The following is a 60948-nucleotide window of genomic DNA, read 5'->3' as shown; positions in this document are numbered from 1 at the left end:
ACTGGCACTGCTACAGAAGCTTCCCTTGGTGCTCTTAAACATGTAAACAAATGATGGCAAAAGTTAATGTGCTGAATATTGGTGATGGTTAAACACTACAGGTGGGGGTTGTCATCGGTGGTGCTTTCCAAGAATGGTTATGGTTATGGTTATGGTTTCATTTATTTTGAGCATGCATAACAAGGTTGCAGTGAAATGTAGTAAACCGTTTACACAAGTCAACATATCCATCATGTACATCATAGCAGTGGTGTGCAGTCACGGCCAGCAAACCTCTGCTGGCATTCGCCACTTCCAGAAGCACTGACCTACATTTACAACTTCAATTCTAATATTGGTTCAATTCAATTATACTGGGCCAAAACGGTGGCCTGGTGGCTAGCATGTTGGCTGCCATCTTCGACACAATCCAAAAACATCACTTTTACCTGTCCACACACAAGCACTAAATGTGCAAGTTAGACAATGACATCATCTGTCAAGATTATTTGATGTATTGCAAGGGTCTCTGTCATCAAAGGCAGAACTGATTGCTCAGACTGCTCATTTCTTGTGGCGTCAGCACTGGTATCTGGGCTGAAAGACCAACAATTGTGGGAAAGACAAGAATGATGACATTAATCTGAAATGAACTCCCAGCGAAAGATCCAAAGCATCACATGAAGATGTCATCGACTGATTAATATGACTTCAGCCAAATAAGATGTCAGAGCCTTTTCATCCGTAATAAAGCTGATCTGCTGCACAAAAATATTGAGCAATAGTCAAGGGTTAATAGGAAGCAGTTCATTCATTCATTCATTTTCTACCGCTTATCCTCACGAGGGTCGCAGGGATGCTGGAGCCTATCCCAGCTGTTTGGGTGAGAGCCCAGAGAGTCACCAGCCAATCACAGGGCACATATAGACAACAATTTGGAGTCGCCAGTTAACCTAGCATGTTTTTTTTTTAATGTGGGTGGAAACCGCAGTACCCGGAGAAAACCCACACATGCACAGGGAGAACATGCAAACTCCACACAGAGATGGCCGAGGGTGGAATTGAACCCTGGTCTCCTAACTGTGAGGTCTGCGCGCTAACCACTTGACTGCCGTGCCGCCAACAGGAAGCAGCGTTACTAGAAATCTTTGTCTCTATACATATAACATTTATACATCACATATTACTATACACAGTTTGACATGTCCAAAAAGGAGTAGGAAGAAACTAATTATTAATTTTCTCATCAATTTCTAATACATTTATTTGTGCACTTCCTGTATTCAACATGTACCGTTCACCAATACTGACATAAAAACAAAACTGAACTAACAAAAGAAAATGATAAGGTATAACAGTGGTGTAAGTTAGATAGCAGTGACTGGTTAGCGCGACTTGGGTTCGATTCCCATCTGTGTGGAGTTTGCATGTTCTCCCCGTGCATGCATGGGTTTTCTCCGGGTACTCCGGTTTTTTCCCACATTCCAAAAACATGGTTGAATGGTTGTTTGTCTATATTTGCCCTGTGATTGGCTGGCCACCAGTCCTGGGTGTACCCCGCCTCTCACCTGAAGACAGCTGGGATAGGCTCCAGCATGCCTGCGACCCTTGTGAGGATAAGCAGTATAAAAATGGATGGATGGATGAATAAGGTATAACATAATAAAGGCTTGTAATGTATTGATAAATTACGTAACGGTCATAAAAAAATAAATATATAATAATTAGTGCTGAAACTCACAGACAGAAATATCATTCCTTGTTGATTGAGTACAGACAATGTAATACCTCTTGACAACATTATATTTTTACTTTATTATGTAATACCTTTACTGTTTTCTTGTTAACTTATATTTTTAGAATGTGCTACAGGCAATAAAAAACCAGCAAATGGCCCCCGGGCTGCACTTTGGACACATCTGGTATACTCCGTCTTTTGTCCAAAAGCAGCTATGATAGGCTGTAGCTCATGCAGGAGCCATGGGGGGAAAAAAGAAAAACACAAAAATATCCATAATTTCATAAACAGATGAAGATGATGTCATCCCAGTTTGGATTGAACTGAAAGTTAATTTTATGACTAAAATGTAAATATAGCTGCTTGCATAAAGCCGATGTGAGAAACGCTCTCCAGGAAAAACTTGCCAAAGTATAATGAGCAATGAGAAGGAGTCTATTGAACTAATCCCTCTGCAACGTGATGAGTCACTTTGTCTCGGAGGATATCCTCAACACTGGATGGTGCATGCTCCCTAATGCATGCCAGTGATCATGAGCACTTTATCATTTCACTTTCATAGGCTGAAATATTTAACAAGAGTTACTCAGTATGTCAGATTTTGTTTTTGAAGGCAAATTGCATAAAAGAGATGACAGCTGTCGTTTTTAAGTGTTATGGCAATGCTGGATGAAAACCTATGCGGTCATGTATTTATGAAATGATGGCGATCATCAGTTTGTCTGGAAACCCTCTGTGAACAGAATGAACCATCACAATCATGATCGCTGTAATGCCGAGAGGTAAAAGCACATTGAAAGCTGGGAATAAACTTGTCAAGAGCTGAGGGCTGATTGCTGCTAGACAGTTTTAAAGTTTCATCTCACCAAGCTTGGAATCATTTCATGTTTCCCCTTGCATTGTGGCATTTATTTGCTCAGAGCTAGCAAACACTTCAAGCACATCATTTCAGGGGAAAAAATGGAAGCCTGTGTGTGTATGTACATTTAATCTAAATTGGGAATCTGGCTAACAAGGAGTCTTGTAAACAACATAAATGCATTGTGAAGAGATTTATGGTGTAAAATAATATAACAATGACAATATAACACTGCGTGCAATAAACCTTTATAAGTACCATTTTCAATTTCAAGAGAATATGAACAAAATACACCCTCAGCTACGTATCTCTGTGTGGAGTGGAGGTTGCATATTCTCCCCGTGCATGCGTGGATTTTCTCCGGGTACTCCGGTTTCCTCCCACATTCCAAAAACATGCTAGGTTAATTGGCGACTCCAAATTGTCCATAGGTATGAATGTGAGTGTGAATGGTTGTTTGTCTATATGTGCCCTGTGATTGGCTGGCCACCAGTCCAGGGTGTACCCCACCAGCTGCCCGAAGACAGCTGGGATAGGCTCCAGCATACCCCCTCGACCCCAGTGAGGATAAGCGATAGAAAATGAATGAATGAATGAACAAAATAATACGACTTATAGAAACATTTAGGAAAAAAAGTGTGAACACAACTGCTCAGGAAAACAAGTTTTATGGATTATCAAATATTCATGTGTGCACAAAGTGCTGTCCAGGTTGGATGGCCTGCAGGGCAGCTCCTGCCAGTGTTTCTTCATCATGGTCTGACTTTGCAGACTCTAAGAAGATAAGAGCCAGCATGCTGGCGTGGAGGGAGCCAATACGCAACAGGGTTCCTCGGAAGCACCACAGGAATGCATTATCATGTGTCAGACACCGTAGCTTTACACTGGTCTAAATGGATTAGCGCTAGCAATCTTGTGGCAATGCTCCATATTGGATTTCTGCTTCTGCTTCCTCTCTCAGTCCAGAAATATGCATGTTAGGTGAACCAGAGACTTTAAATTGTCCATAGATGTGAATGTGAACACTGTATACACTCCTGATCAAAGCTGTCTTCAGGCGAGAGGCGGGGTACACCCTGGACTGGTGGCCAGCCAATCACAGGGCACATATAGACAAACAACCATTCACACTCACATTCATACCTATGGACAATTTGGAGTCGCCAATTAACCTAGCATGTTTTTGGAATGTGGGAGGAAACTGGAGTACCCAGAGAAAACCCATGCATGCACGAGGAGAACATGCAAACTCCACACTTGCCAGAGCGAAGAATCAAACCCGGGTATCTGTATATGACTTGGTTGAAGGGAGGACAGCCCATTTCTGTGGCTGTCTTCTCCTCCAATTTCACATCTACAGACTTGTCACACATTCATTCGTTCCAGCTGCAATAATTCTCCCCTTCTCTCCAGGGATGGTCCGAAAACCAGTCAGTAGCTGGTGTGACTACAATTTCCTCAAATATCGTATATGGCGTGACATGAAGTGTGAGTAGGCCGGTCATGTAAGAACAAGAACTTGGGATGTTTGAACAGATTGTTGCAACATGGGGCCATGCAGTATCATGCACAAGCTTCAGGATCTTGGTGCACCTTCATCCATAACATATGCCTGCCCATACCATAATGGGCCACTTCATCTGCAACAAATGTGAGCTTTATTGGTGGCATTTTTAGCATGCCTGGACTATATGTACATACGTTTATATGCACTGTATATGCAATATTTGAGGCACATGGCGGTCAGACCAGATGCTTATTGGTTTTCGGACCCTTCCTCTCTCCAAAACGGCAGATTTTGGAGTGGCCTTTTATTGTAGCCAATCCAAAGCAATATTGCACAATACTTATATTATGCCACACCTGTAATGTGGATGAATTATGAATTCAGTGGACTGCATGGTGGCCTCGCGGTTAAAATGTTGAAGATCAGGAGAAGAAGTCGGAAGATTGTGAAGATCTGGGTTGGAATCTCCGTCTGTGTGCCATTTGCGTGTTCTCCTTTCTCCGGGTACTCCGGTTTCCTCCCACATTCCAAAAACATGCTAGGTTAATTGGCGACTCCAAATTGTCCATAGGTATGAATGTGAGTGTGAATGGTTGTTTGTCTATATGTGCCCTGTGATTGGCTGGCGATCAGTCCAGGTTTGACCCCGCCTCTCTCTCCAAGTCAGCTGGGATAGGCTCTCTCATGAGATAATAGATAGGTGGGTAAGCTCAGCTTCTTCCTATGCCTTTTCGGACATGTTGAATGATGTTACTGTAAACTATAAACTGCATGTTCAAAATTAAGGAAACTATTATCATTACACATGACTCTATTATCAACAATTCATGTGGATTCATTCTGTGTATTTTATGTAAATAAAATGCACAAATAAATATTGAATGAACAAACAGATAATTTCCCCCCAGGGGTTAAAATTGTGTGTGAAATGTCTAATAATGTCTTTAAGATTTAAACACATTCCTTTTTATTTACACATTTATCACAAGTTAAAATAGCTGAAAGTGTAAATTTTAATTGTATTTCCCCTTTAACCAATAATGTGCCTCCAAGGGCTCCAAAAGCTCTTGGAGGAGAGAAAGAGAGAGCGAGAGATTTTGTACTTTGCATTCTCTTTCTCACTTTTACCGAGCACCTCCTCCGAAACTCCACCCCACGGCGTCAGGGCTTGATCTATAGTGGAGGAAGAAGAGATAAACTTGACAAAGTGGCATCTGTCACCAAATGGGATTTCTGGAGGGGACAGGAGCGGACTAGCGGAGGCGCATTTGGAAGACGAAGAAAGACGAAGGAGGCGCGCTGCTCGTAACTGGGAGAACTTGCTCTTTCACACCCGGTCTTTTTTTTTGCTGTGGATTACAAAAGTGTACACTGAAAGTGGACCAAGAACCGCCTTTATTCATCACACTTGACGGATTGTGTCAGAACAATGAACGCGTCACAGCCAGATCGCAGGAAAACCATGCGTGACTTGGCTGTGGAGATTGGCATCCGAGTTCTGCTCTTTGGAGTTTTTGCGTAAGTCATTAAAAAATTAACATTTTGGACGTTTTTCTTTCTTTATTGGCATGATGATGACAATTGATTTAAATAATGTATCATCACACTTTACGTGACGTTTTATAGAATCACATTTGTTGTATTGATAAGATTTGGCCACAGGAGGGCGCGCTCGGTCATTTCAGGACTATGGAAAGGATTCAAGGGAATCCAGCATGCAAACAGGTTGCAAAAAAATCTGATAATCATTCATTCATTCTTTTTCTATACCACTTGTCCTCAATAGCATCAAGGTTGAGTTAGAGCCTATGTTCGAGCTGAACTGAAAATATATATTTATTTATCTGTACTGTAAAGACTGAACCTGAAACTGAAACCAGCAAAATGCAACAAAATGGAGAGCAGTGAAGCATACAAGCGTATTCAAAAGTCCAATTGAGTACAACAAATTCATACATGTTGGCAGGTAATATCGAAAACCCTGCCTGCCTCTCACACTGCACTCGTCCGACAGTTCGCCTGCCCCACTATTTGAATTGCATGGAGTTAACTTAACATGCATATTTTGAGGGCGTGGGAGGAAGCTGGAGAAAAGCCATGCACACACAGGAAGAACATGCAAACTCCACACAGAGATGCTCCAACTGATATTTGAACCCTTCATCTCCTGACAGTGATGCCGATATGCAGCTTTTTACATAATATGAATATAATTGAATCCTTTTTGTACCAAAGTCAATAATACTATTATATAAACTAGAAAGAGCAGGCAGAGCTTAGTAGTTTTTGAGAATGCTGACCCTCAGGCAAGCTGAATTATTAACTCAATGACCTGGAGGTAGGAGGCTGGTTTGCATTATGACCATGTTGTTTATTGATTTTCTTCTTGAATGAAGAGCAAGCCTTCAGAGCATGTTAGCTGAGTCACCTCCTGCCCTGTCTCATAAAACGTCCCATGTCTGCTCCTTTGATTTTGAGTTTGCATTGCCTAAATAGCTTGTGTATATTATCATTAAAACACATCCTTGGGCTAGGTGATGCTTCTTTCTCCGCAAAGGATGCTATAGCGAAGGAGAGCCTCATGTAGTGCACTCTCAGGATCTGAGTAATGGGACGTCAAAGCGGATTCATTCTGCTATTACACTCAAGAGCTGCGATTGGCCCTTTTACATGTGCATACTGCATGATTCACATTGTGTATTATGGCTCGAAGCCATATGAAAACAGCAATATTATTATCGTCATCATCATCATCATCAAGAGCAGACACCTGAACGCTGCCTCAAGGGTGCAGATACGAAGTACTTGATGAAGTACTGTAATGAATTGAGTTTTGCTCCCCGTTTTCTTTTCTCAGCTCAGTGCCAGGAAAAAATATTTAAAGAAGTCCTGCGAGGTATCTTTATCCTCTGTGTGAACAGCAGTGAATGCTGTTGACAACTTGTATTCATTTCATTAGAAAATAGAAAGTCTGCATTTCCTTTGGGAACATTGCACCCAGTACGGATTTTGTGCAATGGGAGTCGACATTTGGCTATGGCGGTCTGTGGAGAACTTTGTGCCACGTCTGTGCCAAGAAGTGTTGGAGCAAACACTGGTGGGACATCGACATGAGCCGTTTCACGGACTCATTTTCAGGTGACAAGAATAACATTTGCCTTTGATGACGTATGAATGGGACTTCACTGTTCAGACTGCAGTAGCTTGGATACATCCATCCAACCAATTTCAATACCGTTTACCCTCACAAGGGCCGCGGGGGTATGCTGGAGCCTATCCCTACTGACATCAGAGCACATATAGACACACAACCATTCACACTCCCATTCATACTTATGGACAATTTGGAGTTGCCATGTTTTTGAAGAGGCTGCACGGCGGCGGGTGAGTGGTTAGCACGCAGTCCTGACAGCTAGGAGACCCGAGTTCAATGCGTGGGTTTTCCCCGGGTACTCCGGTTTCCTCCTACATTCCGAAAACATGCTAGGTTAATTGGCGACTCCAAATTGTCCATAGGTATGAATGTGAGTGTGAATGGTTGTTTGTCTATATGTGCCCTGTGATTGGCTGGCCACCAGTCCAGGGTGTACCCCACCTCTCACCCGAAGACAGCTGGGATAGGCTCCAGCACCCTCGCAACACTAGGGAGGATAAGCGGTAGAAAATGAATGAATGAATGTTTGTGGAGTGTGGGAGGAAATCGGAGTACCTGGTGAATATACTATATGTAATAGCAACTGAGCATCCTCACCCCCGTGGCATTTGCGGACATGTCAACATCATCTGCTGCTGCTCAGTGAGAACATAAAATGCGCAACAACAAGTGCTTTCACTTTTAAGTCCCTAAATACCAGAAATCCCACCCAACAAAGCAAGAAAAGAGATTCGTCACTATTTCTTTTGGCGAACATATGTCATCAAGGAGGTTTGGAATGTTGCCAGATATACTGACAAAATTGTCAAGTTGGCAACACTGGTTCACAGTTCACACTGGTATGAAAAATCAGATACAGGTCACATATGAGCAAAGAAATGGGAATTGGCCTGCAGTGTGAACATAGCCTCAGACTTTTGCATTATGTTCATATAAACTGACCAGTCACATTAGGTACAAGTGCACATGAATGACGGCACAAAAGCAATGGCTTCCGTAACAGATACCACAGGAATATTTCAGTTTTGAATAGAATAGAATGAACACGGTGAGCACATGAACACCGACGACCGACACCAGCTAGGAAAAAACTACTGATGGAGGTGCAGCTGAACCTTCGTGCCAACAATCAATGTTTACTGAGACATTTGGTCAGTAAATATAAACAAAACAGCACAAATGGTGCACACTCTCAGTGTCGATCGCTATACTCAGTCGTCTGAATGCCTTATATTTGCATTTAAGTTCAGTAACCATTTTTAATTTAAATACATATAATATACTCAAACATGCAGCAGCAGCGTCCTTCTCTGGCACATAGAAACACACACACACACGAACAAAGCTTTTCCCACTTTTCTGACCTATAAATGTCGTTAGAATGTTGTATTCTTGTGTTAAACAATGCCAAAGTTTCAGATAATGAGGTTTGCACATTTGGAATTGAGCCCTGAAAGAAGTTTGGGATGGCTCAAAATGCTCAGTTTTAAAAGGCGTGGTAAAACTGCCTCTTTGTGATGTCACAGATGGACTTCCTTATATGGGTATGTCTGTAAGCACTGCCCCAGGCTCTGCTACTCTGTTTACTTGCTAGTAAAGCCACATTTGTGTACAATTCCTAACGATGCCTCCATCAGGCACACGTGGTTGGAGTTCTAAAAAAAAGCCGTGAAATTCGAACCACTAAGTGACAAGAGACGACTATATTAGCAGTGGGAGCTGCGGTCATTATGTTATCTGGCTTTTCCCAGCAAGTCCGAGAGCAGCCTTTTCATGTTCTTGTTGATTTATAGTAAACGATGGCTAAGTGGGGTCAGTTTTTTTTTCTGAAACTGCAGCTGAAACACACTTTCTGCTTTAGTTTGTTGTTGTTTTATCTCAGACAGCGTTTCACTCAGTTTCTTGTCCATTAATAATTTAATTTAATTCAATTTAATGTGCTTCATAGAATCAATGCTCTTCAGTGGTGCTGTGTAATCATCTGTTGGGTCTTTCTATGTACATGCATGTTCCAACTCCAGACCATAGACATGCAGATTTATTAATTGGTTGCTCTTGCTGTGCTGCTCAATATTAGTGTGATGAAAACAGTAATTATCCTCCGTTACATATGCATGTTTTTATAACTGTGCAGCAGGACACTTTTCCATGTTCCCCTGAACAGTCCACCGAGGTTGTAATTGTTAGACATGTACAGTAAACAAGATCATTCCTGCAATTATCTATTGTTATTACACGCTGAATCTACCATTAAATCAAAATTTGCCCATAAATGCTTGATTTGTCACCTACAAGGTCATTTACTGCTTTCAACCCTGGAGGATTCAAGAGCATTTGCACCCTGAGAGCAATTATTATCACACATTAGTCACATTCAGGTTTTGTCAGAAAGAATTTTCCATGAGGGGAATATTACATTTGGTTTGCTTTTACTTCCTCTTGGCCTCAGGTGGTGCACGGACCATAGTGACAGGCGCTTTTGTGTGATGCTTAGTTGACCCTGTATTATCGAGCTGCTAATGCAGTGCAGTCATCACAGCTTGCTGAGCACCCGAGCAGTCAAACATCTCATTAGAGTACTGTAAAACATAAAAGACCTCCATCTAAAGTGAACTCAATCAAGATCTAAAAATAGAGAACCTTTCCAAATATCTGATATTTGAAAGTTGAAAGTTGGAATTGCATTCTTTTGTCAATCCACAAACACAAGCTGTGTTTTAGTTTCTGTTTATCACCCCTTCAGTTCATGATTGATCATGCAATGAAAGAACGCGCAGTTGCAGATGCGTTATCTAAATATATATGAACACTTTGAGAGCAGAGAGAAAACAGAATAAAGGAGATGAAATGGAAAATGTGGTCAAGATTGATTTCAGATTTTTGAAGATTAAAATCCGAGGATTGACAGCAACAAGTAAAGAAAGCACCAAACTCTTCAGAGAGTTTATACTGTATCAGTGCAATCTAAAAGATACTTCATAAAGCGATAATTGTCTGAAGGGCTGACTTTTGAGGGCCGATAGTCTCATTTAAATAGAAGATCTCTCTTTTTGCCAAGGCTAATACTGGGCTAAAAGTATCCAAGCCTTTTAAGGAGGTTAGGACTGCATACATTTTTTATATTACAGTATTGGTGCTTGAGAGTGACAAAGCAAAATGTTGACACGCAAACAGTGAGCACCAAGAGACTATCTCTTTGTGTGGCTTCATTTATTCTGCTACTTTCAGGAATACACAGACTTCTCAGAGGAGAAATTGTATTGTATTTTCCTTACACTGCCTCTGTAATTATTTTAGAGCTGCTTTTCTGACAGCCGGCATCTGAGACCCTAAATTGCAGGTCATCCACTCTGGAGCTCGTATTAGTTTACAAGGGATTTAAATGCTGCACACATTAATTTACAAGAGAACACAATCTCTGCAAGGATGTGACCCGCTGCTGGGTTCACATATTGATCTTGGTATGAAACACCTACTGTAAGTTGGCTTAATGATGACGTAATGTGGTTCTAAATGTAGTTAGAATGTTGTATTCTCGTGTTTAACGATGCCAAAGTTTCAGATAATGAGGTTTGCCTATTTGGAAGTAAGCACTGGGATGGCTCAAAACGCTCAGTTTTAAAAAGCGTCGTAAAACTGACCCTTTGTGATGTCATAGACGACCAGACTTCCTTATATGGGTGTGTCTGTAAGCAGATAAGTGCTCTGCCTTGCCCTGAGCTCCGCAACTTTGTTTACTTGCTAGCAAAGCCACATTTGTTTACAATTCCCAACGACAGACAAGTGGTTGGAATTCCTGATTCCCTACCAGCAAAAGAAGTTGATTTTAATCTGTCAACAGTATTTCACATTAGACTGTTCCATGAACATGGGCCAGTATGCAGCTGGACTAGCCGAATCCTTTTCCAACGTTACTTGGTTGTGTGGACTGAGCAAGTCGTAAGTAGCAATTTATCAGTGTCCTAACTGTTTATTTTGTCTAAGTCATGGATCCAACATATATGGCTGTATGTTCAAAGCAAACATTGCCGTTTATTATCAGGCAGGCCGTGGATGAAATACATTACAACACAACGTTTTCGCGGGAAGCACAGAATCCAAAGAAATGCATCTGAATAGGTGCAGATTCTGAAAGAACTACAAAGCTTTGTGTGCTGGTTATTGTGTGTAGCTGCTCTATAAGAGTCCACAACTCCAACAAAGGGCATAAAAAATGAGCATAATAGGTCCCCTTTAACAGGAAATCACAAAACTTCATCCTTGAAATATGCGACTCATACAGTGGTTTGTACAGATATATAAATACTACAGCTTTTCAATAGCATTTCATGTGTGTGTGTGTTTGTGTGTGAAAAATGTCCCTGGGGGGGCTTGGCAGAAAATAAATGAGAATCACTAGCCCAAGAAAGTCAGACAGGCACACTAAGGAAGCAGCATGAAGAAGATTATGAGTTAAATTTTATTCACACACATCAATTTCATAATTGAATATCTTCTGCTTTGTATTGCATTTAAATGATATGTTATGAAGAATGAAAAACATTGCCATCTGTTACGCCCCCCCTCCCCCCAGCCCTTAATGCAGTGTCTTCATGTACAAAGCAATGTAAACGTGAAAGTACAGATGGATTAAAGGATGAATAGTTATGTATCAGGATCAGCATGTGTGTAAAGAGAAGTAATGGAGTTGAAAAATTGGATTGGATTGTTTTCGTTTTGCGGCGGGACCGAGGGAATAGCGGAAAGCAGCTGATGCTAAGACAAGGATTTTCTGACAGCCTGTCACCACGCTCAGCTGATTTGACATTTCACTGTCGCCATTGTGATGAAATCATCCGATCAGCTTGTTATGTTTTGCTGTCTCTGCTGTCATCAGTCCAACCTTTTGTCTTCTCTGCAGGTATCATATCCAGTCATCACTTTATGATTAAAATAATGAAGAAAAATATTGTGTATAAAACTAACAGGCTCAGGAAATTATAGTAATATCCACGCCATAATCCACATTCTTCAAAACATACATACCCACTCTGAGAGTCTCAATCAAAGCAGAGCATTATTATCCTTGTCAAGGCACATTTTTGGTAAAAGGCCTTATATTGGATCTCATTATATTTTATGGGTGACAGGAACTATAATATAATAATGTCTCTTACGTGAATATTCAATAAATATCTTTCATATTTTATAGAGCTCTCCCTGCTGTTCTCATTGTAAATTATTCATTCACCATCTTTATGAGAGGCATTCCATTAACGATCAAATCGTTTATACCCTGACACTAAGTTCTGTGTTCTACAAATGGCCTCATTCTATGAGTCGACACTTACAGCTAAATCATATGGAAGAAATTTGCAGGCATGATAATCTGTCAAATTGCCTTAAACATTCTGCAAACTTGTGATAAGTATGGATAACTTCATGATGAATAAATTATAAGAAATTATGAAGAAGTGTGTCACCATGTGGGCGTTACCCCCTCGTGACTGCTCTTTTAGTTTCCTTCTATGTCTCTGTTTCTGTGTCCATGCCCTTATTTTGGAACTACTTCCTTTGTTGTTCCCTTCTGTTTTCTCAATCCGTAATAATTTCACGCACCTGCCCCTAATTTCCTACTCCCTATTTAGTTCAGGTGTGTGCTCTTTCCTTTGTCGCTTCATTGTCAGTTGTTTGTCTTGTTTGGTCAGTTGCCGTCTTAAAAGATACATTTTTATCTGCATTTTGGTCCTGTTCTCTGCATCCTGGGGACTCAACGCATCCACGACTTACCCGCACGTGACAAAATGCTTTATTTTATATCATATACAGTAGATCCCCAATATTTGCAGGGCCTGTGCCACAAACAGATGGCGAAAAAATTCGAGTAATTGAGACGGTATAAAGTATAAAGTTGACTACAAGCAGGGCTCTACATTAAAAACCAAAATGACTTGCCCATAGGGAATCCTTAAGGTGAGAACTACTTGCCCGAACTTGCCCCATGTAAAATGAAAAGACTGCCATAATGATATCATGTAATTTTTTGTGGCATCACATGAGAATCTCAAATAAATAAAATAATAAAATAAATAATACTGTAGCGTTGCGTGTGTGTTGTATTCCGGGCTGTAGTTTCATGCATGGACGCTGGGGGGCAGTCATGTTCAGCTCGCGGTCTTGGAGCGGGCGTTTTGGGACCAAAGAAGAGGAACGAGAGGGAAAAAAGGAGAAGTTCGGTTGCCGTGCGCCCAGCTAGTTAGTTAAGTCTGCAACGGGCCAGTAAGTTGTTTTTCATGCTGCCTTGCAAATAAAAACCATGCAACGATAGAGGTTCATCACTTTTTGCTGTTTCCTTCAGAATTAGACGATGTTGGCAGCGACGCCATGATGGATGTTTTCGTAGTCAAACGATCGCTGATTGGTTGATCGCGAACAACGGGTGTGGGTAAAACGCGGACTGTGGATTACGGACCGCGGTCTAAATAAACGATTCTGATTGGTCCATTGCAAGGATTGCTTTGCAAATTACCACCGGTATTACGCAGTCCGTGTTTTACCAACACCCAACAAGAACCGCTTTAAAAAAAACTCTTGGCAGTATGGCATGCCGAAGTGCACTTGCCCGACGGGAATATCACTGATTAGATTTACTTGCCCGAATTTTGTTTTAACTTGCCCCGGGCCATCGGTACATCGTTATTGTCGAGCCCTGTACAAGGGTTGTAAACACGTTCTATGCTGTAACTACAAAAATATTTGATTTCTAAAGATTTCTATATCATGGATTTCTATATTATGGAAATTCACTTATCACGGCCAGGTCTGGAACCAAATAACCTCGATAAACGAGGGATTAATAATAATAATTTTCTTTTCCTTCAATCACTTTGGGCTTTTCCTTTCAGGGGTCATCACAGCAAATCAATCTCCTCCATCCAACCCTGTCTTCTGCATCTGTCTCTCTCACACCAACTACCCACATGTCCTCCTTCATCCATAAACCTCCTCTTTGGTCTTCCTCTACGCCTCCTACCTGGCAGCATCCTTCTACCAATATATTCACTATCTCTCCTCTGGACATGTCCGAACCATCTCAGTCTGACCTCTCTGACTTTATCTCCAAGGCCTCTAACATGTAATGTCCCTCTGATGTACTCGTTCCTGATCCTATCCACCCTGGTCACTCCCAATTAATAACAATAACAATAAGAATGGAGTAGATTTGCCCTGCGATTGGCTGTCAACCAGTCTGGGTATAACCAGTCTGCGCTAGGCGACAGCATAGCCCTGTGACCCTTGCGAGGACAAGCATCATAGAAAAGGGATGGATGGATTAGACTTAATATAGTGCTGTTCAAGGTACCCAAAGTGCTTCACTGTGAAGTGATCTGATTATTCATTCACTCCTCAGTCACACTCCTGGGGTAGGCTGACCATGGCTGACAATTTGCGCCTGCGGCCTCTCCGACCACCGACAAACATTCACATTCATACACCAGCGTGGGCAGCACTGGAGGCAAGGGGGGGTGAAGTGTCACAATAAGAGTCACTGGGTGGAGAGAGCGAGGATGAAACCACCAACCTTCTGGCTCTACCTCCTGAGCCACTGCCACCATTACTGTAATGCAAGCAAACAATGTGTTAACAAGCCTTTGGAATTGTGTTGCAGCGATCGCTGATCACAGCTGCTCAAGATTTTTTTCTTTTGAGAAGACCTATCCCTTCAGGTTAATAATCAATATCTTGACCATATTAGAGCAACACCTTTTTTTCCATGTTTCCATGATATTGAGTGAATGGAAGACTCTTGCCTTTGTGTTGCCTTGGGTACACCAAGGTGACTATATTGATTATACCTGATCAGTGATGCGGTTATTTTTGACACTTTAATTTCACATAGGACCATAACGTAGCTTTTGGCCCTATTTGAGTGTGTGTAAAATGCATATGGCTCGCTTTTTAGAATGAATGAATGAATGAATCACACTTCTTATTGAGCAATGCCATTGGACTGTATGTGAAAACACTAAACAAACCAGAAACACAGATGCAGGCAGACATCTTGTCTTTGGTTGCCCCGCTGTACCTCTTGCTCTCTTCTTTGTCACACAGAGTAGAACATTATCAAGGAAACATTATCAAGATCTTGCAGGTGACATTTCCTGTCAGGGCATAAGTCATGCTTATGTCAAAACCAGAAACAGCATTCTTATTCTCCCCTTCTCCTTTGCCCTTTCTCTCTGTTTTATTAGATTCCTGTTCTTATCTGTACAAATTGAGATGTGGGGTTGGTGAAAGAGGCTCACTCCAATTGCATTGTCTCCTGTCTCCCACCCACCTCCCTCTATATATAGAACAAGGAAGTCCATCTGTCTACACCTGAACCACCATGTACGTCCATTCAGTTTGCAAAGCACACAGGGGATTTCTATTTTGCATTTTTGCTGACCGCTGCACATGTTTCTAAATGTTATTTACTTGTTCAAAATAACTGTACCTTCATTTTTAACGGTTTGGTTATTTTTCTGATTAATGCAATACTAATAGAAAAAGCTACAGTGCTACCAAAAATAATTCCACATGGATTATGCAGGTATTGTGGGTATTGCACAGTAAAATACATGCAAAACAATACTATTTTATACTAACATATACTGTAAACTGCCAGGCATGCTGGGAAGTATCAAAATTTCATTTAAAAATGTCAGTCATATACTGTAAAATCCGACGCCGCTACTTTTTTTTCTCATGCTTTGAACCTTTGTGCTTCAGGCACACACACATTCATCATGGATAACACAAAAAATGCACAATAAAAATACTAATAAAATAATAATCAATTTTATTTTCATTACATTTACATTTTAGCAATATCAAAGTAAAAAGGGCTACTTGTGGCTTATTGGCGGGTGTGGGGGGGCTCAATTGTCCAGGAATTAAGGTGTATACAAAATGTTATCTTGCAAGTTGGTACGCCTGTTAGATGCACTGTGGAACGTTTGTACTATTAAAAGCACAATTTACACACTGATAGTTAAGCCCGGCAAAGATCAGCGGCACAGTGTGTTCTATAGTGGGTAGAACAGATGGTCACACAAGAAGAGGCATCAGCGGTTACACAACACAAAGAATGCACATTGTTAGGCGCCAGTGTTTGGACCCCAAAGAATAGACAACAACAAATATGTAGAACATTTTTTCATAACAAAAGGCACACTCAAAAGGAGTCAGAAAAATAAAGTACTACAAAGAAACAGGGCCAAGCCACACAGTAAAAAGTATCCCTAAGATGCTGTAGACGCTAAGCAGGGGAAGCACAACACAAGGAAAAGCCTAACAGGAAGCATGTGTAATCGGCAGCATGGGAGTGTCCAAGCAGGGCCTGTTTACAATTGCTCCCAGGTGTGCACAGGTGGCTCCGCCCCAGCAGGAGCAGCAGTGCACTGCAACAAGAAGCAGACAGGCTCCATCAGGACATTATTATTATTATTATTATGGATCATTTATTCATTCATTCATTCATTCATTTCCTACCGCTTATCCTCACGAGGGTCGCGGGTATGCTGGAGCCTATCCCAGCTGTCTTCAGGCGAGAGGCAAACCGGAGAAAACCCATGCACACATACTGGGAGAACATGCAAACTTCACACAGAGATGCCCGAGCGGGGAATCAAACCTGGGTCTCCACGCTGCATACGAACCACTCAACTACCATGTAGCCCATAAGCTAGTAATCTTACTTAACTAAAAAGAATAAAGCAAACATTTTCAAAATAGTCATAAGTCAAACTAGTACCATTGAGAATCGCAAAAAACAAGCTACATTGAATGCATCAGTGAAAATGAGTCATGCCAACAAACACCAAGAATGGAAGTACAATTTGGTCATCCATTCGTTTTTTTTACCGCTTGTTCTCATTAGCCTATCCCAGCTGTCTTCGGGCGAGAGGCGGGGTAGTCCTGGACTGGTGGCCAGCCAATCACAGGGCACATATAGACAAACAACCATTCACACTCACATTCATACCTATGGACAATTTGGAGTCGCCAATTAACCTAGCATGTTTTTGGAATGTGGGAGGAAACCGGAGTACCCGGAGAAAACCCACGCATGCACGGGGAGAACTTGCAAACTCCACACAGAGATGGCCGAGGGTGGAATTGAATTCCGGTCTCCTAGCTGTGTGGCCTGCACTCCACCGTGCGGCTATTAGGGATGATTTATGGCTACATGTGAAAATAACATTCTAGACATTTGCATGTACAGGAATGTAGCTTTAAAAGGTAAAAGGTCGGTGACATGTTTGCAAATATGTTGTACGTTTTTTTTAATTGAAGTAAAAAAAAAAGTGACTTTTACAGTACCCGGCGGGCGCCATGATGGTCTAAACGCCTTAGAAAAGTGGCGTTTCCCAAGCGATGACGGCAAAGCTCTCATTTTAAGCAGAGTAAACAAAGATGAGAGAATGGATGAAACAGAAGATGTTTACATTGGTTGTAGCAAAGATTTGAGCCATGCGTCAATAGTTTTCCAGGAGGAAGAAACATCTGTAGATGAAGTAGAGACCTGGTAGAACAAATAATAATAAAGTCGTATTTATTCGAAGCACTGATAATGAAACTAGGATGTCTGATGCGGCGGCGTCTGAAGATTAAAGACATGGAGATGAAGATTGGCCAGCTTCAAACACAGAATGGTAAGTATAAATTACCTTGCATTTGCTCATCCTTCAATTATTGTTTTAAGTCGGCTTCTTAAAGGGGGCCTATTATACTCATTTCTGGCCCTTTGTATTGAGTTATGGACTCCTACACACGATAACCGGCACACACAGCTCTCTAGATCTTCCAGATTCTGCACCTCTTTCTGCATTGTTTGCGTGGACTATCTGCTTCTGTTTAATTTACTCCACCCCCGGCCCTTCTCTTGGTACACCCTGCCCCCCACCGTCAACACAGCGCTGTGAAAGCATGTTTTATAACAAGTATAATACTTCTAATTTTCATTAGAAACATGTTTATGCAATTAAGACAAGACCTAATCTGTTTTGTGGCAACATTGATGTCCTTCTCCTTTTTTCCTGTGTAGCATAAAATCAGGAATAGCATCCTGGCATCCTAAATGTATTTATAAATTAGTTTATACCGTACTTTCAAACCAAATGCATCTTGTAAAGGTGTTCCTTCATAGCAGTCTTCAGGAAAAGGAATGGGAGGTGGTGCTGGTCTGTACTGGATATGTTCATAGTAGTCTTAAACCCTCGTCTTTTGGAAAAGAAAAACTTGCAGTATCACTTGGACACTGTGAACCCCAACGATGATTATCTCTGTGAAAGAAAATTCTTAGGTTTGTTGAGCATGCGTGAGTGTGTGTGTGTGTGTGTGTGTGTGTGTGTGTGTGTGTGTGTGTCAGAGAGCGACAAGAGAGAAGTCCCTAGCACTCTGGCACTGCTAATGGCCAGTTTCAACACTTGGTCGAAATTGGTGGAAAGTGGATTTATGAGATAAAATCTTTGTTGATGAGAAAAGAAGACACATCAGGAATTTCTGTCTTGCTGCTGTCAGCGTTGACATTTGCCAGGATGAACAATGAGCATGACAGTATTGATAAAGGTCGGCCTGGTGTGTCAGTTCTTTATCTATGTCACATCACAGTGAGAAATCCACTTTAGTTTTTAATGGATGCAGTAAAATTCAGATTTGATCTTTGTGAGTCTTTTTAAGTCCGTAATTCCAAATTCCAGTCAGTGGTTGTGGTAAAGGTCATACGGGTAACGTCCAACAGTAGTGGACAGTGCAGAGCTTAAACCTAATGTCAAATTTGATGAAAGCGAGTATTTCTTATGATATTTACTGCTTGGTTGATCCACTTGTTAGGGCTGACCATATTATTGTTGCATTGTATGAAAAAAAAAAGTTTATTCTTTTTAATGAAAAATGAGGGGCGGCACGGCGGTCGAGTGGTTAGCGCGCAGATATCACAGCTAGGAGACGAGGGTTCAATTCCACCCTCGGCCATCTCTGTGTAGAGTTTGCATGTTCTCCCCGTGCATGCGTGGGTTTTCTCCAGGTACTCCGGTTTCCTCCCACATTCCAAAAACATGCTAGGTTAATTGGTGACTCCAAATTGTCCATAGGTATGAATGTGAGTGTGAATGGTTGTTTGTCTATATGTGCTCTGTGATTGGCTGGCGACCAGTCCAGGGTGTACCCCGCCTCTCGCCCGAAGACAGCTGGGATAGGCTCCAGCACCCCCACGACCCTCATGAGGAAAAAGCGGTAGAAAATGAATGAATGAATGAATGAATGAATGAGTGAAAAATGACTTTAAAGTGCTGGGTGACTGATAATCAGAAGCAGAAGCAGATAATTATCACTGCAGGTAATTGAATTTAATGTGTTGCTATGTTCAAGGAGACAAAAATATACATTCAATTACTCAGTGTATCCTTCTCCTGTTCCAGTATGTCGCATCCTCAATTAAATTACAGCCACGGTGCTTCTCTTAATCAAATCCCACATTCAGTTTTTTTTTTTTTTTTATCTACCAGGGCTGGGACTATTATATTTGATTTGTACCTGAACTGAAAATATACAATTCTTTGAAGGGTTAAAATGTGTTACTTGTTGTTAAATGTTGTTCCAGACTGTAGGTTTGCCATTAACTGTACTTAGTTTGTGACCTTCAGCTTTTACTGGGGTGGTGAGCAGCTGAGTGTGAAGCTTCTGGGGTGAGACTCAGCACCTCCAAATCTGAAGCCATGGTTCTCATGGTTAAAGGGTGCATTGCCCCCTCCCGGTTGGCGGTGAGGTCTTGCCGCGGGTGGAATAGTTCAAGTATCTTGGGGTCTTATTCACGAGTGAAAGAAAGTTGAGAAAGAGAGTGAGGTCAACAGAAGGCTCGGCGTAGCGTCTGCAGTAATGAGGTCTCTGTACTGGGCAGTCCTGGTGAAAAGAGAGCAGAGCCGGAAGGCCAAGCTCTCAATGTAACTTCATTGTATCTATGTTCTCAACCTCACATATGGTCATGAGCATGAGATTTCGGATACAAGCAGCTGAAATGAGTTTCCTGTGTAGGAACTCCCCCCAAGAAATAGGGTGAGGAGCTTGGTCATCCAGGAGGAGCTCAGCACATTGAGAGGAGTTGAGGTCATATATTTCAAGACACCTCCCTGGTGAGGTGTCCTGGGCATGCCTAGCTGGGGCAAGACTTGGGACACGCTTGAGGAATTATGTCTCACAGTCAGCCTGAGAACGCCCTGGTGACCTCCTGGTGGAACTGAAAGAGGTGGCTGGGGACGGGAAAGTCTGGACTGCCTTACTGAGACTGCTGCCCCCACAACCCGGACCCTAATAAGCAGAAGAAAATGGAATGGAATAGTCAACCGTATTAGGAATGACAAAAACTGACGCTGGTAGTGGCAATATCAGTTTTAGATATAAGCTGATATAATCCTCTACTTATTTTTTTTGCTGATGTCAGCACTGTATCCGATATCAATATTGGGACATCACTGCTAAACAAATATCATTTGAGGATTGGTAATGAGGTGCTGCCAATGTTGTCATCCAATAATGAAAATAAGCGTGCTTTGGCATACAACCTCGTTTCCGTATGCCCTGATTTACGTAGAATGTGTAGAATGAACAGCCATCTTTTATAACATCTTATAAACTAGTCCACAGAATCAAGTGCCTAAACAAGGCATCTGTCACACATTGGTGCCTCAGTCGTTGTGAGGAATGGATCATTGGGACACTATAGACAGATTCATCAGATCCTTTATTCACCTTTGTGTGTATGGGTGCTTTCTTTGTTCATAGAACGCACACGGAACGATGAACAACTCGTACCTGACTCCTTCCTTCCTCCTAATAAGCACAGTACACTGTACTCTCAAGAGCACTCTAGTCTTAGAGTGTTAGATGAATTTGTGCTTTTTTATATAAAACATGGCTGCAAAAAAGTTGCAAATGCCAGAACCTTGTTAAAGAGGGTGAGAAACACTGTTGAATTCAAGAAAGATCTCATAACAAAATATGAAGGTAGCGTCTTTGGAATAATAATGTAAATGGAGGAACACAGGTTGCAGGGGGAACGGTATTTTGCCTTATTATAAAAAAATTGTAGTCGTACAAGATGCATTTCCTCATTCACCACTGAGTATTGCATTTGTGATTGGAACATCCCAAGCATGAAATTTGACCAAATGAACCAAAAAAATCCTCAAGTTGGTTCAATGCAATCTGTGATTGTATTAGATTGTAAATCTCACAAGTCACCTTTCAACAGCTTCCTGCTTTATGATGAAAGGGCTGGGGATATAAGTTCAGGGTGACATGCAGCGGCCGTGAGCCTGAGAAAATGGAAAATAATGTTTGCCAACCTCTGCTCCAGCGGGAAATGTAATTTCCAACTAGGATCAAGCAGATGGTCAGCTCAGTCAATTGCCTTCCCACTCACTGAGCTTTCCTACATGAGCTGCAATCAAAAGCACACAATGGCGTGTAATCACATAATTGGGAATATGTCAATACAGTGGAACACTTTAACTTGTTGCACAAGGTGAAACTCACTTGTTGCAGGTTATAAGAAACCTTCTCACATGACTATTGGACAATCGAGCTTTGCCTTGACCTCTTTCACCTGCTGATTAACACTAGCTGAGGATTAATAAGAGCTTGGGGCATTTGATTCTCAACCACATCTTTCAGGTTGAATGCAGTCTATATGAATGGAAGCAAGCCATGTATTTTCATTCATTCATTCATTTTCCACCGCTTTTCCTCACGTGGGTCGCCGGGGGTGCTGGAGCCTATCCCAGCTGTCTTCGGGCGAGAGGCGGGGTACACCCTGGACTGGTCGCCATCCAATCACAGGGCACATATAGACAAACAACCATTCACACTCACATTCATACCTATGGACAATTTGGAGTCACCAATTAACCTAGCATGTTTTTGGAATGTGGGAGGAAACCGGAGTACCCGGAGAAAACCCACGCATGCACGGGGAAAACATGCAAACTCCACACACAGATGGCCGAGGGTGGAATTGAACCCTGGTCTCCTAGCTTTGAGGTCTGCGTGCTAACCACTCGCCCGCCGTGCCACCCGCCATGTATTTTGTGACTGTAAATTTAGGCAGATGTGTACAGTAAATACATCCACATGGACACTAACGCGTTCATTTACACCACAATCGGGTGATTTTGAATTCGCACACTGAAAACATGACTAATAGTTGTAGCGACATCCTGCTGGTCTGAGATTTTGACCGTTGTGTTCCCATTTGACTAACTCAATCCAAACAAACTACAATCAAAACAGACTGAGGGTGCTTTCACACAAGGACGTCCAGTTTGTGTGAAAATGGTAATGGCACTGGTGTACGTCCATGTAAGCAAGTCTATGTGGATACATACAGACACCACACACTCAAAGGACCTTTGAGTAGGTTGCTCTAACGGCAGCCAATCAATGAGATTGATCCAATGAAATGTGTTATTTGTCCGTAGGTGTGAATGTGAGTGTGAATGGTCCAAGTCATCTGAAGTCAGATGGGATTACAGCTCATCCATGACCATAATGAGGCCAAGCGATGTAGAAAATAGATGGATACCATTTCATCTGTTCATGGTAGATTCCGCTGTCGTATCTAATGTTTTGGTCATTGAATGCATCTCATATACTTACTGTTATGGGCTGCAGCTGAAGACATCACAATCGACACAATTGCAGTGTCTATTAAGCAGTGTAAGCCCTTCGAAATAGCTGTCTGATAAAAGCAATGTGCTAAATTGAACAAAAGTGCTTCAGCTGAGGGAGGGGAAAGGAGATCTTGACAAATAATCCTGCTGTATTGTCAAGCAGGGAGCAAATTTGAATAGGAGCTAATGATGATAAACTGACCCATTTGCAGAGTTGTAATGAAGATGAACAGGAAAGGCTAAATTCTTTTGGTGTGTGAAAAGGTCAGACATAAAAAAATGTCAAATAGTCAGCCAGCGATAGAAATCAATGGAGACTAATGTTGATATACAGCATACCGTGTGCTAAACCATAAATCTACCAACATGCAGTATTGTCATCACAAAATAACACTTTTAAAAGTCATCTGGTTCAGTGGATTGTGATGATGAGAATGCATGTTGGTCATTTCCATGGCAACAACCAACTACTTTAGATGATGGTAGACCAGCATGGACACCACATGTTCTGTTCGCCCTGACGCTGATGGCAATGGGACTTTTGTTTAGTTCATATTTACCACGTATGCAGATGTCATTTACATTTACTCATTGATTAACTTTTAGAAACATTCTGTGTGGAATATGCTGTTCACATTTAATGAGGCGTAACATTTTGCCAGAATTTGGTCAAATAGCAGGTTTTGGATGCAGCAAAATGTACATTCAGGTGTTTTCCTTCAGGAATTTTGTCACAATTTGTATTAATTTATGTGTATTTATATTTATATGTATTTTATGTATTTATTCCTTATACTGGAATCTCCATAAATGCAATGGTTGTGATGAATGTTCTACATCGACTCTCTTTATAGAGAAGATTTTTAGACTGATATGGGACTGATAATTATCGGTGGACAATATAATTGGTGGACAATATTATCGTCCATCCAGTTTTTTTTCCAATTTCTCAATTAATTAACAAAAATACTGTTGAATACTCGATTACTAAAATATTCAGTAGCTGCAGCCTTATAGACAACACAAAAATGTTTTGTTTTTTTAAACAAACAAAACACCATAAACACGTTTTTACTTTACTTTAACCTGTTTCAGGGACAAATGATTGCCATTATAATCTGTATGGGAATTTTTGTGTAATATTTAATATTCTTACCAGTCTAGTGTAAGTCTAAGAAGAAGGTTACCAAGTTAACCACTGTAAAAGTCTTTTTTTGAATGAATTGCAAAAAGCAAACATAAAAATAAACAGTTAATAATTTCATCTTTTGATGTCTGAACTACTTTGTACACTGTAACTGTATTTGCAGACAACAATCCAAATGCAGTTTTGCTTTAAAACTTTTTTTACAGGATGATTTATGATGTTATGGAGTCAGTAGAAGCCATTAGGCCATACTGTCTGTATACAGAACAAAGAAAACCTTATATAACAGGACAAAGTGCTCCCCAAGCAGCCAGTCGGTAGAGATGACTTAGAGCCTGTTGGTGTTTACGGCCATCTCCGGGGCTCATCGCTCACCTTTGTGAGTATGTTGGGTATTACTGTTTCACTGATCACAGTCTAGCCTTGTCGTTTTTGTGCTAGTTGAATCCGTTTCTACAAGACCACCACCCTTGTTAGCAATATGTGTGGTTACAATTACTTCTCCCCGGGCCCTGTATGCTGTGTTCGCCGTTACAAATTCAAGCTCCATCATTAGCTTTATTAATGTGATCCATGCTGGCCTTTGATTTTGCTGCTGCATTGGGGTATAAAGCCTGCGTTGGCTGTAAATGATGCACGCCCTTCTGCTTTCATGACAGCCTGTACGTTCCAACAAAAGGGAAAATTAATTTCCAGCAAGAACACTCTAATGTGACTCAATATGAAATGGATGCAATAAGTCATTAAAGTTTGTGTGAGCCTTTCTTTTAAAGATTCTCGTTAGAAAAGACAAAATGAGGATTGATCTAAAATTGGATCTCCAGCCAAGGGAAATCCTCTGAGGCTAATATGGATTTGTTGGAGGATATTGGGTACAAATTCTCTGAAAGAATGGTGAATGTTATTACATGTCCAAAAGGCAATTTAATTTTGCACTTCTGAAAATAGTAATATCCTGCAAACAGTATTGTCGAATTAGGGATTCCTATTGCCAACCACAGTAATACGTCGATGGGTGAATTCATTTTGTGTTTAAATGCATATTTCACAGAGATGATAATGCTAAATAAACAGTACACACCATTTACCTGTAAAATCTAAAAATATCCAATACAAGACCTGTTGTGATTTTACAAAGATTTTACAAAGAATAATGATCAACTTAATGTGGTGGTGGTTTTCAAAGTTGTTGTAGTTGGCAGTGACAGGTATTTATAATTCTTTGGTTGTCCAATTTCCTATTATTATTCCTATTTACACACCTAGTACCACCACTACTTACTCAAATACTCAGAGGCTACCTCCACTGTGAGAACCTCCTGTTTGAAACAACGGCAAGGTACGGTTGATCATATGATATCAGGGTTGTGAATGATGAATCGATGCGACCGGATATCCGGTTGACAACCGAGCGATTGGGCTGCGCTGGTTGCAGCCTTCTGTATCGTTAAGAATCAGCCATAAATCTAAAGATGAACTGATTGTGGAGACTTGCTCCGAGTATCGCAAGAGATACCAGGTTGACAGACTGTCTGCTGGCGAAAGAAATGAACATGTTGCACAATGACTACAGTGTTCCCTTGTTTATCGCGGGGGATAGGCTACCGAAATAGCCTATAATAAGTGAAATCCGCATAGTAGCCAACTGTAGATATATAGACTTTCTTTATTGTCATTGCACAATATCACAGCAGTGAAATTGCCAACGAAATGTCATTGCCTGGCTCCCGCATAATAATAAATAATAATAATAATAATGTGGAGAATAAATAGATGACATCAAATATGAACAACAATGTACAGCGTAAACAGTAATTTGTACAAATAATTTAAATAATTTTGAATAAATAATAATAATTGTTTATTTATTGTTTATTAATTGTTAATTTATTTACGATCATTTTAAACTGTATATTTTAAGGCTGTAACACCCGTCACCATACACTTTAGAGACCTTTCTTAGACAGGCATGAACATTTTCTCACATTTTTCCTCTCTATAGAAGGACAAGCATCTTCCAGCTCACGCACACCTGACCCCTTCAGGATACAACGGTACTACAAGTGACTTCCGTATGACTTGTATTGGTATTTTATTGTCTGATTGGTTATGTCACACTCACATTAAAGACAATTCACAGGAAAGTCATGTTATATAGCAAATGCTTCTGCAACATTATATTATTGGCGGCATGCTGACATGGTCCAACAACAAGTAGGCAGGGCTTACACATTGAGAGGAGAGGAGAAGACGCATATTAATATCCATTTTATTTTGGGATTGTTCACCTGGCTCCCCTGGCCACTAGGCACCAAATATTAGAACATTTCTTATTATGATGCAATGCAGTTGCATAGGCTTCAGAAAGAAATATTAACACAGCTCACCGAAGCAATAATTCCCTGTGTTTCTACATGAAGCTAAGCAAAATTTTGTTTTATCAGTGTGGTTGCCCTTAGGGAGTCAGCCCCAAAGTCATTACGACACGAGCTACTAAATGTGAGATAAGCCTTGTAGAGTGACAGGTGGACTGAAGTCGCTTTTAAATGGGGGGGGGGCTTGTTTCTGTTTTTGATTCATGCACTTAAACCACATTCCCTGCTGCTGTTGTCTGAATAAAGGTACTCTGGAGGTTTTAGTCGTGAAAATTGAGTAATTAATGAAGCATGCTATGTGCCATTAATGGAGTAAGAGAAGCACAAAATGCAGGATGTGTTTACTGGGACAGTAATTGCAACTATAAGGTCATGCAAAAAAAAAAAATCCCCAAGAATGAATAATTAAAGCACACATTTCACTCTCTCTAAACAGCCCTCTTCAGAACAGCCAGTTGTGGAGGGACTGTCCTGCCCATGCAAATGACCCACTGCTCACCCCACCCCTCTCTACAGTATGCTAGGCTAAAGAGAGTATGGTTTTGCCTTGCTATGACAACGACCGAGCGTGATTCCTGGAATAAATATGACTACTGGAGAAAGTACAGCGATGCAGCCATACTTTGTATGTTAGAACAAGGGCAGGCATTCCAGAGACCCAACTGTACATACTGTATGTTCCCTTCATTCATTCATTCATTCATTTTCTACCACTTTTCCTCAAGACGGTCGTGGGGGTGCTGGAGCCTATCCGAGGCGGGGTACACCCTGGACTGGTGGCCAGCCAATCACAGGGCACATATAGACAAACAACCATTCACACTCACATTCATACCTATGGACAATTTGGAGTCGCTAATTAACCTAGCATGTTTTTGGAATGTGGGAGGAAACCGGAGTACCCGGAGAAAACCCACGCATGCACGGGGAGAACATGCTAAATCCACACAGAGATAGCCGAGGGTGGGATTGAACCCTGGTCTCCTAGCTGTGAGGTCTGCGCGCTAACCGCTCGTCCGCCGTGCAGCCATGTTACCTTCAATGATGCAGAATTTCTTTAAGCTGTAGAATTAATTGTTGGTCCAAATGTAAAGTTCAAAACCATCCATTTTTTATCCCGCTTGTCCTCACTAGAGTGGCGGATATCACAGGGCACATAAAGGCAAACAACCATTCACACTCAACAACTCAACAACCATTCATACCTATGGACAATTTGGACTCACCAATTAACTTTGCATGTTTTTGGATTTTTACCTGCACAAAACCCACCCACGCACGGGGAGAACATGCAAACTCCAGACAGAGATGCCCAGATGATTTCCCAGATGTTGTAGTTTGGTGTCTCTGCTGTTGCATCTGTGCCCTTGTTATTATGTAATGATGTGGCTTCAGTATTGTGAATCAGTGTTTGAATCTCACTAAGCCTCTAACACAAATACTTTAACCACCAATTGTAAAAGAGAGCAAGCTTCTGACTTATTTTAGAGTAAGGTGACGTAAAACCTTTGCAGAGATGACAGAGAACAAGGTCAACTGTGACACATTAATGGGTGGCCTCGAGGAGAGCCTGCTAATTTGTTCCTGGTCAGCAGGAGTGTGAATCAGCAGGGTGTTATAGTGAAGGTGATCAGTGGTGAAGTTCCAGCTTGTTCTTGTCCTTGTCCAAGAACCAGTACTTCTTTTTAGCCTCCATGACCAGCTCAACCCTGCACCCGTATCCACCCATCCCTGCTAAATGAGAGTTAAGTTGACGACTGCATTCCTTCTATAAAATGATGTAAAATGTATCATGTGTTGCAGATTTACTGAATTTCTGGAGCCCTTTGAAAGAGTCATTCAACCTGAGGAGCTTTGGCTGTACAAGAATCCACTGGTTGAGTCCGATCATATTCCCAAGAGGGTCATGTTCGTAAGTACCTTCTGTATAATTATACATTCCCACTGATTACTGACTTGATAGCCTCCATATAACTGCTCATTATTTCCATCTATCTGAACCACTTTCTCCGTTTAATTCCGTCTCATTTGTGAAGTGGCCAAAACCCCCATTTAGGATGATTAGTACTGTGATTTGGATGAGCGTTGGTTTGAGATGATAAATATTCGAGGGGTGTTACAAAATAGTGCCGATTAGCCTTTCAATGTGAGCAGGGTAATGGTGATGAAAGGCTCTGATGACTTTCTAACTAATATCATTCAAACTCAGCAAATAACCTGTGGAATACTCCATTTTGCAGATTTAGGTGACTTTCAGTATTGTGCACATCAGCTATGATTTTTGGAAGGCGTACACCGCATGAATAAAGGATGCGCCAATAAAGGATTATTGTGGTGTATTATGACAACAATGAAGCTCGAGTGTGTGTTTGGATTCAATAACCCAGTTCTATTTTTCCAAGATGCAACTCATTCATACATTCAGACAATAATGTTGCCATGGAAAACGTCACTCTACTATGTCCCAAGTACCCTTGAAATTTTAATGGGAAAGGAATGGGATTATATGAGCAACTTACCTCCACCTGAAAGAATGAAGGCATGCTCAGCAGGGCCTGTACCATCTGCTCTTGAGGAAGAAAAAAAGACCCTGGCCATTATTTGAGGAATTATGGTGTAGAGAACTGTAGCTTGGGGAACAGAAACATGTGAGCTTGGGGATGAAGGAGGCTAGTAATGAAACACGAATGATGGAAGCCTGTAGGGCAAGTGGGAATGGAAGGGTGTGAACTGACAGCGGAGATTAGTTTTAGAGAAAACCAGCATGAACACTGGGAAGCGGTAGGGGCATCTGGAGCTTGTACCTCCTGGTCAGAATCACACACATTGACTTTGTACTGTTATTTCAATTAGAATACATGAAAACTAACAAACTGACAGTTTATATGCTGTTTGATATTACACACATTATTTGCAATGCACTCTATTAGGTAATTTAGCTTTAATTTTGTGAAGAGATTAAGATTAAGACATGCCTTTATTCGTCCCTCGGTGGGGAAATTTGTATTGCACAGCAGCAAGAGTACAGAGTCAGTTAAGCAGTAGAGAATACACAATATAGAAAAATAAACAATACAAACAACCCAAGTATTAACAAAATCAACAGTTTTTCCCAGCGGTATATACAATACAGTATGTAGATAATATGAAACGAGATGAGATATATGACCAGTCTATACACTGAGATCTTGCTAGTGAGTTAATATGAGGCATTATGGAAATACTTCACATAGAACTTAGTATATTGCATTTAAAGCCCTTAATATTGCACATGGAGGTTGATCAGATATTGTACAGTGAATGGGGTCTGGAGTAACTATACCGATTATAAAGCAAGTATTACACAGATGTACATAGTGGTGTAGAAGTCTATTGGGAGCAGTGCTGGTGTACAGCCTGACAGCTGCAGGAAGAAAGGACCTGCAATATCGTGAAAAAGGTTCAACTCACATTCCATGTGGAAGTGGTTTCTTTTTGGCTTACTTTGTCCGATAATTTTTCTTTTTAATCTTCATAGTCAAAAATTCACAAAGTTTCCCAATCAGGTGCATTGTTAGCTAGCTCATATTAACATGTTTTCTCGTGTTATAATACACAGAAAAGGTAACGAAATATGTGTTCGTGTTTCACATAAGGATTGTGGATGATGGGCAAAATTCCCCCAAAAGTGCAGTTCCCCTTTAAGAAAGTTTTTGAAACTGAGTGGGGAAGAAAGACAAAGTAAGCCAAAAAGGAACCACTTCCACATGGAATGAGAGTTGAACTGACTCCATGTCCAATACAAAGTCATCTAGTGTAAGAAAATGTAACATTACTGACACCTTGAGACCATAATACCACATTTGGCTTGTCTTTCAATATAATTGTAATAATAATAGGCCACAGTCAAGCTGAAAACTGTGATCATTTATTATTTTAAACACAGAGCCAGTGGTCGATGTAGTGAGGGACAAGTGGATATCCTAATTACATTTTTATACTATTGCCTCTTGAGAGGATATCAATTTTTTTGGTCTCTAGATTGACATTTATACAATAAGCTTTTGATGAAATTGTAAATGTTGTGGCCTTAGGAGTGTTCAACTTCAGTGGTGTCCCTGCATTTTAACTAAATGAGCGACTTTTGAAGTCGGGCCAGACGTATGAAAAATTGTTTGGTGGTGCTAAATTAGCATGACTTAATTTGTTATGGCTGTTCAAGACATGAATCAATGAGTATGTTAAATGACTTAGTATTCACATAATGACCCGCTGCTTATTGAGCCCAGTGGTTTGACAAGCAGGAACACTCCATCATTCATACACATCAATCATCTCACAATGTGCAGCGACAGCAGCAGTAGGAGATGGTGGGTGGTAAGTGTCAGTCACTTTATACTCCAAGCACTGCCAGGTTCAGTAGTTTTACTGTTAGCGGGAGACTTTATGGCTGAATCCCAATTCCACCCCTTATTTCTATCCCTTCGTCTTACGCCTACCCCTTTAAGGAAAGCTGAATTTTGGGAGGGAAATCTCCCCATCGTCCACAATCCTCGTGTGAGTCTTTGCTGTGCATTCTGAAGAGAGAAAAACAAGTAAAAAAAACATGTGGGTGCTAACAATGCACATAACTGGATACACCTCTTTCGACCTCCAAACAACAGTTAAGTTTTCTTAAAAGTGATCCTTTGTATCCCTTGTAATGTATCGTAGTTGAGGTAACAGTTCGTAGATAGCTGTTAAAGAATTATTAATAAAGAATAGAGACATTTATAAATCAATAAGTAATGAAGAAGTTACGGTTATAGAAGCCAAAACTAAATAAAAATGAAGATTCATTGAGACAAGAAGTGAGACAATATTTGAAGGGCATTGATTCCCGTTGTTATGGTTGGTTGGTTTTCTCAGTCAGAGAAACGATGTACAAAGCCTGTCTGCATGGCTACAGTATATGACAGATGAATGGATGGGCAGCTTAGCTTGGAAATGGAAGCACTGGTGCAAACACTGAATTACAATTGAAGTCTGTGTTGCTTGGGATTGTGTTCCAACATATTTTACATTTTATAGACTAAGATACCGTACAGTCATCCCTAGTTTATCACAGTTAAGTGGTTCCCAATATAGTAAACATAATAGTAGATAATAAGATTATGATATACGTTCAAAGTGCAGGTAAATTTAGATATTTTTTGCTCATATATAATTATTACTATATTAGGTTGAACAGTACAATTCTTTCAAATTTGGCCTAATTTGTATGTGGATATCAGAAGTTGAATAAACCGGACCTACGCGTCATTAAAAAGCCATCTTTTGCTATGTTACGAAAACTTTGGATGAAGGTACTCACGAAAGCAGGCGATTGTGTTCTTGTCTGAAAATAATTTTTTTAAAGCGTCCATATAGCCCTCTTGAGAGTCTTTCTTTCTTCTTGTTGACTCCCGTTGCACAAATTGAGGCAATATTTACTTCCATAAATACACAGCAGATGTGTGACTTTCTAGTGGTCACTAATGTAATATTACTGACGCTGTACTGTACTGTACTGTACTTACTTTCATGGCTTTTGTCATATCTGTATTTTAGTGCATTTAGTCACTATTTTAGTCATTCATTCTAAATGTGCATATTTTGAAAAACTATGATAGTGAGGCCTGCACGGCGGCCACATGGTTAGCACGCAGGCCTCACAGCTAGGAGACCCAAGTTCAATTCCACCCTCGGCCATCTCTGTGTGGAGTTTGCATGTTCTCCCCGTGCATGCGTGGCTTTTCTCCGGGTACTCCGGTTTCCTCCCACATTCCAAAAACATGCTAGGTTAATTGGCGACTCCAAATTGTCCATAGGTATGAATGTGAGTGTGAATGGTTGTTTGTCTATATGTGCCCTGTGATTGGCTGGTGACCGGTCCAGGGTGTACCCCGCCTCTCGCCCGAAGACAGCTGGGATAGGCTCCAGCAACCACATGACATGTGAAGCCACAAAATTGGAAGCGTGATGTGGTGAGGAATGACTGTACCATTTATTTTGAAAAGTTGGAATTTTTATATTTCCTTAGTGGTCCAAACTAAGAAGAAGAAGAAAGTGCACACCCAAAATACAATAATTGAAAACACCAAGTCAATCACTTTCAGAAAGGACTATATGAGATTGCAATATGGCCTGGATGGTAGCTCATTGATTGAGTCATTATGAAACTGGCAGAAATATTGCTGTTATTTACTTTAATTGCTCCCATCTCAAAAGGTCACATTGATGGCTGGAGCCTGACAAAATTAGCAATTAATTTTGCTGCTTTAATTAAAAAACACATTTGTTTTGCTTCTTGCAGAAAAAAAACATAATGAACTGGTGTAATTATCGGAATGCCGGACAAAAATTGAAACTGTCAGTGGCAAAATCTCAAGATAAGAGTGTTGAGCAACACTCTGAGCAACGACTATTCCTATACATTGTGAATAAACATTGCTCATTTTATAATACGTAAAAATGTTACAAGACCATACCATCATAGAGCAGGTGAGTAGGACATCAACCTTTAACATGTTGCTAGGTACTTAAACTTGTTTCTATGGCAACAGAAATCCAGCACCCACTACTTTATTTCCAATAGACCCTAGTCTCTCTGAGTGTCCTTCAGCAGCTTCTCTAAATGCGCCAAAAGTCGCTATCAGCACATTATTATTGTGAAATACTAAATGAGCCAAATGTCGCTATCAGCACATTATTATTGTCAGTAGGTGTAAAAACGAAATATTTTTTTGCAGGTATCCTTCCAAACCATTGATCCAAATTAATCGTAAAACAGTGGCTCTCCAGTGTCATTTTTTTGTTGAATTGAGATATATGCTAACCAAATTAGCTAAATGCTAATCAATGTTTCCCATGTAATGTAAATCCAATCAATCCAATCCAGAAAGCCACAAATGTTTACGCAAAACATGTTTTTTTATACTTTTACAGTGAAGGTTTTACATACTGAAAACAATTTCAAGTGCAAATAAATAACAGCAATCTCTTGTTCATAATTATTGGTTTCAAACCCGACCGTGATAAGTGAATTTCCACAAAGTGGAATTATCCATCCATACATCTATTTTGTGTCCAATGTGTTTGTTTAACATTATTAGAGCACTCTAGATATGAAATAACACCCCTATGGTCACCTTTACACTCATATTGCCCAATATAGTAGACATCCTAATTGTAAATAAGCCGTTTAAGACATAAATTAGACTGTTATGGTGTTAGAGGAGCTGAGTGAGGGATGGACAGGAAGTGATGTGGCAGGGTTCAGAGTTGAGTTTGAGTTGAGCCACAAAAGTAGCCCGTGTTTTTATTAGGGATATTTGTTACAGAATACACTCCCTGTTGTGAGATAATTCCAACTTGCAATAAAAGACAGTGAAATACTGACACCTAGTGACTAGTGTAGAATATTACTATATGTCAATGTCAAATACTTCTTTTGAATGCCAGCAGTGCTTCTCAGTTATTGACTGCCATGCCCCCCCCCCCCCCCCCCATCCCCCCGGGAATACTAAATACAAGAGAAACTGATCATATTCATTCATTAATCTGTACTGTACAGACTGAACTTGAAAGTGAAACATGGAAAATCAAGAATATGGAGCGCATACAAGCGTCCTATGAATTTGTACATTTTGGTAGGTTTGCATTGAAATGAAAGCAAAATGAAAACTGGACCAAACCCATTCAAGGACGGGGGGAACAATCAAACTCGACACCTGCAGCAAAGCAAAGAGTTCAGCAAAGAGTTCAGTTGTAATTGAATTATACTCAAGAACAAAGACATGTGTTGTAATTGTGTTCCTCCCTACAATGGAATCTTAATAACCTTGTAAAAACCAACACAGCCATCATTATCGTATATGAAATATTAAACCACGTAGGTGCTTGAGGCCGGTGTTGTTCAAGGTCATACAGCAGCAGCAGTCAGTAGCTGGAGAATCACAACTTCAAAAACTCTGGATGGAATGCATACCAATTGAAGTTGGTTGCTGGAGAGATGCTTGTCAGCGCTGTTGAGGCGCCCTTGAGCTCGGAACCACACTCCCACTCCACACTCAAAGTCTTCATGACCACATAATCCATCATCCATGTTCCATGTACACAGATAATGTGTGTGCATGGCCATTGCCCATATGAGGCATGCCCTCATGCCTGCTTTTCCTTTAGATTTTAAGTTAATATTATGAGAACACTAGAGAAAGAAAGGCATTCTGAAATACAAAATCTGATTTTTGTATGTTCTGGTAAAACGAGGATATTCAGTTTGTTTGGTTTGAAATAAACTATGAAAAGAAATGTTACAAAGATGTAAAAGCAGCTCTCACAAGAATAAAACATTGGAGCCCACCTTCCTCCAGCCTTGCCAGGCCCTACAAAGGATAAAGGTGTAGACAGGAAGGATGGGATTATCAAATTATAATAAATCAAATTATCATACAGCATGTTTTGGTACGATCCAACACACAGTCCACTACAACAATTTCCCAGTTACCAAGGGGCTGAGGAAGCCCGATACGCTTTGAGCAATGAGAAGGTTATTTGGCGGCTCTCTTGGGAATGAAATCCGGATAATGTACAGTATACAAGGGGGTCATTTCCTGTGGCAGATTTCATGTCAGTCATCAGCAACAAGCAAATAAGAGCTTAGAGAATATATAAGACTGCAACACTCCACTCTTGTAATAACTGTTTGTCTTGATTTCCTCACAGGCAATCTCCTTCCTTACACCACTGGCTGTGATTTTTGTTGTGAAGATAATTCAGAGGACTGACAAGACTGAAATTAAAGAGGCATGTTTAGGTAGGTGGCGCTAATTACTTTTTCTACTTTTTACGGAATTACTTTTTAATTACTGAATCTCTAATGTGCTGCTTTTGAGAAAGCAATTCTTAATCAGCTTTATGGGCATTTTTTTCTTTGTTTACTGAAACCAAGGGGCTTTTGGAGACTTGGGCGCATTATCAGAGAGCGAAAAACATTTAATAGCTATCCATTGAAGAAATGTGATGATTACGGAACCGTTGCCAAAAGCGGAAACAGCACAGCGAGGAGTTATTTTCAACAAACGAATCACTAAATAATAGCAAAGTACTCAACCTGCAAAAAAATCACACTTACAGTATCTTGTATATACAGTATACATACAGTATAAGGTGTTGGAATTGGACTGCTGTTGATGTGTTTGGGTCAGAATTAAGTTATAAAAGAGAATCAGGTGTGGACTCCTGTACACACAATAACCAGCACAGAACGCGTTGTAGATCTTCCAGAATCGGCACCTATTCCAGCTGTATTCCTTGGATTTCGTGCTTCCCACGAAAACAGTCTGTTTTAATTTATTCCGCCCGCGGCCTGCCTCCAGGCATGCCCACTGGTTGGTTACACTCCCAAATAGCTGCCAAACCCAACTTTTTGGAGTTGATAAATGGTATAGGAGTTGATAATAAACAGCGATTTATCTTTTTAAAATATCGGCTTTTAACATACAGCCATATGTGTTGGATCTCAAATCCAATCCAGAAGTAGAGACTGAACAGTCCCAAGTTACTCCAAGACATCTCTGAATGGTAAGTAGCTACAACATCGGTAATGTGTAATGGGGTTATTACACGGTTTTTATGGGACTACAAGTGTTTTAATTTAATTTGCACCCCACTCATGAGATGCACACTCTATAATGCTACACAGACAAGTGCTTTTGCTCCACGACTTACACAAAATAAACACAGTTAGGACACTGATAAATTGTTACTTACTGCTTCCTCTTCTGACTCTTGGACACGACCAAGTAATGTTGGAAAGACGTCAGGCTTCAGCAAGTTTGTTGGCTAGCCCAGCTCCATACTAGCTTGTTTTACAATTTTTTTTCATGAAATGTATATAACTTATCCATCCGGTATCTCCATGTCTCCAAAGTGGCCCATGCGTCTTTTCATTTTTCAGTATGTCGCCCTTGACACCCCTGAAATAAATGAATAAGTTGATCATTAATTTTTAATTGTTCATAAATCCTCCCTCACAGTGGCCGTCACAACCTTCCTACTAATGTTTATTTCACTTTGGTGATGGTGTGTCATTTATTTAAAAGTCATCTTTTTTTAAAGTAAGAATTATTTAATCATCACTGCAAAACAAATACAGATAATGTGTCATCAGTCAGGCTTTTAAAAAGCATTTGGAAGTCAACGACAACAAACAACAAACAAACACTCACAGAGTCTTTCTTTAGCGTAATGCTTCTCAAATAGTGGGGTGAGCCCCCTTGGGACGGCCGTGATCAACTGTCGGTGGGGGGCGTGAGAAGCAGGGAGGACTTTCAGTATCAGTGCAGAACCGCCAACATGTATGTAATTTGACACATGAATACTCTTCTGCATCACTGCTTTTCATTTTGTTGCATTTCACTGGTTTCAGTTTGGAGTTCTGTCTGTACGGTACAGATGAACAAATAGATATTATCAGTTTCTGAATCGTATTTCAAATCGGGGATGCGGTGAAGTGAGGGCGGGGGCGTTTCTGTCAGACAGAAAATAACCGAGTACTACTGCAGTAACCTAACTTGCATGTTTCTGGACTGTGGGTTTTAACTGTGGGTTTTACCCAGACAAACCCACAAGCACCATGAGAAAGACAGACGCTGGCAGATGTGCCAACAACATGCTTGACAAATGAAACTGTAGAATTGTAACATTTTGGTTTTTTTTTCCCTCTATAACCATGATTAATATCACCATCGCCTCATGTGTATGTGGAAAAAAGGCAATATAGTTTGAATTAGACCATTTTCAAGGATGCTGTGCCTTTAGTGAGCCGTGCCAACTAATCTACAGTGCCATAAAAAATACTTTATTGAAGCGAAGATGAAGTAGTAAAAAGTAGACCAGAACAGAGCTGCTCCCTCTGTCAGCTTTTGGATACACCGACATTCATTTTGCAATGACAATTAGCAAACTGAGCTCCGTACGACACAATCTCCATATGAGATATCTGATGTCCTCAAATTTGCAGTTTCAAGACCCAACAGGCACATAACGTCTCGTTTGTGCAGTTTGTCCAAATAATGGAGTTGCTCAGAAACATTTACACAGAGCTCCTCTTGCCAGCACAGAAAGATGTTTTATTTCATGTCTGGCAACATGGGAGGAATTCACTTTGCCTGCAGACTGGTGGGATTAATCAGTGAGGTCTAGCCCTCTGACTAATGATTATCTCCTGAGGTTGGCTTGATAGCTAATTAAGTCGATGTCCAGTTACAGTGCAACACGATATGTCATCATATTACTCATTACAAAAGGAGCTGTAATTACTTCACAGGCAGAAGAGTGTGAAGTTCCGACTTGAGCAGATGCAACCATATAAAGTGAGCAATAGGTTTGAATTATTTTCTGGCAATTAGAAATCACAGAGGATGCACGCTTTCATAAGGCTTATTAGTGTTTTATTTTTAATGAACACAGTTGTGGACAATAGCCACTATCTAACCAACCTCAAATGAACCACCGCTCAGAAACGTATGCCACCAAGCCAATTAATGAAAACCACACAATTTTTATAGTGGGAGTGTAGGGTGGTCATTTTCTTCTGAATGTTGTGTCACCATGACAATGACAAGGATGAAATCTAACTTGGAATAACGTTTACATTTAAAAGGAAAACGATGTCCTTTGCATTTGCAAATTAAAAGTGTAAACATTGCTGTAATACAAGCACCGGAACCGTCAAGAGAGATGGATGAGGTTGGAGGCAGTGGGGCCCAAAAGGCAGGAAGGGAAATGACTGGAAAACGATAAAGAACAAGACTATGCCTAATTTACTACAGAACAAACTCATGTAGGGTCTTAGATGTGTTGGTAATTTGTTCCTGGATGCTCAAATGATGATAAATGACACCAATGGCTTCTAAACTGTCAGTCCTCCATTGATGAAGGACAATTGGTTGGATTTCTCTGGTCTTTTTGGCAAGAATACAGCTAAAGATTTAGTGGCGTTCACAGCTTGTAAACTATGTCGCCGCAATATTGTGTGGCTGCTGAGAAAAATGTGTATGTTACCGTGGCTGTTTGAATCTCTTTTAACAAAAAAAAAACAATTATATTAAACTATTATATTAAAAAGAGTGGAACCCTCTTTAGTAAATGATACAGTGGAATCTTGCTTAGCATCATTGATTCGTTCCAGAAGGCACGACTCGGGCGCTAAACAATGTAAATCCAATTAATCTGTTCCATAAAGCCAAAAATGTGAACACTAAATGTTTTCTGTCAACGGTATTTCACACAAGACTGTTTTTACATGAATATGAAATATCCGATGCTGTACATCCACGGAGGTGGCGAGAACCACAGTGATCACTGTCTAGAACACGATAGTCCTGCAAAAAAACGTGTAATGACCACATTCCACGACTGATGTTGTGCCAAGATTGTCTGTAGTTTGTAACATGCGGCTTCCGAGCTCCACGGCACCAGCGGACACGAAATGTGTCCGACAATGAGTGCTCCTCCTCGGGCAGGTGAGGCTGAAGGCAGCGGCCACACATCCCGGTTCTCCTGAGCGCCATGGCACCAGTGGTGTTTCTGACAAAGTGTGTACGACAATGAGTGCTCCTCCTAAGGCAGACGAGGTTGGAGGAGCACCAGCAGTCCCTACACTTTGACTTCATCCAGGGGTCTCCAGCCAGGAGCTCATGAGCTGCCAGTACCTCCTAAACACTTTTGAATTAGCTCTCCAAAGACCTTATTCATTAATTATCAATCCTGTACGGCTGGAGGCGGGCCATGGGTGAAATAAATGAAAACAGACCGTTTTTTCGGGAAGCACAAATCCAAGGAAATACAGCTGGAATAGGTGCAGATTTTGAAAGATCTTGAAGGTTTTTTGTGCGGGTTATGTTGTGTAACTGCCCTATAGGCCCCATTGGACCCCAGTTAGAGTCCGCTAAGGCTCCACTGTAATTTGTGTGTGTTTAAAAGACAATTTGTGTTTGACTGTGTTTTCAATTTTCCCTCCTGCAGCTGTATCACTGGCTCTCGCCCTGAATGGAGTCTTCACAAACACAATCAAGTTGATTGTCGGCAGGTAGGTGAATGCTGGAGCCTACACCAGCTGTCTTTGAGCGAGAGGTGTGGTGCACCCTGGACTGGCCAGCCAATCCCAGGACACATACAGACAAACTCACATTCATACCTATGGACAATTTGGAGTCGCCAATTAACCTAGCATGTTTTTGGAATGTGGGAGGAAACCGGAGTACTCGAAGAAAACCCACGCATGTACAGGGAGAACATGCAAACTCCACACAGAGATGCACAAAATGGCCATTGCCATTCGTTTCTGGCAATTTCAGAATTTTTTGCAATGGGAGTCAATATTTTCGTAAAGAAATTATTATGCCTGGGAAACTAAGAAAAAAACCAGTAAGAATTTTGTCAATAACGGTTTTGTGGAGAACTTTCTACGTCTGTTCCTAGGAGTGTGTGGGTGGACCACTTCACTGACACCTTTTTAAAATAATTTTTGTATGGCAAGAAAAAGTTTAACCAAATTATAATCAGATACGGAATGGTAATCGACCTGCAGTGTGAACGTAGCCCTTAAAAAATTAGTGTCCATGTGCACCAACTGCCAAAAAAAATATTTGTCTCTGACTACTGATGTCGGAAATGTGTGTTCTGCTGGCAAAGCCAGGTTTCCACCAAATGGTACAGCTCACCACGGCATGGTCTGGGTCAGGCAAACACTAATCAATTTTGCATTTAAATCATGGGTTTTGTAGGAAAGGATGGTAATATTTATGTCAGCTACGTAATTAGCACATCATTCCTTAAGTAATTGGACACGGTGAAATGTGGTTTGCATTTGTGTCTCACAGCCAGGAGGTTCTGGGTTTAAATCAGGCTGAGACTTATATGTGTGGTGGACATGCATGTTCTCCCCATGCTTGTGAGACTTTTCTCCCATAGTCCAAAAACATGCGTGGTTGGTTACTCTGAGGCTAAACTGTCCATAGATGAGAATGTGAAAGATTGTTTTGGACAGTCTAGGATTTATCTTTCCAAATCTTTCCATTTATGTTTGATTCTCAGACCCAGGCCTGACTACTTCCAGCGATGTTTCCCAGACGGCCAAGTGAATGCAAAGATGCTGTGCACCGGAGAGCCGCATGTGGTATCAGAGGGACGCAAGAGTTTTCCCAGCAGTCATTCCTCTTGTGAGTAGCAGCAATGTCACTTCCATTAATGCTCAATTAACTTACCAAGTTAATCACTCCACACTCTTTATTGCTCTCTGGTTCTACCATATCTTATCTATTGTGTGGAAATATGGGGTAATAACTATAAAAGCAATCTTCACTCGCTAAATGTACTGCAAAAAAGGTCAGTAAGGATAATTCATAATGCCGCCTACAGAGAACATACTAACTCCTTATTTCTAAAATCACAAATACTTCAACTTGCTGATATAGTTCATCTTCAAACAGCTAAAATAATGCATAAGGCTAAAAATAACCAATTAGCTAAAAATGTCATCCAATACTTCTCTACAAGAGAGGAGAAATATGATCTCAGGGAAGAACTACATTTGAAACACTTCTATGCTAGGACTACGTTAAAAAGCCATAGCATTTCAGTATGTGGAATCAAACTATGGAATGGATTGAGTAAGGACCTCAAACAATGCACAACGATGAGCCAATTCAAGAAACAATACAAGCAGTTGATGTTTGCTAAATACAAGGATGAAGAGTCTTGAACCAGTCATGATGTGCTATACATATCACTATATTGACACTTACTATGGTACCCATTATGTCATTGGATGCTCATATCACCTCCTACTTCGGTACGAGGTGCATTATTAACAAAAAGAATTAAAAAAACATTAAATTGTATTATGGAAAGCAGGAAGTGAACAAATGTAACAGTTACTGATTGTAAAAGTACCAGATGGAGGGGTAGGATTTAATAAGCTTTTCTTCTTCCTACTCCTTTTGGACATGTGGAACTGTGAACTGATTATGGGATGCACTCAATTGTAATCTGATGCATGTTCATTACCATTACCATTACCATTACCGTTACCATTACCATTACCATTACCATTACCATTACCATTACCGTTACCATTACCATTACCATTACCATTACCGTTACCATTACCATTACCGTTACCGTTACCGTTACCGTTACCATTACCATTATCATTACCATTACCATTACCAACTTAGACCCCAGTTTCCTGGATATTTCCGTGTGGTTGTGAATGAACATTGTTATACAGTCATGTTCTCCAACAGTAGACTCAAGCTCTTTTTACCTCACAAGGGTGTTAAATAGTTAAAGTGTTTTCCTGTTGTCCAAATGATTAATGTTAAATGATTTGCAGGCCTGGAATCTTTGCTGTTGGCCATACAGAATTTAGTGGTGTTCATCAAACTCTGGACAGTATGTAGCACATCAAGCGTGCCTTTTATATACACTTACCCTTTTAACTGTCATTTAGAATTAAAAAGGCTGCAATGACCCATGCCCCATAAGTGCTGAATATTTGTTTGGTTTGCCTCTCTTAAAATGATTATTACCGTTTCCAGGAATAAAAATGTATTTTTGACAAGCAAGCCTCGTATAAAAGTACTAAAACTTCTATGAGAAAATCATTTTGGTTCAGACTAATATATCTATAGATCTTCCACTAATTCTAATTAGATGCCTTGTGAAATTCCAAAGGAATTTACAAGAACCTCTTTTCAAGTGGCTTGTGAATAAATTTTTATGTGTTTGCTTGCTTAAGCATTAATAAACTGCTATAACTCATACATAAAAGAGTTTAGAGGATGCAGTATATTGTGAGATCAATGTCAGCAATGGTATTTATATGTATGTCCTTCACATTGTCTTAGTGTAATGTGGTACTCTCGTTGCTATGGGGTGGAAATACAGTTGCCGAGTGAGTATGTGAGGACTTTCGCTTTCGCTTTGGAATTTGCATGCATGATTGACCGGTGATCAGTCCAAGGTATACATGACATTTTCAACTAAAAACAGATACCAAAGTGAGTGGGTCCTTTGGAAATGAAAAAAAATTTATTTTTGTTCCTTTAAACCACACTGATGTTGTTTTAGGAGATTTCCTTTTTTTACACAGGATTACACTTCTCCTGTAAAATGTACATTAACTATGACCAGCTGAGACGCATACGTGCTGCAGGATTCTGGAAACAGAAATAGTGAAGACAAAAAGTAGGTTTTTGTCCTGTAAATGTTCCGTTAACTCACTCTGAATATGCTCCAGGCTACATGGTCTAAAATGCATTGATAGTCTTTCATGGTGAGAAATAGTCTAAATAGTCCATACTTGGATGCATCAACACTGCTTCAAAGTGCTTATTCCTACAGCAAATAACAGGCTGACAACTCATGCAAGGACTCCTGTGGCATATGCTACGTCTGGAAACATTGGGCTAATTCATATTTCATATTGCATTTTATTCTTGATGCATAGCTCAAAAAGTGAACAAATGTAATGTATTCTCTGAGCTAAAAATCTACAGAAATTACAGAGAATTTCGTCAGGGAATGAAATATTTCCCATGTATTCTCCAAAACATAAACCAAATTATATTCAGATTTATGTCAAATAGTAAAAAATATATTTCACACAAAGGCAAAAGACAAAAAAAATTATGGTCCTGACTAACAGCACTCATACATTCATTCATTTGTTCATTCATTTTCTACTGTTTATTCCAGGGGTGTCAAACATACGGCCCGCGGGCCGGAACCGGCCCCCAAGGAGGTTCGATCAGGCCCGCAGGATAATTTGAAAGTGGAAAAAATGCATAAAAGACATGGAATTAATATTTTTAATTCGCTGCAATTCATGGATTATCCGCTAAGGGGCGCACTCTTTCCATCAGAGTAGAAGACAAGCCGCATCACTGAGACAGACTGAAAACAGCAGACGGTATAAATGCGCCATCTGCTGCTTGTTACGACGTTGTTAATACCTTGGTCTCTACCTCTCCGCTACACCCTCATTAGCCAAAATGTCGTTATCCAAACGGAGAAAAGTAGATAAGGAGTGTAGAATTTTCAAAGAAAAATGGACCACGTCCTATTTATTTACAGAGATGCACGGAAAACCTTTGTGCTTGGTGTGTTTGCAACAAGTTTCGGTATTGAAGGAATATAATATTCGACGCCACTACGAGACTCATCATAGCGAAAAATATGACGGCTTGCAAGGACAACTGAGAAGAGATAAGATTAACGAATTGCTGGCGGGTCTGAGGAAACAGCAGTCAACTTTCATCAAGAGCCGAGAAGTCAGTGAAGCAGCGGTAAAAGCCAGCTACCTAATTGCTAGCGAAATAGCATTAGCATATTTGGGATACAATAGCATTGTTTGGGACAACCTACCTTTGTGAACAAATTTTCTCAGTGATGAATATCAATAAAACAAAAATGCGTTCAAGGCTCACAAACAAGCACTTAAATGACATTCTGAAAGTGACAGCTAGTCAGGACATGACACCTGGTGTTGATGCACTTGTACAGGCCAAAAGATGCCAAGTTTCAGGAACAAATACAAGTCCAGACTAGACTAACACCTTTAAAATGCTGCCTTAGATACTGTTTGCATTGAAAGAATACAGCTCTGTGAAGATGAATCCTTACTGTGGTGATTTAAAAAATGTGCACTTTAATGTTAGTCAGCAGATTCAAAACAAAAGTTGTGTGATGGAATTCTACTGTTCATACAACTCCATACATTTTCAGTATATATTGTATGTGTATGTATGTTTCATGTATGAAGTTTACAGATTTACAGGACAGGCGAACACTTTCTTCATTACACATTTAAAATCACTCTCCTTAGTTTGTAAGGTGTACGCAGGGATTACATTTAGATTTTATATGCGTATGTGTAAGTGGTTTAAAAATCCCTTTCTTTAAAAGTCTCATTTAATCTTAAAGTGCATTACTATATTTTTCAGTACCAATTAAAGTTTTGTGCCTTTGTACAATCAGTGGGATCAGTTGCAATGCATATTTGTGAATGATAAAAGTAAATTGCACATTTGTCTAAGGAAATATGAGGTGTTTCATGAAATGTTTTGTAAAAGGATAGTTCATTAAATTTCAATATTTTCCTAATGTTCTTGTGCTTCTTTACACTAAAACAAAGGAAAGACATGATATTTTGGTTGTTTATAGCAGAGTATGGTATAATTTTAATGGTCCGGCCCACTTGACATCTCCCTAGGCCGTATGTGGCCCACGATGCGAAATGAGTTTGACACCCCTGGTTTATTCTCACGAGGGTCACGGGTATGCTGGAGCCAATCCCAGCTGTCTTTGGGCGAGAGGCGGGGTACACCCTGGACTGGTGGCCAGCCAATCACAGGGCACATATAGAGAAACAACCATTCACACTCACATTCATGCCTATGGACAATTTGGAGTCGCCAATTAACCTAGCATGTTTTTGGAATGTGGGAGGAAACCGGAGTACCCGGAGAAAACCCACGCATGCACGGGGAGAACATGCAAACTCCACACAGAGATGCCTGAGAGGGGAATCGAACCTGGATTTCCTAGCTGTGTGGCCTGTGCGCTAACCAATCGGTATCGGAGTTTGCCACCCTGATTACATATATTATTAATGAATAATTTTTATTGTTAGAATATGCAGTGGGCCAATAAAAAACGAGCTGCAGGTCAAAAGTGGTCCACTGTAGCTAAAGGAAGAATCAACCCGATTTCACAACATTTTTCGAGTCCAAGACTCGATTTTTAGACAATGCTTTTGTTTAGCATTGAATCAACTTCTCATCTGCTTTCAGAAAGACATGCTTTGAAGTGTTGGCCATGTCCCAAAAGAGATGACACAGAGGGGGATAGCACATTGCAGCCCTGTGTGCAGATTGCATTCATCTCCTGTGCAGCACTAATGGCCTTATGTTGTTTCACTGTGAGTAAAAATGTTGTTGTGAGAAGCGCAAGATGGGAACTTGGGGAGTGCCCATATGCCAGCTTGTCTGGAGAGACGTGGGAATCCAATTTGTGTGTCTACGTCCCACAACTCTGATTGTTGAATTTTGCATGAGTTATGGAGCCTTTAGTGAGACAAATGTGGCATTGGGCAAGACAAGTGACAAGCATGGCTGATCTAAAGTGGAATGTGGATGCTAAATAACGTCTGACAGATTTGACATCCCTGTGTGGGTTAAAATGATGATTTAACTTTAATCATGTTTGCTAATCAGAAATGCACCAAAACAAATGTAGTAGGACACCTCACGTGTTTGTTGGTAACTACTACATGTAATTAAAGCCATCATTTCTTACTGCATTTAGCTGCACTGCTTTTCTAAGATTAGTTCATAAATGGGTGGAGACCTCAGAGACAGAGAGAATATGTGCTCTAATATTCTGCATGATGGTGTAATGCAAAATTAGGGAACAATGGTCTCTCTTAAACTAATTAATTTTAATTAATTGTTGTATTAACAGAAGTAATCAGTTGACTGAGGATCGCCTAAAAACACAATACAACACACCTCATAAAATTTAGTTTGAGTGTTGTGTTAATTGGTTCCAGATCCAACCACGATAAGGACTACATTTTTACCTTTAGAGCCCCGCAGACGTGAAATAATGCCCCTATAATGACATTTATACTCTTATTAATTTTTGTTTGCTCAACTGTAATGTGAAGGCTACGAGATCCCCACAGGGACTTAGCATAAACATACGGGTAGCTTGCTACCAAGCTAACTAGTTAGCCACCAATTTGTTTATTCTAAATTGAAGAAAGGATTTTAAATGAAGTGGACAAGAAGGACAAAGTAAGAAGCTAAAAACCTACCACTTCCACACGCAAAGGGAGGATATTTTTTTTTCATGTCGTAGGTAATGCCATCAAATGTCCTGTCTCATTCATGTTTTTTGTCATTACTGATGCCTAGTAACCAGAATACTACACATTTGGGATGTTCCGATCAGGATTTTATGCTGCCGATACCGATATGATAATCCATGAGTGATAACAGCTGATACCAATACGGATCACAGACATGCAGTGTAAATGTTTAAATGTACTACTGGCCATTTTACGGGTCACCATGATCTCATTTGTGAGAGATACTTTTACAAAATGGCCGGAGCCATACATTTAGTAGCATACATGGACCGCTCATGTCAAGTGCAGGCTACTGGGAAGCAATTAAGGGTCGCAAATGTGTTGTTTACACCAAATTAATTATCAAATTAATTAATACCTCCTTGGAAAAACAGCACAGTGAAACGATGGACACATACAAGAATGCGTTCATGCAAGCTCAGTTGGTGTCACAACACATAAAGTTAGAAGCTTTATTGTTGTGGCGGATTCCCTTTGAGTGCCTTGTTTTCAACTAGTTCATGTCTTCATGCAACACACCATGCACACTTACAAAATTTTCAACATGTACCGTTATGCAACCTGCTGAGTGCGTATGTTGTCATATTCAATATGTGACGGAAGTTTGTCACCTCATCACCTCCATTCTGTGGTGTTTGCAGCAATCAAACGTGCAAAGACATGCAGCCTCTTCACTTTTAAACAACACGTTTGAAGACAAGAAAACGATCAGGCTGCACTCATCTCCCTCATTAGGAATCAGTGTGACTGTCCCACAGGATTTACCTCTCAAGGCTTCTAAAATGCATGAAGTAGATTCACTCCTGTCATATTTTGTCACCACTGTGTCCTTCCGTGTCCTTTTCCTGTATGTGTGCCTCTGCCTCCTGAGGAACAGTCTTCTGTGGTAATAAGATACACCTCCAGGACTCCTTGTGTAACCTTTCTCCTCAGAATGAATTAGCTAATTATATTCATCTTACCAGTAGAAGACACACAGTGACTCTCCTCACAAATATAATATGCATTTTTTTCTCAGTGTAATCCCTCAGATGCTGACTAAAGTCAAGTTCACACTTGAGGATTTTTCTATTCTACCAATAAAAAACCCTGATTGGCAACAAATTGGTCTACTGAACCATTTCAATAGAGAAAACCTTTTACGTATATTACATCAAGTTTGTTTAATATCGGGATCATTCCACACCTATAATGTGAAAACATTTCTGTCCCCTGAGGCAAACACGTGTGCCATTCTTGCTCTCTTATCATCAATTTTTTACTTTCGATAAAATACCGATATTGCAATCTTGAGTAAACAATCTCAGGTATACGGACATTAATCTGGTCCGATATCACCACCAATCATACATTACTACATGTAATACTTCCAATGATAGATAAGCTTGTTCAAGGGATGTTACTCAAACTGAGAACAATAGCCAGCAACAGTCGGTATGAGAAAAACACAATTCTTCTGAAGGTCAAAGTCCAGAAAGTTTTCGAGGCTATCGCTTAGGAACTAAAAGTTTTGCGCTCACTCCGTGGACTTTTATGGGAGTAAGGTTGGCAGACTGTGGCTCAGCACTTGTTTTGAGCCTTTGTTAACTTGGCCGTATGCTAAAGGTCAGTGCCATAATGGAAGACCTCTCCATAACCCATCTTCAGTGTTTTGGCTGAGACCATCTTCCAAGATTTGACTGTTTATGTACTTCATTGTTTCCTTAATGCGGTGAAGTCTTCCTTTACCCTTATCAGAGAATCAGCCCCAAAGCAGAATCCACTTCCATGTTTTTCAGTGGGGATGTGGGGTTCTTGGGTTTACAGTCAGCATTTCTCTGCCTCCAAAGATGAGGAGCCAAGCTGGTGCCAGGAAGCTCAAATTTGGTGGTCGGTGGTTTCTAATGATCTTACTAAGTTTCTTGCTGAAGAGAGAGAAATAATTGGTGTGCTTCATGCTGACATACCTAGCTTCTTTGTTAGGGCGTAAATATACAGAATCAGCAGGGGATCAAGTAATGATTTCCCACATGGTACAGTATTTGTTCATGATAATAAATATAACAATCCCTCATCTCCTCCTATAATCCTGATCTCGCTTGAAATTGGAGTTAATTGGCCATTTGGGTGTTAGCAAATGTGATTTTGTTTTTTACAGTGAGAAATGTTTCCCTTTGCAAGGACATTCTCGCTCATGTGATGTTCCCTTGTACTCTGCACAACTTTGCATTCATATTTAAACTCGATATTATGGGATGCAAAAATTATATTTGGTTGATTCTAATCTGGGCCAGAATTGCAAATTAGCTTCATCTCAAAATGTGAAAATCATTTTAGCTCCTTGATGCATACATACACGCATATTGTTGCAAAACCAAAAAAATAAACAATCCAAGCTAAGCCTGTTTAAAATGATTCAGTTGGCATCTTTATTAACATAACGCACAATGCTGACTGCAGTGTGCAGAGAAGTGGAGCATATTCTGGTTTAAGTCTTATAACATGAGGTGAAACGTATGAGGTTTGCCTAATGTCATAATACATATGTAGTAGTCAACAGTGGTCACTAGGTGTCAGTAATGGTACTGTAATGCTCAGTGGGATACACAATAGGCTTTTATTGCAGGTTCGAATTATCTCAAAGCATGCGCAATAACCCTCATAATTGCACGGGCTATCATTGCGGCCGTAATCCATGGCAAGGTGAAACTCAACTCTGATCGTCCCAGCGTCACTTCCTGTCCTGCAAATGTCTGGAACACTTTTATAGCAGACTGAGCACAAGTCCTATTTATGTCTTTTTATTTTGTATTATGTTAAGTAATATGAGGTTAAAGGTGGCCTTAGGGTTGTTATTTCATACATTGAATGTAACAATGATGAAATACCTTCACACTGCGTGGAGTCAGCCATAGCATGTCGGATATGACATAGTGAAAAGATTCCTTCCAGTACGAGCCTTTACTCTTGTCACTTACACAGAAGTACAAGCAAAATGGTGCAATCATCCGTCCATACATATACAACATACTATGCAGTGAGACAAGGGGTGACAGGACGGGATGATTGGGCGATGAAGGGGAGGAAGAAGGGGGACAACACTAGGAGAGGGGAGGGAAAAAACAACAACTCCACACTAGACTCTTAAATCAAGGAGCACAGTGTGGGACTGTTAAAAAAAACCTTGGCATACAAATTGGCATACAAGTAAAAACATTGTTCACACACATAGACACAAGACCAGCGCCACCAAGGGAAAATGGTAACCGATGCGACCAACAGCTAGCCGGGCTACCTGCAGCCAATTATGGCCCCGGGGTAGGGATATAGTGGCGAAGGTGTTGGATTAAGATTAATTATTCCAGATTAAGAATATTGTTTAGGTTAGTTCAGGAAGTCACATTCCAATAGACCGGGCCACCCTAGTGTCCATTCTGGCCTCCCAATTGATCCAACTGCTTTTGCAAAGCAGAAATCTTCACCAAGATGGCATCCTTGTTGGATTGGCAGTCACAGTCAGAGTGGGAATGGCTTTGCCCACCAAATCATTCACGATGGGCAGCTGTGGGCCAACTCGATCATATGAATTCTGCAAATTCTGTCCATCACGTACCCGGTGGTGTACGTTCTGTCAGGGCAGGCAGGTTCCCCCGAACTTGAGCTTCTCGTCGAGAAGATCGTGTCAATTGCATGGAGAGACCAGTTGATCCCTTCCATGATTTAGGTTTTTGGAGAGCAGTGCAGAGAGAGGCTCTTGAAAAAGTATAAGACGAGACTAAACAAGACATAAGAAGCAAGCAAAGCAGGGAAGATAAGGGATAATGGAGGAGAGGGGAAAGATGCGACCGCCTTCATTGAGAGCCAAAGCTCTCCATTCCATGTGGAAGTGGTACATTTTGGCTTCTTACTTTGTCCTTCTGACCCACTCCATTTAGCATAAATAAATTGGAGGCTAACCAGTTAGCTCGGTAGCATCCGATGTTTCCAGCAGCGGCTATGTCCTGTATTCTTGCAGTGATCCCCCAGCCTGTGCATTACAGTTGAGTAATGTATTGTAAATAAAGAATAATAGGAGTGTAAAGGTGACAATAGGGGTGTTATATCATGTCTAGAGGGCTCTAATAATTGTAAAAAGTAGTGGATTTTAGAAGTGGATTTATAAATGGAATCGCTGTCACGGGCTGTGGTGCTGCTTTGCTGCCATCTTCCTGCCACGTGGTGCAGTACACTTCCGCTGGTGGGGAGGAGCTCATCACGCATCTGCAAGCAATCTCATCTGGGCTATTAAAACCCTGGCATTCTACTCACCTGTTGCCAGATTGTTAACCGTTCCACACAATCTTCCCTGCTTCGTGTTCCTCGTGTTAGCTTCGCTCTCTGGTCAAGCCTGGTATTTGTGTTTGAGTACCTTTGTCTGCCCTGCTGGGCTACTTCCAGCAGCGATCTTTTTGTTGTTACTTTGCTTGGTTTTCAGCTTTTTTGTTCTTTTTTAGTTTATTCCTGCTTAGCACAGTGCAGTGATTTTTAGTTATATTTTTACTCTGCTATATCCGTGGCTACCAGCTCCTTGTGTTTATTCTTGTATTTTTTCCCCTCCCGATGGCTGCACTACCATCAACACCAACCTATTGTACTGCCCAATCCACTTCAGGTCTGGGCTGTTTGCCCGGTTCCTATTCAAATGAATCTCCGTCAAACATATTCTATTTGTCCAATGCAAAATTCCACAGAGGTGATATTACAGCATTTTTGGGGGGTTGTTTGCCTTTTTATGTTTGTTTTTGTCAGCACTCTGCCACTTTCCCCACTTTCATCTGTTTTTCCGCTTTTCGTTTGGTTGAAGCAGCTGTTGGAATAATGGGACCATATGCAATTTGTAAAAACAAACAATTACCCTCTTTGCATGTTTTGTGGTTTCATCCCATGTTTTGAAATAGTGGTTGTGCTGCCTCCATACAAAACACACAAAACCAGACGAGGTGATTTAATAAAAGACAATGAATGATATAGAGGTGATGAGGATAACATTAACAAAATGATTAGTTCTGGAGAGCCATAAATATGTTGGAACCTCAACTTTATGTTGAGAGCCCCTGATATTTTATGTTTCCAACTATCATCATAATCAATTAAAGCAACAATTGCCATTTTATAGTTAATGTTTATTAATGTTGACAGTTTTGTCCACTGAAACAATGATTACATATTCTGATAATTACATGTTGACTGGCACTGACTGCTCTGGATTTTTGTACATCAAATTATATGTCTAATATCTCACTATATTGTAGTGTGGAGGGTCCCTGGAGTACCCAGCATGCCTTGCAGGCACTTTGTGTTGCCTATTACCCCTCATTTGTTGTTACCCGCATAGAATGGTGGTTCATTATTGTGTGTCTCACATTTTAATATTTTTCAACAATGTCAGACACACAAAAGAGTATTCAAGGTGTGTTGCCCAAGATCTAAATAATTAAATTCTTATTTTGTAAATTATTTCAGTCAGGCTAACTGGGAACACACACTTTGGGGTATCTATTCATTTCACGCTAATTAGCTGAGCTAACGTTAGTTAATTTGGATCTCAAGCAGATACATGTTATTATAGGTTATATACATGAATGATATAATATGTTATGATATGATATGATACATGAATTGTAACACCAACACATATTGCCTGTAAATGTATTTGTTGAGCACATGCTCAGATCTGTAGATGGTCTTCTTCCACTTCTCCCAAATACTTGTCAAATTGATTTATGTAGTATTGTCACACAGACTATATTGGATATATTGATTTTTCCCTGTCACCTGTTGAGCACTGTGTTATCATTCTTTATATTTATAGCACGGCTGTGCTTCATTTCAGCTTTATTCTTCCAAACAACCTGAAGTCGGGTGCCGCCTTGACCCTTTTTTTTGTCTTCTCTTCATTAGTTGCATTTTCTGGGCTTGGTTTCACTTCCTTCTACCTGGCGGGGAAGCTGCAGTGCTTTACCTGTCAGGGTCGAGGTCGGAGCTGGCGTCTCTGTGCCACGGTGCTGCCCCTCTACAGCGCAATGATGATTGCCTTGTCCAGGACCTGCGACTACAAGCACCACTGGCAAGGTCAGCGTGAAGGCTCCAACACTGTGATGCAACTGTCCTTTATTAGCTTGTGTTCAGATTGTAAACAACCCTGCTTCAAAATTCCAGGGGTGTACTTGTGATGAGGCTGTGCTTTAAAAAACAAAGCAAGGCCTGGATTTGTACTTCTGTGGAACACAATCAGAATCAAGTTTACTGCGGAGGAGTTCATTGGTATATCCATGACACAAATAAACAAAGAGGCGTTGTATGCATCTCAGAAATGCTGTCAGCCATCGGAGTGGAATCTGTTAAATACGTATATTCAAGAGTCTCTCATGCAAGGTTAGCTGGGCTTGATTGTACAACTTTGTAAATATTTTAGGAAATGTCTTCTGGATATGACTGTACAGATTATTCATGAGGGAGGCTGCCCAACAGCTGTAATTCTGTGATTTTTAACAGGGCAAGGCAAATGAAGGACAAGGTCAGGGAGGAAAAATAAATCAAGACTAATCATTTCTTCAAAGTATGAAGAGTCAGGCTGAAAAAATGATACAAAAGAATTATTCATTCATTTTCTACCGCTTATCCGAGCGAGGGTCTTGGGGGTGCTGGAACCTATCCCAGCTGTCTTCGCGCAAGAGGCGGGGTACACCCTGGACTGGTGGCCAGCCAATCACAGGGCACATATAGACAAACAACCATTCACACTCACATTCATACCTATGGACAATTTGGAGTCGCCGATTAACCTAGCATGTTTTTGGAATGTGGGAGGAAACCGGAGTACCCGGAGTGCGCGGGGAGAACATGCAAACTCCACATAGAGATGGCCGAGGGTGGAATTGAAAGAATTAACATTTCTTAAATGTTGACCCCTAAGAAGATATGCTGTCATAAAAATAGTAGTAATAGTAGTAAATAATAGAAGTGTACTTACTTTATGAGATACTGTACCCTTTGCCACTGTCAATAAACCTGGAATTAGCACTTACTAAGCCACAGAACACAAATATACCTAATTAAGTCAATTTAAGGTAAACGTTTAACATTGCAAGACACAAAAAATATGTCCACGGTGACCACCATAACTGCCTTTTCGCCACTTTTTGTCCCTTTTTTTCCTCCAAACAGCGTGTCAGCATATGCACCCTATTAAACCTATGGGGTCGCAATCTGCACTCAGTGTAAACACAAGCTGGGAAATACCATTATCCAGGCAGCCAGGGTACACTTAATAAATACCAATAGTCCCACCATCCCTTTGGACTTTTCCCATGATCCTCCCATCACTGTCGTACTAATTTATTACATCATATGACATTCCATTCAATTTATTTGACAGGAGCTGATGAAACATTGACAGAGCACACTCGGGTACTTATATACGTGGGAATCGATCTTATATTTAATTTCAACCAGAAGTAGAAAGAAGGAGTTCAGTGAGACCTGACACACGGTTTAAATAATGAAAGTCCCCTTCAGGTGCTGTACCTATAAGATGGCTATTATATTTTCACCACTCCAAGTTATATTGATATTCGCCATCCGGTAGGAGATTATTTTTTATCCCTTAAGATGTTAGTAATTATACCAAACAATTTAATTTTGCTAAATCAGTTTTCTTTCAAGTACTTATGGAAGCATATTATGAATATTATTATTATTATTATTTATTATTACTTATCTTCTTTTGTGTCTGTTATTATATGGGAGCCAGGCAACGACATTTCGTTGGCAATTTCACTACTGTGTTTTTGTGCAATGACAATAAAGGGAGTCTATTCTAGTCTATTCTATTCTAGTCTATTCTATTCTAATATATTGCATTCTGTGACTATACAGATGCCTTTGTTGGAGGAGTGATCGGGCTGCTGTTTGCATACATCAGCTATCGCCAGCACTACCCCCCCTTTCTGCACACGGACTGTCACCTCGCCTACGCCAGCCTGACTGCCACCCCTCACAGCCCCCCGCATCCCCAGGAGGATCATCGGCCCATTGAAAATGCCACCACCCTCCCCGTAGAGGGCTTGACCGAAGCGCCACTATGACTAGTGGCCACCACCGAGACCAGTCTCACCAGACCAGTGAACCCCCCTCCACATGACTGACTGGCTACATGGCTCTTGTGTACATTCCAGAGGACAGTAAGCCACGCCCCCCTCCATCCTGGTATATACCGTCTCGGTGTTCACTACTTTCTTCTTTGGGTGTTTTATACTGTTCTTGCTTTGCAGCTGTGAAAGTCTATATGTAAATATAATCTAAGAGGTATCATACATGCTTTGGAAATATGAGGAACTGATATTGGATATTATTTGTTGTTCAAGTTGTTGCATATTCAGAAGTGTATCAGTCAAGAAGTAGTCTGAAGCTGGCATTAGTTGTAAACACTTGAAAGTGTTTTGCCTTATTGAAAGGTGGTAGTCCTGACCGGGTGTGCGTGCTCATGTTTTTGGGGGCTTATGGTGCTACATGTACAGAATGTCGCTTGCATCTAACCTCATGGTTGGATTTCCACGTCATGATGTGTCACTATAGTGCAGCCATTATTATTGCAGCCCCATCCACCCATCCATTTTCTATACCCCTTATTCTCATTAGGGTCACAAGGTAAGCTGGAGCCTATCCCAGCTGACTTTGGGCCAGAGGTGGGGTACGCCCTAGACTGGTGGCCAGCCAATTAGGGCACATATAGACAAACAACCATTCACACTCTCATTCATACCTATGGACAATTTGGAGTCGCCAATTAACCTAGCATGTTTTTGGAATGTGGGAGGAAACCGGAGTACCCGGAGAAAACCCACGCTCATACGAGAGCATTGTCATGTATAAATAAGTTCAAGTGTTAGAGTCATTCAATAAAGACAACATGCATTCCACTTCAGATGGCAAGACATAAAAACAAGTCACTAAGAAAGGTGCCCCATTTGATTACTTGTTACTGCTGTAACTTGTTAAATACACGTTCAATTAGTGAAATAGCAAATAGTATGATTATAGCACTGTATTTGCAGCCAGATAAGCTGCTTTATGGCAGCCTCACAATAAGCAATCCTTGCTGCTTTGCCCCACTTGACACCTTGGCATCTTTTGCTCAGCCAAAGACCTGCGACCCACTTCAAAACGGCTCCAGATCGTGACCCACCAGTTGAGAGTCACTGGTCTAGTTCAACGTGAGTGCTTTAAGCCGTACAACAAATTATTATTAAGGTGACATACAATTAAAGTATTAGAATTGCTCCTTGCCAGTTCTTAGTTATAGCCAATACTTTTTATAATGAACATAATCCAGTCCATATCCAACATACACGCAAAAAGGCGTTGTCGTCTTTTCCACCTCCCTAACTCCCCACTGCAGGTCCTTGCAGTCTTCCATCATGTAGCAGTGTGAACCGCCATGTTTGGTGGGTTGGTTCCTGATTGGTAGCAACTGGGGTTGTGCTTTTGGCCCCCATCATCACTGTGATTTGTCACTTATATAGAGGAGGAGCTTAACCTGATATCACATGTTTAACCGTCCAGACAAACTCTAAATTAATTTCTCGAAACTCAAACCTCTTTCACATCACAACACACACTCCGTATTTATGCTCTTGCATCCACTGTAATGCAAGAACATAAAAAATACAAATGTACCTTTAATCATGGATGCTACTCTGGGAAACAGATAAAATCAGTGTGTGAAATTAAGAATCTAGTCTGAATTATGAGACCTCAATATTTCTTGTGTCACCATAGCAACGCAATGATGAATGGGAACCAATAACCTCCGAGAAGCAGTGGTCCACGTGTAGGACTTTATTAATATGTAACTTCAGTCTACGACTCCAACACACTGTCAGGGTTCCATTTCTTTCTCCATCGCTTGCACTTGTGTATTTCTCATTTGAAATTGCAATCTCACATCTAACCTCACTGTCACAGCTGTCCACCTACAGCCCCTAAATCCAAATTTATATAGCCTTCCTCTTGGACACGTGACCAGAGTAAATGAAATCAATAAGAGGCAGGTGAGGATGGCAGAATAGAAAACGACATCACAAATCCTCATTAAAGGGGACATATTATGCCTTTTCCACTTTCCTGGCCTATAAATATTGCTATAATGTTGCATTCTTGTGTTAAACGATGTCGAAGCATGAGATGATGACGTTTGCACACTTGAACGTGAGCCCTGAAAGAAGTTTTGGATGGCTCTGCATGCTTCGTTTTAGTGTTTGTTTCTAACACGGGCGGGTTATTGAGTTCTACTGACGTCAATTAGATCCAGACTTCCTTATATGGGCTGCATATCGCCTTCACTCAGTAAACATGGATCTATGTATCTGGAAGTCCTCGGGAGCGCTAAGAAGTGTGACAAATCACAGTGGAGTGGGCATACCTAGAGGAGGGCTGGAGCTGGAGTAAATTAAACAGACCATTTGGTTCGAAAGCAGGAAGTCTATGGAAACACTGCAGAAAGAGGTGCAGAATCTGGAAGATCTAGAAAGCTTCCTGTAGCTGCTCAATAGGAGCAATACAAAGCGGGCTGAAAATGAGCATAATAAGTTCCCTTTAAGGGGAAGTCACTTCCACTGCAGTTTAATGAGGCCATCACCACTTTAGTATATGAGGACCCCAAGGATTGGCCAAGCACTGCATAAATCAGCATACAGACTGTAACTAGTATATGAATAAATACACAATCAGGCACTCATGAGAGAACATACCTAACCTGCAAACATCACCGACAGTGGAACCTCTTTAGCCAATGTTTGTGGAAAAATATACCTCAAATATTTCTTAAAAAAACACCTTACTGTGTGACGTCAGGAAGCATTAAATGCATCAACTCTTCACATGTTTTACATCTGCTTGAGGTTCTTTCCTTGTTTTTTTTGTGATTTAACCATGAACGGGTGCTCCTGAGGAAAAGAGTGATGATAACCATAGCACCGGAATTTTTTGAAGATTTTTTTTCGTACACAAAAGGCTTATTTCTCTCAAATCTGAAATAACAAATCCACCTCACAGTTGTCGCATATCAATATGCAGCATGATGACAGTGTTGCCTTGTTTGTCGCAGGGGGCGGGGGGGGGGGGCAGGTTCCCAAAACAGCCCGCAATAAGGGAAATCTGATTTATTAGTATATGTGATTTAATTAGTATATCTGTTGTAAAACCCTCACTATATACTTTATACACTTTCTCAGACATCCATTAACATTTAACATCTAACTTTTGTTAGAATTTTAATGATTAACCAACAAGGTTGGACAAAAGAAATTATTAAGTGACTCACATGTATTTCACCCCTCAGACCGTGCCTTTTCATCGTCCTGGCGCTGTACCGTAACATTTTTGTATCCTTGTTTTCCTCCTTACTTCCTCTTTCTCAAATGGCACCCCAACTACTTCTTCGTCCTCTTCCTCCTCTTGGGCGGCTTCCGCTGACAAAGGCTGTTAAATTGTAGAAGTGAAGAAGTATATTTTTAATAGATTTTCTGACCTTATGTTTGCATTTCATCATCTGATTTGAAGGAACATCACCTCCTCATTAGTCTTACTTCAGTTCCACTCATACATGCAATATATACACATGGCATTTATTCAGATGGATGATGTTTGTTCAAACAATGCATGGAAAATTAAAGTTTCAACATTTTACACTTTTTTAACACAACTTCACTCCCCCAAAGACTGAAAGGATACAAGGTAATTAAAGGTCATTGAGTTATCTGTCAAAATGAATACATGTTTGCAGAATCAATGTTTGTAAGATTAAGGGAACTGTTCATGGCATGCTAGTTCAATTTGTAACAAAAGGTTTTTTTTTAAATATATAAACGCATGTCTTGCCTTGTTAGCTCAACTGAGCTATGTGTTTGATCATTCTATACTTTACGTACAGTAAAGGACTTGCAGCTATGTGAAATGTGTCTGAAGAAAATGACAAGGCTCGCTAGCAGTGGTGTACATTGTTGCAGTTTGGTTTTTTGTTATTTTATTGATACGGACTCTTTGTTGGAGGGGAGTGTGCTGTTTGTGTATTCCAGTGACAATAAAGGGTTGTAGTACTTCCATTGTTTATCTTGCTGACTCTTTTCTATCATTTATACAAGTATTCATACTGCTTATACCAAATTGTGAGCCCGATGAGCCCAAGTGTTTTTTTTTTATTTCACAATGACAAGACTGCAAGAATTTTGAGTAATTAGCATATATACTTAAATCCATGTCTAAAATTATTAATCATAATGGTGAATGTGTTGTAGCAGAAGCTGCCTGAGAGCAGCAAAATTTAAATAAAAAAAAACGGACATTTTTCACACTTACAGGCTAACTTCACTTTGCCGCAGGCAAAATTAATTGATTTTTAGTCTCTACAGTGAGAGAATATGTGCTTTATTTTTATTCATTAAAGCCATACTGTATTACAGTCATCCCTTGCCACATTGCACTTCGACCTTTGAGGCTTCACTCAAAACTAGACTTGGGATCCTGGGATACAGAGGACAAAAGGTTGGTGCTGAAATAGTCTTTAATAATCACTGAGGCAAGTAAGGAAGGGGAACCAAAAACAATGATGCCCGTAAAAAAAATAACAGGCATCATGAACAATAGACTAAAGGAATGAAGGCAAATGAAAAACAGATGGCGCTATAGGATGTGCAGCAAAGACAATGTAGCTGGACTGGATGGCACGAGGGAAAGCCAAAAGCTAACCAGCATAATCCTGGGAAGAGGAGAAGGCACGTGGCTTGGCATCTCTAGCGAGAACAATACAACAATTGGAAGACTCAGAAGAAGAGCAGCTGTGGCGCGTCCCGCAGTCCAGCAAATAAGCAAAGATACAAAAAATAGTAAGACCACCAAACCCGTGCTGCAGAAGAGCATGGCATACTCTATGGCGATTTATATTAATTAGGGCTGTCTATTGATTAAAATATTTGATTGTGAGTAATTGCATTTTGTCCATATTTAACTCAGAATTAATCACATTTAATCACAGATTGAATTAAGTTTTAATCTATAATAAATAGGAGAAATATTTTTGTGGTAAATGATTCAATACATGATTCAATACAACGTCAAATACAACGATAATTACATCAAATTTGAAGTAAAAGTCATTATTTAATTTTTTATTTGTGTCAGTTCAAAATAATATTTGTTCATTTATGATACTGGTTTTAAATTCTAAATGTTTGTGAATAAAAAAGCCCATTTTGGAACATTCATTATTAGTAAATATTTGCTGCAATGCAATGCAGCTTTCCTTCATGAAATGTACAAATGAAAATACCTGAAACACAGTGCATTAGTCATAGAATATTTAATCAAAATTGCAAACTCAATGTCATTTCATCATTGAAATACATAGCAATTCATAATTATATTACAGTATATATTATTTTATTATAATACTGTAACTATTAATTAGAAATCTTTCCCAAATACAGCGCCTTGTTTCCAGTATATTTTAAAATAATACAACGGATTGTGTCCTAAAAAAAAATCACAAATTAATAATTTTCTAAATGTAAAAGAAAAACAGAGGTTAAGATTGGTATTAATATATTTTCCTTGCATTGTTAAAAATGAATTTCTGGATCTCTACCACAGCTTCTTAAAGCCTGTTACCGCTTTCTTGATTCGATTCCAGCCAGAAGAGATCCATTCAACAAAGAGAAATTCACTTTAACTCAAAATGTAGTTGGCGTATGAATAATTTAGGGCTTAACTGTATGTAAAATGAAGTCCCAGTGGCAGCCTCAGTATGATAACCAAGGCATCTCTCTGCTCAGGAAAATATTCCAGCTCTTCCTGGGGGACTCCAGGTGTTTCTAAGAAGAATTATGAATCCCTCCGAGGTGTGTTAGCCGCAAGGTTTCCACACTGGGTTAAAAAAACTGCACATATATACATATAATGTATCTATTAACACCTATAACTGTCCACTTGGATTAGTCTTGTTTTAGCTGTAAAAGTGTTCAATCTGTGCAATCTGCTGGATGCGCTTTTTTTGAGGAGCGTTTTAACACTAGAAGTCCCATCCAGATGGAATTTTAAAGGTTTCCCAGGCTGTACATGAAGAAAGGTTGCAGGATTAACACCGCTGATAGTTGACAGTTCACACAGCATAAATATGAATAGTTCACGTTCATAGTTCACCATTTCAATATTGAACTAGTTCAACTTCAGTTCATTTCAATTGTTTTCAGTGAAAAGGGAGAATGAAAGAGTGCTCTGACTTGGGTCGATTGGGGGCGTCAGGGGGTCTTCTTGTCCTTTCATGATGACTTTGAGTGCAGATATATCTCTTCATGGAACAACTGAACTCAATTATTCATTTTCTACCGCTTATCCTCACGAGGGTCGCGGGGGTGCTGGAGCCTATCCCAGCTGTCTTCGGGCGAGAGGCGGGGTACACCCTGGACTGGTGGCCAGCCAATCACAGGGCACATATAGACAAACAACCATTCACACTCACATTCATACCTATGGATAATTTGGAGTGG

The 60948-nt window shown here is 40.4% G+C and overlaps 1 protein-coding gene across 1 annotated transcript; it reads left to right on the top strand.

The window, feature by feature from the left end:
• The first annotated feature begins 5194 nt into the window (after positions 1-5194).
• Positions 5195-57399, top strand: plpp4 (phospholipid phosphatase 4). The gene is made up of 7 exons (XM_058058032.2): positions 5195-5601; positions 28252-28360; positions 35173-35263; positions 39478-39541; positions 40549-40673; positions 52307-52477; positions 54284-57399. The coding sequence occupies exons 1-7, from the start codon at positions 5513-5515 to the stop codon at positions 54490-54492; spliced, it is 858 nt and encodes a 285-aa protein (XP_057914015.2). The 5' UTR covers positions 5195-5512; the 3' UTR covers positions 54493-57399.
• Positions 57400-60948: the final 3549 nt, after the last annotated feature.

Source organism: Doryrhamphus excisus, linkage group LG20 (genome assembly GCF_037039965.1).
Source record: "Doryrhamphus excisus strain RoL-2023G ecotype Guam linkage group LG20, RoL_Dexc_Guam_v1.1, whole genome shotgun sequence".
Taxonomy (NCBI): domain Eukaryota; kingdom Metazoa; phylum Chordata; class Actinopteri; order Syngnathiformes; family Syngnathidae; genus Doryrhamphus; species Doryrhamphus excisus.
The sequence above is the reverse complement of the archived record's forward strand: the minus strand, read 5'-3'. Positions and strand labels throughout refer to the sequence as shown.

Excerpts from the sequence above, each read along its gene's own strand:
- plpp4 (XM_058058032.2), top strand. The coding sequence starts at position 5,513 with ATGAACGCGTCACAGCCAGATCGCAGGAAAACCATGCGTGACTTGGCT. Across the intron at positions 5,602-28,251 it reads CTGCTCTTTGGAGTTTTTGC|ATTTACTGAATTTCTGGAGC; the intron begins GTAAGTCATTAA and ends CATGTGTTGCAG. Across the intron at positions 39,542-40,548 it reads ATCAAGTTGATTGTCGGCAG|ACCCAGGCCTGACTACTTCC; the intron begins GTAGGTGAATGC and ends TTTGATTCTCAG.